General features: G+C 39.2%; 1 protein-coding gene across 6 annotated transcripts; it reads left to right on the top strand.

Moving 5' to 3' along the window:
• Positions 1–23,589: 23,589 nt before the first annotated feature.
• CPR146 (collagen) lies at positions 23,590–50,859 on the top strand. Of its 6 annotated transcripts, none has more exons than XM_089736759.1 (13): positions 23,590–23,805; positions 36,720–37,014; positions 40,176–40,392; positions 40,692–40,882; positions 41,143–41,391; positions 41,640–41,798; positions 42,932–43,030; positions 43,909–44,127; positions 44,640–45,842; positions 45,978–47,120; positions 47,283–47,852; positions 47,934–49,922; positions 50,041–50,859. In XM_089736759.1, exons 1-13 carry the CDS (start codon positions 23,770–23,772, stop codon positions 50,574–50,576), a joined length of 6,906 nt encoding a protein of 2,301 aa, XP_089592885.1. In that variant the 5' UTR covers positions 23,590–23,769; the 3' UTR covers positions 50,577–50,859. The 6 variants fall into 6 exon arrangements, with proteins under 6 accessions (XP_089592885.1, XP_089592884.1, XP_089592883.1 ...); XM_089736760.1 differs by having other exon boundaries at positions 23,591–23,805; positions 44,640–47,120; positions 47,283–47,408; positions 47,667–47,852; XM_089736758.1 differs by having other exon boundaries at positions 44,640–47,120; positions 47,934–49,790.
• The last annotated feature ends 8,680 nt before the right edge of the window (positions 50,860–59,539 follow it).

Raw genomic sequence — 59,539 nt, 5'->3', positions numbered from 1 at the left:
TTACAGTAGTAAGTTCTCGTTGTAAACATTTGGTAAGAACGCTACAGTAAATATACGTACCGTATTTTTGCCGGTGAATTTGAATGACCGATTGTTCTTTTTCCGTTTTTTTTTTAAGTAAATAAATTTTGAAGTCAAATACTAAAGTGATTTCTACATAATGTTACATGTTACTTAAATTTTGTATTGTGATTCAATATTTGGGATACCCAAAAAACAAGTCAATGAAACAGAACATGAAAATTGCTCAATTACTAATTATAGTAGTCATAGTCAATAGTCACCAAATAGTTCTCTGTATTAAGAAGACTCGTGTGTCTAACCGCAAAATACTTCACATCCGGATAACATTCTCAGAGTCAACGCTAAAATACTTATTCACATAATCATAATGCATCCCTAAATGCCTCGCAAATAACCGAATCACTTTGATTTCGGCCAGGGAAATATTGAATGTGATAATCAAATTGTCACATATACGTATTCAAGGTCCTAGAAAAACTTATATAAATATTACCTAATCATAGTTCCGTTTTAAGCAGGCGGGGAAAACACAATCGCAATTCACCTAATTGAAATATTTGTGTCGAACATCGTAACGTATTGGTTTACTTTACAATTAGTACGCACCAAAATTATTTTAACAGAACACGCAATCCTTGGAACTTGAAATTGTGGAAAATCAGTAAATTAAATCACATTAGCAAGAACACGATGAAATCCGTAACATTAGAACACGTGCTTGTAGCGCGACATATTTTATGACAATCCCGAATCGTGACGACATTTTCATGAGAAGCTTCAATATTTACAAGTTTCGAATGAACACTTCGGATCGTCCTTCCACCGAGGAGAAGTGACAACCGCCTGGTGGAAGATGCTCTTTTCGTCGTTTCTCTATATTCTGAACTAGCTGACCTGGCAGACTTCGTAGTGCCTCAATCGATAAATAAAAGACCTAAACTTTTGTATAAAATAAACTTAAAACAAAACAAATGAAATCCGTCTCACGGGCGACATATCAAAGGAAAAACAAAATTGTTATTTTTATTTAATTCCGAGCATTTTCATATTTATATACTTTTTAAACCTTCTCTGGACTTCCACAAATAATTCAAGACCAAACTTAGTCAAATCGATACAGCCGCTCACGAGTTTTAGCAAGACTAACGAACAGCAATTCATGTTTATATATATAGATTCTGAATTGAAAAATATAACAAAAGTTTTATGGAAAAGAAACCTATATTTGGAAAAGGGCGACTTTTTTAGCGCTTTTTCTCCGTACTGAAATTACCTTTTTAAAAGAAATTACAAAGACCTGCCTGACCTAAAACATCAGGACACGTACTGCGGAGGAACATAGCGGTTCTATAAAGAACAACCGGGTGACGAATCCTTGCGTTGTCAAACGTCCATTGATCCTGACTCAGTGGGATTTCCAGGATCTATAAGCTGGCACGATTTGGATAGCCGTGAAAGTCATATCACCGAAAACCTCTGAATGGCCATGCATTAATCTGTATGATCTAATTCTACTCGCCCCTGCTGTCTAATCTGAGTTCGGTTCCGATATAGGGTTCGGATATTCTGACGGAGAGGCTGCTTAATTGCTGCTTCAACTACCACATACCACCCAAAAAAGTAACAGGTATTAAGAGCTAATCCAGTGGCGGGTACCGGAATGATAAAAGAAAACAGGACATAGACCCAGAGATCCTAATCGCTCTCTGAGGTTACATCTTATTTTGTTACTATCTAACACAAACACATAGACATTTACTCTATTCATTGAAGTCGTATAGTGAAATCTAGATGCTTAGAGAGTTTACCACGAAAGCGGATCATGGGTGAGTAGTAGACAGGTTTGAGTTTGAGTTTCGGTACTAAGCCTACAATGACTTGAACTTTGTCTTTATGATACTGGTTATTTTGTCTACGAAAATAGTTCTTAAAATTAACTTGAACAAAAAGCTCATCCTATCCGCTCCTTTTTTGGTGGTTAATGGTATTTTTTTGGTCTAATCTAATAAATCGACGGTAGACTCATTTCGAATCTTGTAACTAAGTCTAAGTGAATACCATTTTTTTTAACAAGTACGCACAATCTCCGCTTACGCAATGAAGGATTAAAATAAAACATACAAAATATGCTGAAAATGGGTCTTAGCGAACTCGGGGAACACGGGGTACACCATCCTGCCTATTTCGTGACGGACAGTTTTTGAATTACCAACTTAGATGTGAGAATACTACTACTACTGAAAGGTGATCGAGAAGTATGGAGTAGAGTTATTGTCGAGCAGGCCCTGAACCGTATTTTTTTTATTGCTTAGGTGGGTGGACAAGCTCACACCCCATCTGGTTTTAAGTGGTCACTGGAGCCCATAGACATCTACAGCGTAAATACGCCACCCACCTTGAGATAAGTTCTAAAGTCTCAAGTATAGTTACAACGGCTGCCCCACCCTTCGAACCGAAACGAATTACTGCTTCACGGCAGAAATAGGCAGGGTAGTGGTACCTACCCGCGCGGACTCACAAGAGGTTCTACCACCAGTCATTACGCAAATTATAATTTTCCGGATTAGATTTTTATTACGCGATGTTATTCCTTCACCGTGGAAGTCAATCGTGAAGATTTGTTGAGTACGTATTTCATTAGAAAAATTGGTACCCGCCTGAGACTCGAACACCGGTGGATCGCTCAACACGTATGCACCGGACGTCTTATCCTTTAGCCTTAGCCACGACGACTTCAAAAACGCATACCCGTACTTTTAATTTACACCCGAATAACATAATTAAGATCTACTGATCAACAGCACTTACTACGAGTACTTACTACCTGCTTTCTGTAAGGCACAATAAATTACAATTTAAAGAAACATAATGCTATAAATACCCTTGCCAATGATTTCAGTAACGGCATTTTCCTAATATCCGTTTTCTGTTTGGCGATTTTGTGTACATACGCTCCTAAAAACCTAGTCCTATTGTTAAAAACGAGTTCAACATTTGAATGCACGTCAGAACCAGCGAGACTTCATGTTGGTACAGCTTAGCAATTATAAAGGTCAAACCGTTAGATTTATTTTGGGCTGGCAAAATTACACACGGTTAACTCTTGAAATAAAATTGATTGAATACATACCTACATATTTCTTTAAATAGCGCAACGTTGAAAGGAAAATTTAAATTGAGAAATTTGTTTTCATCAATTTTCTTTTTGCATGCCAAAATATTCCGCTATAGCAAAAAGAAATACTAGTTTCGCTCTGAAAATAATTTTTTAATGTTATTAATGACTTTCGGCTTTGTGTATTGTGTATATCGGTATTGTGTATACACAATTTGATCGTTTCAACCCGAACGTTAGTAATTATAATTGGTTCCTACGTATCTATAATGCAATCATTATTGGGATGAAATGAATGAATGAATGAATATACAAAATATCAGTAATAATAGTTCGATAAACCAAGAAAAAGAAAAAACCTCTCAAGAATCTGCATCAAGACAATTTTTGCATTTCCAATCTGATTCTAAGATTCTGGGTGTCGACAAATGCAGATTACGATTAACCAATTGTTGTATTAATGAGTTTAAAAAATCTTAAAATAGAATTTATCTAAATTAAACAAAATATGCGTTGTTATTTTAATTTATTTTTTTATATTATCGCATGATGTTTGTATTTTTAATTTCGTATGACAAATAATATTAAAGTACCTATAACATCCAAATGGATTGGACTACAAATTCTAGACCAATTAATTATAATAAAATAGTCGAACGATTTGTGACCGTCAGTTTTTCTGATTGGTTTTCGTCTCAGAAATTTATGATTTTAAATGAAATTATTAATTTCCGTTTCCATCCTGAACAAATAGAAAGGGACATATGCGTTTCGTTAAACACTTCATCTGTGATTCGTTGTATTCAAGATTCGTAATAAAAATTAAGACATAACACTAGTGTAATGGTAAGTGGTCACCGACACTCATAGATATAGCAATACCAGGGACACAGCAAAGCCGCTACCCACTACTTCTCTCAAAGATTATCTTCAAAGCTTATTTGACGAAAGACATATCATAGCGCTCGGGAAATATCATGAAGTGGGAAATACCATAGATTGTTCATTCTAAATATAGTACGTAACAAAAAATATCCGGAAACGCACTGTGGCTGAATACAGTGGTTCCAGAGCTCTAAAAGTATATTGTTTTTAAACGATAATCTATTCAATACTACTACTAAGAAAGTTTCAATTACTTATGTATATTTAGAGCTATGATTTCATTAGGTAGACGAATTTCAGCTAAAATCAAGCGTAAGGTACACTATTTAATAATGTAAACATCACCAAGTAATTTAAAAGTATAAAACTTAATACTTGCGCTAGTACCAGAATAGTCATTTTCTAATTATTCAAACTAAAGCCAGACCTTATTATCGAAACAGCAATTTTAGAGCCCAAATCTATCTTATAATATATTTATAAACACATTACAACACATTGTTTCTTCCAAATATAAATGTTTTCCTCTTCATATTCTTATCTAAAAGCATCTTGCATTCTGGACTTTGCGGTTTACGAAAACAACGTTAATCTCCAAACTAGACATCGTACGATCATAAATAAGGGATTCATATAAATATTCTTTTAAATTTAAAATTCAAAACGGCTCTTTTAGATGGAATCGTTTGTCACATGCTCTGGGTCATTCACAGCGATTAGGAATGAGTAACTCGTTAATGGAACATTTTATTCTATCAATATAAATCGATCGATGTTCGGTCGTTTAGTTCAGCCCACATTGATAAATCGCCTGGCGGCTTTTTCGGGTGCTTTTAAAGAGCTTTAAGTGAACCAAATTATAAATTACTCGTGTACACGAGTATCACGATTACGCTTCAGGGAAAATAATAAATGAGATTACGAGATTAGCTCAAGATATCGCTTTACTCGAAATAACAAAAAAAAAACATTATTACGTAATATTTCAGGTTGTAATTACAGTAATTTTTTTATGGTGCTATTTCTAGAATGTAACGCAGGTATTTAATTATTATTTTAATTAATGAGAGCATTATTCGAGATTGACGAGTGAAATTAAAATAGCAATCTGATTAATTGTCTCGTGTATTTAGTGGTGCGAATAGGTTTAGAATAAAAAACAAAAAAAAAACGTAACACGTAACGTATTAACAGCATGCACAGTGAAGGAATAACGTTGTGTGATAAAATGAAATCTGTAAAATTTATAGATTTTCGTAATTATTATATTATATTCTTGGCAAAAAATAGTCATAAGTCCAATTCGGAAGGGTGGCAACTAAAATCCAAATATCCTTGTGGGTGGCGCTATACACGTTGTAGCCCGTAGCTCTGATAACCACTTAACACCAGGTGGGCTAGGAGCCCATCAGCCTGTCTAGATTTAAAAAAAAAACTTTTTTTATTAGATTTCTACACTAAAATAATATAATTAAATTGTGAATTCAACATGTTACAGTACAATTTTTAACGCAGTGTCAAATTTCGTTAAACTAAGCTGCGACAGAAACCTTACCACATCGGGCATACATTGTCATTTATTACCAGCGTCTCCGAATACAGCCAAAGTCATTACGTGCTAACGAACCGAGTTAAAATTATCAAGATATATTTATTATTAAAATAATCACAAGGCATCGAAATACTTAAGTTTCAAGTTGTTAAATCTGATACATTAATCTTTGTTGTGAATTAATGAATAATGAATGAGTTTCGTCTTGACAATTTTTCAGCGCTTTTTTTATTGTAAGGCTTCAGATTGCTTTCGGTCCCCAAGGGTCCCCAAAGGTCACGTAAGAGGATTTCGTATACACATCCACACATATACGTCACCGCGCCCGAAGCTCTTATGCATCAAGGTCACACGCATCATTCTCACTCACTACAAAGCTAAATGTATAACACCGTAATTTTGCTCGCCTACTAAAGTACCCCCAAAGGTCACCATAAAATTTATTACGGCGTGTCCACATAAAATGCATTCTGGGAAAAAACCCTTTCCGTACGAAATCCTCTGAGGACAACCGAGTTCAGTAACACTTAAATTATTTCTCACGCCTCATTCATGGGATTTCGTTTATTTTGTTTGATTAAAGAAATGAATTTGTTATGTACTTAATAAATGTGTCAGCCAATGGCTATGATAAATTTGAGGGTTAAATGATTGAAACAAACCTCAAATTTCATTTCCCAGCCACATTATTCGCAAATCGAAAATAATTTGTAACATAAGGTTAAGGACGCAAAACAAAAACATGTCTACCAAATATTTATATAGAAACGGATACTTCAAAAAAAAATCAAAAAGTTTCAATAAGATAAGTTTGTATCGACGTCGAAGTACAAAGGCCAAGCTAAATCACGAGACCCTCCTCATCTTCTGTGACATCGAATGATATAAATTGACGTAAAGGCTATCGTGTTGAATGTACAGCGGAATAATATTTGAAAGGCCCAGAGATTGCGTAATTTAAGTACATTTTTCATTTACAACTTACCGTGAATAAAACATGAAACAAATCATAAATTTAAGCAAACAGATTTATCGGTGGGTTGTATGGATCAGTAACTATGTAAAAAGTGAATCTTGATTGTAGCATGACGAACTCTTGAGCCGCTTAAACCTTCACGTGGTTTGTATGGCTGACTTTGTTTTTCTAACTATGCTGGTAGCCTCGAGGGGCTATGCCAGCTTCATCGAGCGAGTGGGTGAGCTCACGGGGCTCTAACCTGGCGAATTTGCTAGCATTAGCTAGGGCTAATGCTTGCTAGGGCAAGAGTAGACGCGCTAAGGTGATCTGACGAGAAACACAATGTGCTGTGTGTGAGGGCTATTTTGCTCGCCGAGCCCTTCGTCACAAGTGACGGGTTTCACGAGAACGGTGACCGATGCTTGAGGTACCTAAAACTACCGATAATAGATCGGGAGAATCCGAAATGACGTGTTTCATGCGACGGCGACTGTTTACCGTTCGGTCCGCAGGAGCAAAAATCCTCCAAAATGACAATTAACTTAAATTAGTCCGTTTATTTACGCTGATTTATTATACAATTTCGACTGGAGTAATAAGCTAAAGCGATCCACTGAGATCATAACTAATAGAGATTTACATATCTATAAGCAAACCATTTATTATTAGACTAAGCAACATACGATCAAAATATTTACAAGCAACTGCTGTTACTATTTTTCCCAAGAAAACCACCATGAGAAAAGTCAAAAGGAAGTTTAGTATGTCGAGCGCTCCGACTGACTCTCAGCGCCAGGACGAGTCCGGGTCTCCTGGTGTGAAGTTGGTTACCGGCTATAAGTCAGTGCGTCATTAGGCTGCTTATAGAAATTGGGTGACTGTTGACTCAAATACTAGTACCACAGGGCGATTAGGCCATAAACAAATCCTTAATGTTGGCACCTGGAATATTCGCGGACTCTTGAGACCTGGGCAAATCGAAATAGTTTGCAGAGAGATGGAAAGTTGTGACCTGGATGTGATGGGCTTAAGTGAGACTCACCTCAGAGAGTCCAGTCATCTTGTCATGGCATCGGGTAAGCTGAGACTCAGTGCAGGTAATCCAGAAAACAGCCTCAGCGGCGTTGGGTTTCTAGTATCAAAGAGAATGCGTGGCAGGATGATCGGGTACAATGCAGTCAATGACAGAATCATTACACTAAAACTATCTGCCCACCCTTATCCCATCAACATCGTACAAGTATATGCACCGACCTCGAATTCAAACCAGGATGAAATAGACTCTTTCTACAACAGCTTGGGGAAAGTCTACCAAGATATCACAAAGAAGGAAGTCACAATTCTCATGGGAGATCTCAATGCCAAGATAGGCAATACGCTAATGGATGACCATGTTCGCGGCATAGTCGGGAAATTCGGGCTAGGGACTCGTAACGAGCGAGGGCAGTTACTCCTCGACTTCTGTGCGGAACACAATGTTTCAATTATGAACACCCACTTCCGGCATCATCCTCGAAGGTTGTATACATGGATCTCCCCTAACGGTCAACATAGAAACCAGATTGACTATGTCATGATAGGGAAACGATGGAAATCATCTGTCCTGAATGTTAAGACGAGACCAGGTGCAGATTGTGTCAGTGACCACCAACTACTTGTTGCAAAAGTTAAAATCCGTCTTAAGTCAATCAAACAGCAGAAACCTAGGAAGGTAGTGGACATATCGGGTCGAGCGCAGGAGTTGTTTGCCAATGCCATTAAGGAGCGGTTGCGTGATTTTGCCGTAGATCCCTTCGACTCTGCAAATGTTACCAAGAAACATGGTCAGCTATCGTCAGAAGAAAAGCCCGAAAGGAGGATGGTCTTACGACTGACGCAGATAAGCATGAGTACAGACTGCTGCATCATGAAGTCCAAAGACTTTGCAGACGTGACAGAGATGCCTATATAAGTGCTGTCTGCGACGACATTCAAAGGAATTCTGAACGCATGCATTCTAAGGACATGTTCCGCAGAGTGAAGCTGTTGGCCAAAGAGTACAAGCTGAAAACCTGGACTATTGAGGACGACCGTGGTAACCTCATCATTGACAGGCAGGCTGCGCTAGACAGATGGAGGAGATACAGTGAACAGCTATATTGCGAAAAGGGCTGCAATGATATTGAAGAAAGGGTGGACTATAACCAATATGAGCCAGATATCCTTCTTCAAGAAGTTGAGGCAGCAATCAATAGGCTGAAGCAAAAAGCATGCGGAAGGGACAGCGTAACCGCTCTAATGTTAAAGAGCCTAGGCTCGGATGGTGCCAAGATTTTACACTCCATTTGCCAGAAAGTATGGCGTACTGGCCAGTGGCCTGAAGACTGGACGGAATCAATATTAATTCCTCTCCATAAAAAAGGCTCCACGCGCAAATGTGAGAACTACAGGACTATCTCCATAATCTCGCATGCCAGTAAAATTCTCCTCCATATTATCAATAAAAGACTGGAGAGTTTTATCAGTAGGCAAATCGCAAAAGAGCAAGCGGGTTTTGTTAAGGGTTGAGGAACCAGAGAGCAGATCTTAAACATAAGGCAGTTGATCGAAAAGGCAAGGGAGTTCAACGTCCCGATGGCTCTCTGCTTCATTGACTACGCCAAGGCTTTTGACTGCATCAACTGGAAGAAAATGTTCGACGTGATGCAAGAGATGGGAATACCGGACCACCTCGTCTCCCTTGTTCAGACTCTATATATGCATGGAATTACGAGAGTCAGAATGGACAATGAGTTTTCCCATCCATTTAAGCCCGAACGTGGAGTCAGACAGGGGTGTATTCTCTCCCCACAACTCTTCAACCTCGTCGGTGAACACATTATGAGGCTCGTTCTGGAGAACTGGGAGGGGGGTATTCGTGTAGGAGGCCACCGAATTAATAATCTTCGTTTCGCTGATGATACCACTATAATCGGTACCTCGGAGCGAGAGTTGCATGAGCTTCTGAGGAGAGTGGAAGTCGTTAGCAAAGATTACGGACTTTGCATCAACCGATCCAAAACGAAACTGATGTTTGTCGATAGAGCTGGCACAATGACACGCACTCACGAGCTGCGTGACGTGGACGTGGTGCAGGAATTTGTGTACTTGGGGTCATTAATATCCAGTGACGGTGATTGTGACAGGGAGGTGGTCAGGAGGGCCCAGATGTCAAAATCAGCCGTGAAGCGATTGGAGAAGATTTGGAGAAATCGCAGCATAAACAAAAAAACTAAGATAAAGCTCATGACAACCCTTATCTTCTCCATATTCTTGTACGCTTCTGAGACGTGGACCCTCAAGTGCCGTACCCGATCGAGAATTGACGCATTTGAAATGTGGTGTTGGCGCAAAATGTTGGGCATATCATGGACGGAGCGCCGAACAAATGCGTCAATTCTCGAGGAGCTAAACGTCAAGACCCGTCTATCTACAATCTGCATGCAGCGTCTCCTCAAGTACTTCGGACACGTGGCCCGACAAAATCCCGAGAACTTGGAAAAATTTATAGTTGTAGGTCACGTGGAAGGAAAGAGAAGTCGAGGAAGATTGCCAACCAGGTGGACGGACATTATCAAGGAGGCCACAAACACCAGCGTCCCGGGCGCCATTAAGCAGGCCAAATGCAGGCAGCATTGGAGGAAGCTGGTGCAAAAACTGGACCAAGGTGGTCACGACCCTCAGCAATGAGGAAACGACAGAGAAGAAGAAGAAAAGCTGTTACTTCTCGCTTTATCATTAAGTTATTGTCTCCTTAACTTATTTACCCACCACTTATTCTAATCTTGAGAATTGGTGATGGTTTGGTTGGATTGGTTGCGAGACCGCACAGATAATTACCATCACTCTGTCTATTTCTACTGTGAATCGATCATGCGTTTCGGTCTTTGAAGGGTACGGCAGTAATGGATCTATTATGCTGAGCGGTAGTATTTATATTGCGTTGTCTATGTTCGGCGCACATAGCCATACCAGACTACTGGCGGTAAGACCTCTTGTGAGTCCGTGCGGGTAGGTACCACCACCCTGCCTATTTCTGCCGTGAAACAGTAATGCCTTTCGGTTTGAAGGGCGGGGCAGCCGCTGTAACTATAGTTGAGACCTTAGAACTTATATCTCAAGGTTGGTGGCGCATTTACGTCATAGATGTCTATGGGCTCCAGTAACCATTTAACACCAGGCGGGCTGTGAGCTCGTCTAACCATCTAAGCAATAAAATAAAAAAGACGGTCCCTAAGGTCATCTGAATAAAAACAAATATTCAAAACATTTATTCCTACAAAACATTTTCGCTTCTAACTGTTAGCTGCCGATGACATTATGCCTAATAAAAATCATGTAATTAGCATATCCTCGTAAATATTATTTCAAAATTTTCTCCTTATTATTGTTGCGGGTTCTTCCTTCGCAAAACCGTTACGGCAACGCCTATCAATCATGTTGAAACTTCTACAAAAAAGTCATAAATTCTTACCAGACAGCTCGTTTCTTATGTTTTCAAGTTACGTGTTAATCAGCTATACAGTTATGTTTAAAACATCGTAATGCATGCACATCCTTACTCTGAAAGCTCAGTCAATATTTATCAACTGTAATTTCTGAGATATTTTTCATGACTTTACTTTTGAAGAATATTCAGGTCTTCTATAATATGTCTGATAGATAAAAACAAATCAGTTAAGTGTCTTTTTTCTTCTATGTTTGTTAACCGATTTATTTTTCTTGAAAAGTTATTGGTAATCTGCTGTTTTATCATTAGAAAACCAGAAATAAACTTCTTCAAAAATTCTTAAAAAAAAAATTTAAAACAACTTAAGTAGTATAATCTTTTTTATTACCTGTTTTTTCTGTTATTATTTTAAGTAACTATAGGTGTGTTTTAGTATGAATTAATTGTTTAAACAATCTCAATACATTTTTCTCTAAAAAATAACATCAAAACACACCAGAAAATTTAATACATTAAATCTAATTTCAATCATTGGGCGAACACTAGTAATTATAAAATTATAGTGACGGGCTATGCAACGTCAAACTGACAAATACCTAATTTCGAGTTATGTTTTTTCTATTACTAGAAGTCCCGCAGTAGTCGAAATTCGACTATAATTAATTGGAATTGTAAGTTTGTATGTATTGGAATTGTAAGTTATGATTGTATTTTATACTTCTATAATCACAAATTTCGCCAAGACTACGCTATAAAAAATATTAACAAAGACAAACAATATTTAATCTATTCTCAATTTGACAACAGACGTCAAGAATAAAAGTTTGACAATAAATAGTATGCATGCGTGTGTGCGTCAAATACAGTGTGTGTAATGTTTTCTTTATTGATTTAATGTATCTTTTATGAATTATTTTAAAAAAAATTAGCATTGTGCACTTCTTCTCTATATTCTCTATAAGTGTGGAAAATTTCATACTCCTCCGTCCGCGCAATTTTCGTAAAAAGGGATATAAAGTTTTTGCTTCACGTATTAATATATAGATACTCATAATGATATTTTTATTACTAAGAAAGAAGCTAAATTTCTACATGACTTCAAAAAGTCATATTTCGTGTATTACTTTAAAAATTAAAACGGGTTTTAATACGGATCATTATGTAGTAAATGAACGGAACTGATGTGTTCGAATATTTCTTAATGCTATATTAAAGTAGCTCGAAACTCACCAAGTTTAGTATTTTCTGCTGTCGTCGCGAGCCGTAGACATAATTATAATCAAATTTACAGTTTATCTATTAATTTTGTTGAATGTTGTAGTTAGCACAATGTTCAAAATGTCAACGGCTAACATCTTATTCGCCCGTGACCACGAAAACTGTTAAGTATTCTTAACATCGGAAATAATATAAAAACAATAAAAAAACACAAGATCAAACCGTAAAAGGAGTTTTAATTAAGTCCACCTACATAGATTTAAGGAGCTCATAAACATGACAATATAAGAATCTGAAGAATATACAGAATGTCGCCATAAAACATGTGGTCGAAGTATTCGTCTCGTAATAGTATCGAGAGTATTCTGTACTGCCTTTCCCACCCCTAAAAGTGGAACACATAATTGTTTCACAACTGAAATCAACAGTGATAGCTTGTCAGTGATAGTGACAGTGATAGTCTTGCGGACACTTAATAAACAACATTATCTGTAAATAAACAGCTTACAATGGTTGCGGATTCTTTTTTTCATGCACGATGCTTTTCCTGTATTCTTGAATTTCGTCGCGGTAATCTAATCAGAGTGACGGAACAACAATAAATACGACAATTTAGAACGTATAACAATGATTCGAATATACTGAAAATATTTACAACATTCTCACTGTCGGCGAAGCTTTTCAGTTATGTCAGAATACAACCATGTATAAAATCGTTGGTTTATATGACTCAGAAATTCACCGTAAGGAAAAATCCTTTATCATTTTATATTAGTAATTACCAGTAGTGATTACGTAAGTACCTTCAGATAGAAGGAGGTTCAAGTCTCACCTTCATAACGGCTTCCTTCAGAACGAAACACACGAGTGCTTTGCGGCAGAACAAAGTAGTAGTAACTAAATAAGAAGATTATGGTAGCTACCCATACGGAGTCAAAATACGCCATACGAACAGAGTACCTTTTAACAGTTTTAACTCAATACTGATACTATGCGTAACATATGCCAGCATGATGCCAAGTTAGAAGATTTTGGTAGCTACCTATACGGGAACAAAATACGCCATACGAACAGAGTACTTTTTAACAATTTTAACTCAATACTGACACTATCCGTAACATATGCCAAGATGATGTCAAGTAAGAAGATTTTGGTAGCTACCTATACGGGGTCAAAATACGCCATACGATCAGAAGGTGTGTGGCGCATTTACATTGTAGATGTATATGGGTTCCAGTAACCACTTAACACCAGGTGGGCTGTGAGCTCGTCCACACACCTAGGCAAAAAATAAAAAAAAAAAAAATAAAAGTACTTTTTAACAATTTTAACTTAATACTGACAATATGCGTACAGGTAACCCTCCCATAACACGGTAGTCATGTATGTCCCTACAAAGTCCCGTGTTGTGCGAAACCGTGTTAAATGAGACCAGAATCCAGTACAAAAAGGTGAGTATTTTTTGTGATTGAAACATCTCAACTATGGCTGTGTGTATTTTTTAACCTACTAAACATAAAAATAAGCAATAAAATTTCGGTTACTCCCATATATGGTGTGTTCATAGTGCATAATGTAACTTGCTAAATATTTTTAAACAAAAATCTCGTTGTCGTGTTGTAGAAGTACCGTGCTATAAGGGAGAGATTTTTACTGGTGGTAGGACCTCTTGTGAGTCCACGCGGGTAGGTACCACCGCCCTGCCTATTTCTGCCGTGAAGCAGTAATGCGTTTCGGTTTGAAGGGTGGGGCAGCCGTTGTAACTATACTGAGATCTTAGAACTTATATCTAATGGTAGGTGGCGCATTTACATTGTAGATGTCCATGGGCTCCAGTAACCACTTAACACCAGGTGGGCTGTGAGCTCGTCCACCCATCTAAGCAATAAAAAATAAAAATAAAAAATTTTTTTTTCATTAAATAAGCAAAAAAGAATGTTGTCAAAACCATGATCGAGTCCGTAATGACTAAACGAGATCATCGCTTAATTGAAAACGAAGTATCCATTGCTCTGGAATAACGACATTCCTACTTTCGAAGGCGAAACGCTCGATTGTTTCGCAATGAAAACCGCACGCCCAGTACCTATTACTTAAGATGGAAATTGTAACAATAGATCCATATTTAGACATCCAAACTTAGACATTAGAATCCGCTACTCTCTACATCACAATGCTATTGGAACAAATTTCATTTCAGGATTACGATTATCTTATACCTTTAAACGAGAAATTCTTGTATATTAATATATATGTATATATAGTTATAAGTAATCTGAATCTAGGAAACGGCTCCAACGATTTTCATAAAATTTAGTATACAGTGAATTTCGGGGGCGATAAATCGATCTAGCTACGATTTATTTTCAGTAAATGTTGTTTTATTCGTGTTTTCAATAATCAACTCTTCCCGACACCTATTGGCGAATAATAATACTATTTTTCTTAATTGAGGGTAACTAACCGCTTTAAAGACAAAACAATATGGCGTTATAAAAAAAATCCCCGAGCAAAGCTCGGTCATCTGGTATACATATAAACCGTGGTTTACTACTATTTCTACTACTATTTCTGTTGCAAAGCATTCGTGGGTCCCGTTTTGAACGATATGACCATATGACAACCATTATCCAATACCATTGAAACTTCGAGCTCATGTTTCGACCATTAAATACCACCTTATAATATTATATAAGCCGTGAACTCGTCTTCTATACAACGTATATAGAATATGCCATATAATAAAATTATTAATAAAAATAAAAAAAATTAATTTCACCATTTTACGTTCGAAAACGTGACGGATATGTTTTTGGTGCACACAATGGTCTTATGAAAAATATCGTATGAAATTAGTTCTCTTGTTTATTTTTCTTGACTTCATTTTCATTTACAATGTTACGTATTCCCGTTTCTGTGTTGTATTTTTCTAGTGAGAATTAATTACTATGTCTTTTTTTTGTATCCTCTTCTTATTATGCAATAAGTTCAGTGAAAATATGCTCTATAATGACGACACGACTAATGTATTCGATTGAACACAAGACTATTTTACTATCAAACTATCATATAATGAGCACGTATTATGTGTAACTATATAAAGTAATATGCAACAATAAATGGCCATTCTAAATGTCGTGAGTGAGAGCACAAGTTTAATTACCGTTTGTTCAGGAAGACTCGTAGCAAATGAATGGAGACATAATTCGATAGTGTTACTTAACAACGGTCACACGAAACTTGAGATCGCACACTGATTTCTTTTATAAATAATTTATTGGCACATTAATCAAAATGTAGTAATAGAAAATTTTCAACACGGAAACACTGTATGTATATGTTGCATATGAGAACATTTCCAGTTTGATATTACCGAAATTTAGAAAGAGAAGCCCGTAGGTACCTATCGATCGGTCGGCCCACGGAATAGATAAATAAATAAAATAATAAATAACCTTATTTATCTATTCCGTGGGTCGGCCTGTAATCTACAATTAAAAACACGAAATCTTGAATAGAACAAACACGTTAATGTAGCTGTTAATAATTGTAGTAAATCATGCGTTCAATTTGGTAACGAATTCAACCTTAATTAATGAATCAAATTAAATCATCACTTAAATTAAAGGAACTATACAAATTCTAACCGCAGTGTAATTATATTGAAGAACTTGAACATATCTTTACAAATATATTCGACTAAAGAAATTATTTAAATGCTATTCAGTCAAGAACCGTTATGGAGAAAAATGTTAATAACCAAAATACAATATATAAAACAAAACATCCCCGTAATTAATACGTTCAAACTTGGGTTTTCCGAATTAATTTCACTTCAGGTAAGGTAACATAACAATATGAAAGGTGACGGGCGAATAGTTTAAAAAAAACGGATGTATGTCATACATTTACTTAGTGATTAGACCAGTAAGACATAGCCAGGCGTGAGTAAAACTTTAACTCAGTTTAATAATTGAACTTTCTTTTTGAAGAATCGTCAAAAGTAAGATTACTAAAATCATTCGCTACGATGACAAATCGCGCAAAACCGGAATAGATAAAAACTAGTTTCCAAGAAGAAGTAGAACATAATCTTTTAAAAAAAATCTGCCACTTTATAGTTCCATATAAGTTCACCAAACTTAACAATATCAAGAATATAAACAGCTCGAAATCCTGTCTCAATAAAATGCGAAATTAAGCGCAGGAAACAATATCATACAGGTTTTTCGGACTACCAAACGTTCTCTTCTTATAACGGTATATCCAATTCGCATTCCTTTTTCTTATTCGCGTGTTTAAAAAAGTTCTTATATATCTTCTGCATAAGTATATATTACCTGAACGCGTACAGGCGTCCACATACTTCTTTTGCAACGTGAACCGTTGGCCTCAAAACGCTTTTTGTTTTTAAATGCTTTTTTTAAAGTTTAACACTGGGAAATAACTAATTTGAATTCTCCGTACATTTCTGGTTTGAGTTACCTGTATTTAGATAAAATTACTATCAAACTACTGTTTAAGTTGCCTATTGAACAGTTCGAATTTATTCTAAATGAAAATGTTAACAACAAATTCATTAATAAATTAAAAGCAAAGTTTCGTTTTGTTTACATTGAAAGAAAATAATTTCATATCATTTTGGTTACTAGGAATAATTTGATTTACTTATAGAAAATAATTTGCAACTTTTTATTTATTTATTTTTATTGCCCTTGTAGGCAGACGAACATACGGCCCACCTGATGGTGAGTGGTTACCGTCGCCCATAGACTTCAGCAATGCCAGGGGCAGAGCCAAGCCGCTGCCTATTTTATGATGAACAATCAACATTAAACGTCATTATTGAAGAATTATTTTGTATTGTTATTGAAATGAGACAAAATTTTTATTTGAATTCAACGATTTTAAATTTCTACATTAAGATGCCAGTGCAAGAATTGAGACCTCATGTATTGGCTAAAATTATTTTTAAATAAAAAACTATCGTCTAATATTATTTTTTGAATCGTTTTAGTGTTCATCGTTGGCCACAAATGTCAGAATCAACCGATTTCTTTCGAATAAAAGCAATAAAACCTTTTTTTTATGCAACGCAAAACTGTACTTTATAGCTTCAGTTTCCAACTCTGATAGCTTTTACGACGAGCCCTGGATAGGAAGATAAGTTCTCGGCCGCTTAGGGCTATGTGCTTACTCAGCTCGAGACGTAAAGTCGATAGTTTAATAGTACATATTACGACTGTACCACCCTTAACATCGGAAAGCACGACTGCACAAAGATAGTCAGAATGATGACACAAACATTCGTAACACCATTATTTTAGCATATCTTTCGTTTTGCATTACAGGAGATTATGTTTTTGTCATGTAAGTCGTTCGCGAACTATTGTAATGTGTCTATTTACTTAAAAAATATAAATTGTCTTCGAGAATTGAATTCCAGAATAGCGGAATGGTGTATCTCAATAAAGGTACACGCCAAGATGTCTTTCTTAATACTTTTTATTACGTAAAACATAAAATTAAAAACGAGTTACATATTACAGTACACAACTGCTTATATTTACAACACAATTGATTAAGCCAATCGCTACAGACAACTTACGTTGTTTCACAACATGTCCGTCAAAAACAATTACATTCACAAACATGGTGACTGTCAATAGCTCATTACAACTTTATACTTATAATCATCGCTAATGCAATAAATATTGTAAGTTTATTTGTTAACTATTTCGTTGTCAATAAAATAAGTTTTTAGTACAGACAAAGTTTTATTTTATGTAACACTATGATGTTGAATAAATGAATTTTGATGAATCAGCCTTTTCTTTATATTTGTTTACGTTCTTTTTTTTTATTGCCCTTGTAGGCCGACGTGCATACCGCCCACTTGATGGTGAGTGGTTACCGTCGCCCGTGGACTTTAGCAATGCAAGGGGCAGAGCCAAGCCGCTGCCTACCGCTTAATACTCTCCACAAGCCTCGTTTGAAGAAGGACATGTCATAGCGCTCGGAAAACACCGTGGAGGGTAGCTCATTCCATAGCCGGATGGTACGTGGCAAAAAAGACCTCTGGAAACGAACTGTGCATGACCGCAGTGGCTCCAGGTAGAATGAATGAACTCTACTCCGGTGGCGGGCGGTGCGATGGTAAAAACGAGATGCCGGTATCATCTCGAACAGTTCCTCAGAGCACTTCTTCTTCTTGCACTTCTTCTATCATAAATGACATGTTCTTAATTGTTATAATGTGCGAGTTAATGGCGAGTACTAATTCTGAACGCAGGCCTCCGAGACGATAACAGCAGACGTAAACTTATGCCCCAACTGTACGTATTGAAACATGTCAAAGCACGCTGACGAAGTGAACACCAATATCAACACTAGACGTCCGCACCACCATTAAAAAGCAGAGACAGCTCTACGGAGACGGTGCTGCTTCTAAATGGTAGTGAACAGCATCAAGGTTACTGTGTAACCCCATGACTCTGCAGAAGTCCACTTGGATTGCGAAGGGAGATCCCCTTAAACCTTAAAATGTCAATGCTCCAAACTGAAAGCTATTCTGAATTTAAATAGATAAGTTTGGAATATTTTATTTTTTCACATTAATTCCAATTGGAAGGATTCATGTCTATTTTTTTTTAAGATTCACTTCTATGTTTCAACACGAAATAAAATAATATAATAAAAAATAGAAATAAGACAGAAAATAAGTATAATCAATAGATAACAACGCAGCACCTAAATGGACACTACAGAGGATTGTTTCGGAATGATCATGTCACATACCTTATATTATTCTTAAATTTTGACAATAAATTAATACTCTTTCGACGCAACGAATCAAAACAGGAGGGGGGGGCGGGCATTCACAAAAAAAGCTCTCACCCAGAATGTTTTAAGTAAATTTAACACTTAATAATCTCGGTTCTTGTCTTTGAAGAGCCATACAAAAACATTAACAAAAAAGCTAAATAATTTGTGGCAAAGCAATTAGGGAAATGCGATAATAACAAAAAAAAATCTAGAATATAAATACACATTTGAAACATTTACTTTAAAATCACATTTTTTACTTGTTACTTAATCGTCTCAAAATGTAAATTCATCCGAATTTTCCAGATAATTAACTTGATCGTGGCTTGCGAATAACAATATTGAATCGAGTTTTATTAAAATTTCTTTCTCGTTATAACGGTGCTATTCACGACTGACATCTACTCTGCCCTAACCATAATTTGTAAACAATATTTTACGAAGAATTAAATAGAATATTTGCATTCGAAAAATAACAAAAAAACAATTAAAATTCATAAATAAAATTCCAAAAGCACGCTTTCTCTTAAACTATGCGTATTTAAGAATTTTTAAATGTACGAATTATCAAAATGGTGACCACAAATTAAATGCAGTCTGACATTTCCAAGAAATTCCTGCATTAGATCGTATACCAACCACGAGACGAGACAATATGACCTCATGTGGTTTTTTTATGTAAAACCACTAATATAACTAGTCAGGTCATAAGTATTGTCACACAGTAAAAACTTTTCTTTTAGAATGCTGGCCACAAAAAAGTTTATTGAATTAGAATTTCGAATTGTTCATGAAAATAAAAAATGTATACTTTTAGAATTTTACTTATTTTTTAATATGGAGTGGACGCTTAAAGAAGACCGTGTTGCAGTTATTGCGTTGCATCGTTGCGGTTACGCGCCAATTCAAATTTTTAACATACTGAAAAATTTGAATATAACCAAAAGATTCGTTTATCGTACCATCAAACGATACAATGAAGACTCTAGTGTAGACGACAGGTCAAGAAGTGTTCGCCCTCGGTCTGTTAGGACTCCAGCAGTGATAAAAGCTGTGAAGGCGCGAATTCAAAGAAATCCCAAACGTAAGCAGAAACTGTTGGCCCTTCAGATGGGGTTAAGCAGAACCACGGTGAAAAGGGCGTTAAATGAAGACTTAGGGCTTCGGGCATATCGAAGAAAAACAGGACATCGTTTGAATGCTCGTCTAATGGACCTGAGACTGAAGAGATGCCGCGCTTTGTTGAAGCGGTACGCGGGAAAAAAATATCGGGAAATTCTTTTTTCGGATGAAAAAATTTTTACCGTAGAAAAGAGCTACAACAAACAAAATGATAAGGTGTACGCACACAGTAGTGAAGAAGCGAGCAACCGTATTCCGCGTGTCCAACGAGGTCATTTTCCATCCTCGCTCATGGTATGGTTGGGAGTTTCTTATTGGGGCTTAACAAAGGTACATTTTTGTGAGAAAGGTGTAAAAACGAATGCAGTTGTGTATCAAAATACAGTCCTGACGAACCTTGTGGAACCTGTTTCTCATACCATGTTCAATAACAGGCACTGGGTATTCCAACAAGATTAGGCGCGAGCTCATAGAGCGAAGAGCACACAAGACTGGCTGGCGGCGCATGAAATCGACTTCATCCGGCACGAAGACTGGCCCTCCTCCAGTCCAGATTTGAATCCGTTAGATTACAAGATATGGCAACACTTGGAGGAAAAAGCGTGCTCAAAGCCTCATCCCAATTTGGAGTCACTCAAGACATCCTTGATTAAGGCAGCCGCCGATATTGACATGGAACTCGTTCGTGCTGCGATAGACGACTGGCCGCGCAGATTGAAGGCCTGTACTCAAAATCACGGAGGTCATTTTGAATAAACTTTAGTGTCATAAGAATCTATGTTTTGTTAAGTTCATTTTGGTATATGAATGGTTACATAATGAATAAACTTGTTTCAATTATTTTCCATTAAACATGTGACAGAATTTATGACCTGACTAGGTAGATACAGCTAGCCCAATCATAAGTTACCTAACCGTTCTAAGGTTTGGATTTCAATTATTGACAAGTGAGTTTTTTTTGAGATGGCAAATTACTTTTTTTTTTTTTCATTAGTTGGGTCGACGAGCTCACAGCCCACCTGGTGTTAAGTGGTTACTGGAGCCCATAGACATCTACAACGTAAATGTGCCACCCACCTTGAGATATAAGTTCTAATGTCTCAGTATAGTTACAACGGCTGCCACGCCCTTCAAACCGAAACGCATTACTGCTTCACGGCAGAAATAGGCGGGGCGGTGGTACCTACCCGCGCGGACTCACAAGAGGTCCTACCACCAGTAAACTTTTGACCTCGGAGATCGTTCCAGTCTCACCAAACGGACGGATAGGCGAAATTAAAGGCTCAGTCAAGAATAAAATATACAGTAATTAGTGTTAAACTTAAAATGATTTTTTTTCTTTTAATAGCGTCATCGCTAAAAGAAATTCACAAATAGTAACTTAATAAAAGCTATTCATAGGTGTCATCGCACCGGCCAGATTTATTAACCTAAGTTCAACAGACCTGTCCGTTGAGATTATGTTAAATTTGAAAATAAAACACAATATTGAGGATGTCATATGATTCAGAAAAACATTAGCTGAAACGATATTCGAAATGAATTCTAGTTTTATGATTATTAAAACTGTATTAACTGTTTTTGTGCATAAAATTTTATCTGAAATGACTGTTAAATTTTCAATGGCATTTAAGTTTAGATGGCAGTTTTAATATCTAAATATGAATTCTTACAGAACAACAATTATTTATATTTCGTAATCTCAAATATGTAGTAATATTGATTATTCATTAACTTATGAAAATAGTAAGAAAATTCCTTTAACACGAATGTCCTGTGTAAGTTTTAACGAAATGTTGAATTTCAAAGTTCCAATAATTCTAAATGATATTAGGCTAGTCGAAATTTGCTCCAGAAAATCAAGCAATATGTTTCTTTCTGTAACTTTAACAATTTTACCAAGTTTAGTTAATATTTGATATTAAAAAAGTTTAAATTTGTCACTATAAATTACCTGTTATGGCCTTATTTCGCGAACTGCATGTTTTCTTAGACTGTGTGACATCTTCCGGAAATATGCTAATATGATGTATGCCCTACACATGCCGCGCAGAACTTGCCTTTGGATGGGGCCAACCTCTAATTAGGCAAATCTGCTTGCTCGTTGTACGCTAACTCTGGTAACCACTTAACCACAAAGAGGCACTTAACTTATATCCTTCTGTCTGTGTAGGGTTTACCTGATATTGAGTTACTCATAGACATCAAAAATTCCAGAGGCATAGCCAAGTCGCTGCCAATCGCTCATTATTCTTTACAATTTTAATTCCATTCCATTTTAAAGCCGGCTAGTAGTTGGTATATGAGACCTCTGAAAACACATTGTGGATAAACGCAGTGTCTCTGTGTTGTATGGATGAACTATCCGGTGGCGGGCGATGCGACAGTCAAAACTAGATGATGGAATCAACTCAAAAAATCGCTCAGAGCGCTCTCTATGGTACATAAATACAACTAAAAAGTCGTTCACCAATGAACAACACTATAATTATCCAGACAATTTGCTTTTTTTAAAGTTTGGTAACGTCATAATAACATTAGACGTCTTGCGTACCTAGCAGACCTCAAGAACATCAAAATTAACATCGAAAAACTACATTAATATTCCACACCAGCCCTTATAGGCTGAAACTTAGTCAAAACAAAATTTACAATGTCACTTTAACGTTGTCCTATTGCGAGTTTTGGATTACTGTACACCGATTTGTGATATAAAATAACATAAATCTTGAACATTTTTATATCAAACCGTATACATTGTTAGTGGCAACACACAAAATATAGAAAACAAAAATGTGATTACATTCTTATATTCCCATAACAGGATCGTGCCAATGTAAATTCTCATCTCTATGTCTCACATGACACCTGACTATGCCTTCTGAATGTTAAATAATCTATTATCATCATACACAATGTCCGTATATGCCGGCGGTATAACCAAAATATCGTATTTAATTTAATATATGAACGTACTACCTACTCACTGTAGTCGACTTGAGAGTCTGGCATAAAAAATATAAATGAGAGAAGAGCATTTTCGAGAAATTAGACATGATGTCTTTGAACGAATAGTATGGGAAATTTCATTCTGAAATTAAAAATCCACATGCCTAAAGCCAATGATGATTTTAAAAATTCTACTACTAAGAGAATATTTTTTTAAAACGTATTAGTTAAATTTATCACTGTGATCAACGTTAACATTGTTTAGCATAAAATAAGGATTTAAATTTATTAAATGAGGCACACATGCTCATGCACACAAACGATGTGTGTCGTTATCAATCCTTCGACGATAATATCACACGTGTGATCGGAGGCTTCGCTGCCGAAATCACCCACACACGTATAAGAACATATATGTATACGCCGAATACGTTGCGGTATCCAGCGTTTATGTAGAGGTAATATAAGAGGCGCATCTTCGAGTTTGCACATAGTTAAACAAACCGGCCGTCGGAGAGCGGGTCATGTTGGCGAATTTTAGCACAAACAGTGCCGAGTTGTAAGGGCTTCGTATTGTGCCGCGGATTAGGGTTGTCTCTGGACAGCCAGCGTTTAAATTAGACTGTTAAGGCCTAAAGGGCCACCTCCGGGCCATGGGACCCGGAATAATGATTAAATTTTGTATTTTGGTAAGTTTTTGTTTAAATTATTAATAATTCTTTTTATATAGCATGTGAGATTGTTTTAAAAAACAGTGGTTTAAATTTGAAACTTTTCGATTTTTTTTATTCAATACTAGCTCACCCGGCAGCCTTCGTAGTGCCTCAATCGATTAATAAAATGTATAAAATAAGCTTAAAACAACACACATCAAAGGAAAAACAAAATTACTATTTTTATTTAATTCCGAGCATTTTCATATTTATCTACCTTTTAAACCTTCTCTGGACGTCCGCAAATAATTCAAGACCAAAATTAGCCAAATCGGTTCAGCCGTTTTCGAGTTTTAGCGAAACTAACGAACAGCAATTCATTTTTTTATATATATAGATTCAAAAGTATTTCTAAGTAAAAAAAAGCATAGGTTTAGATTTTAAGTTTTCCGATATAGATATTTATATTTTTTTGTCTCATATTTAAATGTTATGACGAATTACACAAGCCCCGGAAATTTTTACGTTCGAGATTTACCAGAATACCGATAAAATAATTTCGAAACACCGAGAAAGACAAGTGGAAACGCTAAAAATACATTAACATATTATCCAACTTGAGATGAAACGGTGCCAAGTCAGTTGCAACAGAGACTAGAAATATAAACAATGTTAATTTGAGGGTTCCATTTTGTTGTATTTTGTATTGCTTTAAGGCGTGGACGAGCCCACGATTACACTTAGTGTTAAATGCTCACTGGAACCAATAGACATCAAGTACTTTTATAATATAACGGCAAACCCATCATTCAAACTAAATCGCTGACTGATTCACGGCAGAAATAAGAAGGGTGGTGGTACCTACCCGTTCAGGCTCAGAAGACGCTCTACCACCACCAAGTAGATTATCATTGCGATTAGAAAATAGGTTTTTAAGGTTAAATATGATCAAACATTTGGCCTACTTTTCTTCCATTGGCATCACAATATCTTGCGTATATCATTTGCATTGCATTCTTCTACGATTAACTTCAATACTCTGCGAAATGCACCCAAAACCTTTATTGTGTAATGTATAATCTCACTGATTTTTCTTCTTTATGTATTATACTTGATTTACCCAAGCCTTTAAAAACTGTCATTCGTTCTAATATTATGACGTAAGAGATAAGAAACTCAAGCACAATAATTGTAACAAAACCGAGTGCTATGCTTTGATTAACTTAGTCGACTGACTCAGTGAGGCAGTAGTTAACACCGAGAGCCGTGAGTTCGATTCCCACATCGGGCAAACATTCGTAGCGGGGTAAACAAAACTCTTTGTTTATTGTATATGTTATATTTAGGCGTACATAAGTATGTTTATCAGACTGGTCCATTGGTACAAGGAATCCTAATTTGGGGCCGGATGACCGTGCGTAATTTGTTCCCGGTTATTTTTAGAATTCAAATAAAAAAAGAAAATAAAAAAGTATTTAGTAATTCAATAGAAGAAAACGTAATTTTCAAATACGCTAAATAAACGCAGTAGCGGAAATCTACACATCGCTCTAACACGATGAAAACGACATCCGGTTCTAAATGAACCCTTCAGTAGACATATCGGTAGGTTTCCCTTTGCGTTCGATCTCAAGAGCCTTAACGCTCTCATGTATATCCATTAAGATTATAAATAGTTGCCTATATTTTACACATTAGCCTCTCAGGATAACATTTCCTTAAATTGAAGGATAGATGATCGAAGTAGTAAACGTATTTTAAGCGTGAATTCGTATTAAGATGACTTCTAGATCTGTTATCAAGATATTAAAATGTATTAAACATAAAGAACAGCTCAAAAATTATACATATGTATGCCATAAAATACATATTTAAAGATGCATATGATTTTAATCATTTGATACATGTTTCGTTTGATTCATATGTATATTTTTTTCAAAATATCGTCTTTCAGTTAAGAATATAAAATATAAATAATTAATGTTTGGGAAACGTCGAAGTTTGTTGGAAGCTATATTTGTCTAGAGAATAATATGAAAAATCTTTTGTTTTTTTAATAAATACATAATAATCAGTACTTGGCCGTTTAAATTAGAGATGCATACTTACATTTACAATAAAAATTCTTAAGTAATTAAAATTAAAGATCGTAGCTCCTTGGAAATAAAAATCTAGCAAACAGCGAGCGAAGCTAGTAAGTTATCGATGATTTCACGTCATTACGGATCCTCCCGATCCATTAACGGTGCTTTTAGGTACCTCAAGTACCGGTCACCGTCCTCGCCAAACCCGACGCTTGCGACGAAGGGCTCGACGAGTAAATTAACCCATAGACACAGCCCATTGCATTTCTCGTCGGATTTTCTCAGTAGGTCGCGTTTCCGATCCGGTGGCAGATTCTGCGAAGCTCTGCTCTTGCGAGTGATAGCAACACTCCCGGTTTGAACCCCGTGAGGTCACCTACTAGCTCGGTGAATCTAAAATAACCCGTCTAGGATACTAGAATAGGTAGGAAAAAAAATCGATGATAAGATAAGTCCCAGTCCGCGTGGTGGTACTGCTGACGAATATATTAACATACCCACCACCCTAGCCGCCCTAAGAAAAGGAGATCAGTAAATCCACTTTGATTGATAGGTGACGCGACTCTTATTCTAATACGCTAAAGACCACCTTATATCATATTTGGTAGGCAGCGGCTTGCCTCTGCCCCTGGCATTGCTGAAGTCCATGGGCGACAGTAACCACTCACCATCAGGTGGGCCGTATGCTCGTCTGCCTACAAAGGAAAATAAAAAAAAATAAAAAAATATCATGATGGACAGTGACAAGACAATTATGTATACCGTTAGAGAAGTATTTATACTCGAAGTATATACTGTCGGTGTATTAATGTCTGTTACTGTCAGCTAATTTACGATTAAGCTAAAAGGAAACTAACACTATGTATTATATTTAATTGGGCGTATAATTTTCGAAGTGTTTAAAATATTAACTATTAACATCGAGTATGAATTCGTTGAAAATTAGATCCATTAAAATACTCAAACACACTGTCGGATAGAGTGACGACAAAAAATGTTGAGAACTTGCATTATTTTGTCGCTGTCCCTCGGCCCATTACTTACATCAATACATTACTTGGTATTTATTTCGTAGACACCAACAATCTATAGGACACGACGTGTCTACACTTCATAGAGGGCTAGACTAGAATAGAACAACTGCTTACAAATCAAATTCGAAACTGCTTTACAATGGAGGAATTAAGCAATTTGCCTGTCAAATAACAAATATATTTTACATCAAATGACGAGAGCAGTGCGGCGGTATTTACACTAGGCCGCAGCTTGACTGCACCCCTAGCAGTGCTAATGCTTAGGAACGACAGTAACTACTCACCACTAGGTCTGAATGTATGCTCGTCTGCCTATAACAGCAATAAAAAAGTTTAGTTAAGTTCTAGAAAGTTCAAACGGTAAGAGAAAAAACCCGTTTGCGTAATATGTATATCTTGTTTATCTACATATGAAAAATTCGCCAGTAAGCAGGGCTTTAAGCAATCACACTCCTAAAACTATGTGATCGTGAAAAAAAAATGAACTCAGCACAATCACGGACTTAAGAAAAACCCATTATTTTCTAGGCCACCTATTAGATAAATAATGTACTAATAAATTCATAGCAATTACAATATTTACATTTAAGCGAACAATTTAAAGAATTTGCTATGTTATAAACATAATAGTAATATATTTCAAGAGACAAGGTCGCCTAGAATATTTCGTATCAATAAAATACCTCCGTCTTTATTCTAAATCTGTCTACCGATTTCAACTGTTTATATTTAAATATGATGAGGTATTTTAAAAACATGTCATTAAAAAGGGAGACTCAATGACTGTACGGAAAAGATTTTTCATTGATCGTCCTTTCTTTTCAGTAAACCGACGGCACAAATGTTGTAATTCGGAACTTGTATATATTATGCAAGATTTTCTTAAAATTGTCATTGGCGTTATTCATGCTTTTCGATTCCGGATTTCATATATTCAACCGATACCGCTACTAATTTTAACTACAATTTTAATAATTTTAATTCATCTACTAAATATAGCAGGACTGTTCCGCAAAATTGTTCAGCTTAGATATGAACGTCAAATGAAATAATAGCACCTAATGAAATACGATCGTACATGATAAATAACAATGAAAATAACAAACGGCCTCATTCCTTTGTAACTTCTGATCATTTTTTGTCGTTTAGCTCAACAGCGTTTGTCGCGAGTCACATAATTGTATCAGTCATCTTAATGTCATGTTTTTCTTAACGATTGAAATATCATCGATCACGATTTTAGTTCCGCAACAAATTATTGTAATGTTATTTATTAAAGGTGAACGCACTCAATTGTCAGAGGACACGAGGAGCGATGACGTAATCTAATGCACATTTTAGGGACTTTGTGCCCACACGACGTTTTCGTTTAGTATAATGGTTTCTCGGAGTCCCCTCGTGTGTAATATAATATGCACTGATGTCAAAAATAATGCTTGCGATTCGCCAAAAACTCGAGACCAACGCTTTTTGTCAGAAACAAGTTTAAAATGTCTTCCAACCGGACCTTTATTTTTAAAACGAGATTTCCGAAACTTCTTCCAGCAATCTTTTGAATTAAAAAGTAATTCGCAACAGGTGATAATGTAATGTTTTTTTTTTATCAATCGAAAATTACATTCAGTACGTATCGAAACGTTCTAATCTTCGAAATAAAGTTGAGTTTTTTAGTAGGTAAAGAGGTTGTCGCGAAACAATGTACTTTCCGCATAAATAATATCTCAAACGTTCGCGAATTCCGAACACGTAGCGTGTCCGTACCGGAAAAATCAATAAAAACTGGTCTCATTAACAACTAATGTGTTAGCAGACATCAGTATAGTAAACTTTAAAACACATTGTTTAGTTTACATAACAATTGATTACATTGTGGAGCGTGCAGACGGGGTCTACGCGACAACGGTATTCCTTCGAAGATCAATGAGAGACACTATGACGTATTCTTCGTGACTCAAGCAAATATAGATAACAATGAAACTTGTTTCCATGCTGCTAATGCCTTTATTGTTAAGGTAATTACTTAAACTTTTAAATATAAATCGAGCATCGCATGAACAAAAGTTTTAGTCTTTTTACTGTAGACGTAATGTAGTGCGGGCAGATAGGATCATCCTTCCGATTTTTGACGCAAATCAGTCTTTCATTCCGATTCGGAAGATAGGACATCGGAGATATACAATATAGAGATATACAATATACAATCGAGAAGTTGATCTCATGTCACATGGTGAGCCGGGAATCGTTGACTCTTTTAATTCAATAAAAAAGAACAGTAGTAGTTTACCCAAGGTATCAATGTAAGATCTGAAGAAAATATTTGCTCGTACAGTTTCTCGGCTTATTGTGCCGTGAAGCAGTAATGCGTTTCGGTTTGAAGGATGGGGCAGCTGTTGTAACTATACTTGAGACCTTAGAACTTGTATCGGAAGGTGGGTGGCGCATTTACGCTTTGGATGTCTATGGGCTCCAGTAACCACTTAACACCAGGTGGGCTGTGAGCTCGTCCACCCATCTAAGCAATAAAAATAAAATAATAAAAAAACATGCGTATTCGAATAACTTTTACACGTCACTCATATGATATAATATAATTTAGTAACATCACTATACCGAGTCACTGACATTTATTTTTCGTATGTTTTTTTTTTATATAGGCGTGAAGAACTATCAATCAGGGATGTTTTGTTTATTGTACTGTCAATCAAAATGAAGATACATTTACCATTTTTTCTCTATACTATTTTCTAAGTCTATGCTTATATTTTTTATTGCTCAGATGGATCGACGAGCTTACGTGGTGTTAAGTAGCGGAACCAATGGAAATCATAACTTTCACGCCTCCCTTGGGACATAACAATTATATATACCGGCAGTACCATCTTTTAAACCAGAATACACCCTGTTTCGCTGTAAACTAAGTTGCTGTGAACTCCCATTTTTTTATTGCATAAGTGTGTGGATGGTCTCACAATCCACCTGATGTTAAGTGGCTACCGGAACCCATAGACATCTACAACGCTAATTTTGGCACCTACCTATGTGTTCTAAGGTCTCAGTTTGGTACAACGGCTGCCCCACCCTTTAAACCGAAACGTATTACTGCTTCACTGCAGAAATAGGCAGGGTGGTGGTACCTACTCACAAGACGTCCTATCACGAGAAATAATGCAAACTATAATTTTGCGGGTTTGATTTTTATTACACGATGTTATTCCTTGACCGTGGAAGTCAATCGTTATTTGATATGTACGAATTTTATTAGTAAAATTACTAAGTACTTGCATGCGGGATTCGAGTATCGGCGCATCGCTAGATACAAATGCACCGGAAATCTTATCCTTTACGCCACGACGACTTCAAAATTCAACGACTTCACATAGCGCTCTACCATCAGTAGTTAAGCAAATACTTCAGCTCTAACACTAGGAGCAGGCTGAGGAACCCCGGTAACCGTACTCATCGAACTCGACAAAGAGGTCGACGTGCAACCTAACCCATGTATCAGCCCGCTGAGTTTCTCAATTCTCGCCGGATCTTCTCAGCGGGTCGCGATTCCGATCCGGTAGTAGATTCATTCGCGAAGCAATTGCTTTTGAGTTGTTAGGTCTCCTTCGGAGGCGCTCGGGCAGTTGTTAGCAAATCCCACCCCTCCTGGCTGAGCCTTTGCTCGCCCACCTGTCCTGGTGAAGCAGGACAGGTATCCTCAAAAAAAAAAAAAGTTAAGCAAGCTTATAATCTTTTGTGTACGTCGTTGGGGAATACGCGTTAAGCGCATATTTCATTACAAAAATTTTGTACCTGCGTTCTAGATCTTATCACTCACTGACATGTTCGCATCGTTTGATACGAATACATTGGGCATCTTATCCTTCAGGCCCCAACATCAACATTTCAACCTTCTAATATTACAATTTAAACACTTCGTGAGACGTCAAAGCATCATATTATAATGTGCTTAAATTCAAAACGAACCTTGCCGCTTATTTGACAAAACGAGTTACAAAATACACGTTTGATTAGAAATTATAATTTGATTAACTTACCTTGATGACATGGATCCTTCCAATCCCACTGTAATCTGACTAAACTCAATATAACCCGCTTATTAAACAGGAATCATGATTCAAATCGTTTGTATCTAGCAATATAATGATCTATCGGTATGTCAAAGGTTCTAGCTCAGTGATTCTCAACCTTTTTTTTGTTGCGGCACATATTTAACGATTACAAAATTTGGCGGCACACAAAGAAAAAGATAAAAATTATTTACTTACTACCGAATCACATACATTTGCCAATTTTAACGAAAGAAAAGGTGCAGTAACTACTATGCAACACCTTGTGAATCCCAACTATCACTAAAACAACACGTTTTGTACGCAGAAGTGGCAAGTGTGCGCCGACTTGAGACATATTCCTATTGCTATGCACGCCGCTTCATCATAATTTGGCACTAAGAAAAACCGCGTTGCAAAGCAAATAATAAAATATTTAATTTATTTTTTTATGGATTTAAATATACATTTATTCATGTTAAAAATATTTTTCTTTTTAAATGATATAATTTAATAATATTAACTTTATTATATATTTGCAAAATTTGGCGGCACACTTTTGAAATTTGGCGGCACACAAAAGTGCCGCGGCACAGTGGTTGAGAATCACTGTTCTAGCTCATAAGTCTTACGTTAGATATTTACGTTTGTAACTTAATTAAAGTTTAAATTTAATTAAAATAAAGCACTTCGGTGAATTTGCTATAAAAATTCCCTAAAATCCCACGAAAGAGGAAATTCAAATTAACCTAAACCAAATCGTAAAAACCCGACCTAAAAATTTCAAACAAATTTTCGAACAGGTACCCGAGTAAGCAATGTCACTTAAAATTAACTCTTAAGTATGCGTAATCTGAGTCATTTCCAGATTTAAGCGAGGTCAATACCGGTCGCCGAGATACGGGACCTGTGTTAGATTGAGTAACGTCTAGTGCAGCAGTTCGTATAGTTTAAAGGTTGAGGATGATAGTTCACATAAGGCCAAGCGGCAGGTCATGCGATGACGTAATTATTCGACGCCTTTCGTAAATACCACTGAAATTAATGTATGGAAAACATTATTTATTTATTGCTTAGATGGCTGGACGAGCTCGCAGCCCTACTGGTGTTAAGTGGTTACTGGAGCCCATAGACATCTACAACGTAAATGCCGCCAGCGACCTTGAGATATGAGTTCTAAAGTCTCAGTATAGTTACAACGGCAGCCCCACGCATCAAACCGAAACGCATTACTTCTTCACGGCAGTAATAGGTGGGGTGATGGTAACCTACCCGTGCGGACCCACAAAAGGTCTTACCAGCAGTAATTAAAGTAAGTAAGTATATTTGTAAAAATATGTATTTTATATAATTAAATAACTAAAACGACGAACTCTACTTACCCGATTTGTTTCTATATAGGTATACGATCAACAAAAAACAATCCTTCATTTCAAGTTGAGCCCGTGAGCTCACCTACTTCGTCCTGGCGTAGCTAATATAGCCTCTTAGGCTACCAGCGAATAGCTAGGGGGGAAAATTCTTCAGGCCTGCTGATTTAGTTTAGGTCTAACAAAGAACTACTTGTTATTAGCCCATTATTTCAGGTCCACATTTTATACTTATCACAAATTTATCCATTTCTATACCAGAATAAAAGTTCTCTTATACGCAAAAAAAAATTTTTCGAAACATTTTAATAATAAATATACGGTCACCTTACAATACAAGTACCCCGCGAATCTCAAACTTCACTATTAAACTGAACTATACAAACAAAAATGTATGATAGAATGCGTAATTAAATTAATGCACTGACGCATTTAGAAATTATTGACTGCCGCGAATGTTAGGTAGAGGTTAAGGTTTACAAGTAGACTAGTTCAATGGTCTCCTGCAAAGTCAAGGTTAAATTTGGGTTAGTACAGGTAGGTCCGTATTAATAATCCAGTTATTTTCTCGAAAATTCTGATGCTAGCATACGTTTCTCTAAAATGAGGTCTTATTTGAAGAAACACATTCATAAAACTCGAAGATACACGCCCAGCAATGCGAAAAAAAAATCTGAAATCACTGTAATAATCTAAATTTGTTCATGAGACAACTCTCACCAATCCTTATGTCAAAAATGACAAAAACATAACTCTACTTAATATTTTATGTTATTTTATTTATGAAAATGTAATATTTATACAATATTATCTATTTGTATCTCTAAAAAGCGTATATCTTCTTAAAACATTCAGTCACTTTAAATAGCGTATCATACGTTTACGAGTTTTAGAACGAAATATTCATGTGCATGAGAAAATACCTTCAGACAATTTCCATACGGACGCTACTTCTAGTTGTGAATTCTGAAACTCCAGATTATTCAAAACTATCTATTTAATTCTTTTTTTTTATTAATATTCGGGCGTCTCACCTATTATGTCCCGACAACATCGACTTTTACATGCCATTCTGATAGGTACCAGTCTATTAAGGTGACTACAACGACACAGCAATAACATTGCAACGACTTAACAATGCATACAAATTATGTAAACAAATGGAATACTGACCTCCCAAATTATTAATACATAAAACGGACGCGCTTCAATAAACTTATAGACGTTAAAATATTTGACCTATGCCGCAAGCAAAGGTGATAAAGTTTACAAAACGTAAACGGTAAATATCTGATTTTCCGTTACGTCTACAAAAATGTATTACTGGTGGTAGGACCTCTTGTGAGTCCGCGCGGGTAGGTACCAACCACCACCCTGCCTATTTCTGCCGTGAAGCAGTAATGCGTTTCGGTTTGAAGAGTGGGGCAGCCGTTGTAACTATACTCGAGGCCTTAGAACTTATATCTCAAGGTGGGTGGCGCATTTACATTGTAGACGTCTATGGGTTCCAGTAACCACTTAACATCAGGTGGGCTGTGAGGTCGTCCACCCACCAAAGCAATAAAAAAAATATGAAAAAAAATGAGACGTTAAATTGAAATGAAAAGTGTTTCGTACGTATTATAGAATTTTAAGATAGTATCACTTTCGCTTATCCGATCGGTGAACGTTTGCCGGATACGATCGACCTTCGCTAGTTTGCCAAGATACTTAACGTTTAGATCTGTAGACGCGACGAAGAGTGCGTGACATAAGCCTTGCTGGCGTCACCCGACCGCACCTTGACATAATACATATATAATAGATTCCGATCATTTATGTATTTAACAAGTAAAATCAGAAAAATATTATTTTCATTTCAATTTATCGAAGACGATACATCAACGGAATTGCAAAATGCAATAATTTGCATATTTCTTCTCTAAATCAGTATTACTCAACCACAATAAGAAAAGTCTAAGTTTTTTTTATGTAATAGATCCATGAGACAGCTGAGTAATCGATGATGATAAGCTTCGGATGACGCAATTGGATGCATCTCGCATAAACATCGCGGATAAACAACCCAGTCACTTGACGGTGTTCTTTACCGTTAATACAATACGCTTTTAACTTTAAATACTGAAGTCGAGGTCATTTAACAAGTAAGCAAATAACTTGCTTTCAAACATTACAACACACGGCACGCCTTCTGCTTAACACCACGTTGTAAGACGGGGTTGTTATATTATGTATTTTATCTTGTATCGCAATAAAATACGCAAAACTCTTTAAGGATACATACAGACAGCAATCGCTGAAGGAACGCAACAATAAAACCTGCTATAAAACCATTCAGTTCTGTTTTATTTCAGTCTCGTCTCTTATCTCCCGTTTCACGTACACATTAATGACACTATAATAATTAATCATACATGAAAGGAGTATTGTGGATTTGCAACGAAAAGTAAATCGAGTATTCAAAATAGGATTGACCATTGTAATAATTTTTTTTCGTCCGGCTATGTCGATAATTATCTGTAAGTAATGTTATTCGTCGTCACTTAAATGCATAATTCCTATCTTAAGTACAATCCTCTCTATTTTTGCCTCAAAGCAATTATGGGGTTTGTAGAATAGCAGAACCCTAATACCAATACAATTAATAATTCAATATTAAATTAATGAAATATTATTTTAATTTTGCATTTACAGTCATGTCTAAAATTATTATTCCACCCCTTGAACACCATGTGAACCGCGCTTCTTACTTACAAAAAAAAACTAATCAGAATAAACAATATTAAAAATGTATCAACTTTTATGTTTCACACTCCTTGCGGCGTCAAGAAAGCTTTTAAAATTCAATAACCTCATTCGTAACGTTTGGCAACGTTATGAGACATCAAAAGTTTTGAATAGATCAATTAAAAATTCAATCGCAGCAAAACGGACAACCACATTAGAAACATAAATATTCTTGGCAGAATAAAACAGGCCGTAAATAAGCACTAAGCCATAAAGATAGAATAATACAACGGGTTTGCAGTAAAACATGTTACACAAGAATGTATTCATTGTTGAACAACAGATCTAGGTTCCACAAGTCTATGAATGGCACCAAAGTATTATAAAGCCGAAACAAGAACACGTACTTTTTCATTAGAAAATTCAATAATTTTCGATTTTATAAAAATGTCAATTACAATTTCATTTCTATTTAGTTGTACTAAAACATGAGCAAGATTGTGCATAGAAGATTAATAAACAATCACTTATTATTATTTTATTATAATCGGACGTTTCAAATACTTTACAATTTATTTAGTCGCGAAAGACTACAATTTGCGGACACGTATACTCGTAGTATTGTCAAACGAGATCAAGCCGTCGGCTCCTATGACAGTTTCATTGTTCTTTGAAAATTTGCCGTTAAAAATTCGCGTCGGCTTTTGAATGCTTACACGTTTATGTCCCAGATCAAAAAACAATTTACTTCTGATGCTTGTCTCTGTCGGTACGTGAGATTGTAACATAACGCGACAGTTTGGGGGTTACGGTCACGGACTTTGGCGCGCACAGCTAAAGTCTTAAACTCATGTGGACAGCATTTCAATGCGTTGGCGAATCTGTACAAACCGGTAACGTTTGCAGAGTAACCGCTTCTTTTAACCGATTTAGATATTTATCAATGTCATCGACGTTGTTTTATTGCGACCTTATTTATTGCCTTGTACAGATAGTCATATTATAAGATAGGATCTTAGGTTTTCACGAGTCGTAAAGAAAATTAAAATCAGTTTTATGGTTTCATCTGACTTTTATTATTTTCGTTTTATTATTTCGCATACTTTACAAGTTTTGAAATAATGAAAAACTGGGTTATATTCGTCGATATTTGAAAGTTTGCACTAACTATCGTCTATTTTTTCCAAAAATATCGCAAATAATAAATGCGAAATCAAACCGTAAATGTAGTTTTAAAATATTAAAATATTATATGTTACTTTTTATTGGAAGCCTTAGCTTGAACTAAATTGAATGCACGATTTCTAATTAAACATTTCATTTTAATAACTATACTACTGATTTGGAACAATTATTGAATTCGTCAAATTTAATTATATGTACTAAATATTATACTAAAATGCACAATTCTAATAAATTCAAATTGACAGTTCAATTTAATTATCTCCATAGAATTTGTAGCCCAAAAGCTAATTTACATTTGAAAATTATGGCGTTACGAAATTTTGTAACTTCCAAATCGTTTTGCGTGACATAATCAACGATTAATTTACTGGTAATTTACTTGAACTTAGCATTTAAGTTCGACAGAATAAGAACAAATATGACTACCGTGAACTTTCTTAATAGTTTAACTTGAATCCTACAATTATTGTCTAATAATCACTTTATCTTTCGCAGGCGGTGCTAGCATTGTCACTGGTTAGCGCCGATAAGCCAAAAACTGAGACAACTTCAACGACCGCGAAAAAGGCAACTGAAGTGCCCGCGAAGAAGACAGTCGAAGTACCTTTGAAGAAGGCATCTGAAGTGCCCGTGAAGAAGGCATCAGAAGTGCCAACAAAGAAGCCCCATGTAGAACCCGCGCGTGAAGGAAGGCAGTTGAGTCCTTACCCTGGACAACAAGACAACGAAGTGGTGGTCGACATTCAGGACGACGAAAAGAAGCAGTACTACGAAACCAACTATGACACAAGTAATTTTTTTTTTATTGCTTAGATGGTAGAACGAGCTTACAGCCCGCCTGATGTTAAGTGGTTACTGGAGCCCATAGACATCTACAACGTAAATGCGCCACCCACCTTGAGATATAAGTTCAGTATAGTTACAACGGCTACCCCACCCTTCAAACCGAAACGCATTACTGCTTCACGGCAGAAATAGGCGGGGTGGTGGTACCTACCCGTGCGGACTCACAAGAGGTCCTACCCCCAGTAAACTTAACATTAAGTTAACATGTTTGATGTTTCTCCTAATACTAGTGATGCCCTGGTATTCGAAATTCGACTATAATTAATTGAAATATAAGTTTGTACACTCATATGATTCTATTGTTAAAGACTTTTATACTTCTATGATCACAAATTTCGCCAAGTCTACACTATAGAAAAATATTAATAAAGACAAACAATATATATATAATCTATACTCAATTTGACCACAGACGTCAAGAACTAAAGTTTGACAATAAATAAATAGTATGCATGCGTGTGTGCGTCATATACATGGTAGGGTTTGTAATGTTTTTTTTTTAATTGATTTAATGTATTTTTTAGGCATAATTTGAAAAAATATTAGCATTCGGCACTCCTTCTCTATATTCTCTATAAGTGTGGGAAATTTTATACTCCTCCGTCCGGGCAATTTTCGTAAAAAGGGATACAAAGTTTTTCCTTCACGTATTAATATATATAGATTTTAATGTAATATCTAATATATTTTTTTAAATCTCATGTTTTTTTTAATTCTAAAACACAAAAATATATTTTGTATTTTTTAATTTGTACTTATGAGTTCGAGCGTTGTTTATCGGTTTGAAACTTTATACAATACTAGGTAATCATACAGAAATTTCGAACAAAAGCATTCTAAGCAGCAGCTATATTGGATTTTAATTAAATTAAAATAATCATTGAACTGAAATAGAATTTTGTTAAATGTTAATTATCTGCATTAAAATATACAAATGAATAAATAAATAAAGAAAACTGAAGGGGCCGCTCGACCGTCCGTCCAACAAAACTAAAGCTATGTTTATATGAAATAAACAGTTAATCATGTGAAAGTGTAGACGGAAATTTTAACAAAACAAATATTTTGTACTTTTGTCTATTTCTGTTTGTTCCGTATAAACTTATAAATGCCAAACTTAACGGAATATTAACTGACAGGTTAATGTTATAAAAACAACTTAGGCTAGGTACTTTTATTTACCGCGGGAACCCCCCTACTTTGCCGGGTTTTGACCCTGGACCGAGATCGGACGTCGGGTGTAAGAGTGCAGGAGAGTCGTTTAGTGGGTAGGGCCCTAGAATTCCTTGGGCCCGCGGTCTGCTCCCAACACTTTGCAGATCGTCAAGTCCCACATACCCCGCGCGCCCCCAAGGCGCGGGGACCACATAAGAGGTTCGGTCCAGGTCCGAAAAAAAAAACAAAAAAGGTAGTTTTATTTAAAAGCCGATTTCGCGTAAAATAATTAATTTGCTGATTAGTTTTTCGTTCATTTTGGACTCGACATAAAGCGGGCTTTGATAAGTTTGCGTTAATATTGAATAGTAATATTTGACTGATTTGATAAGTTTGCGTTAATATTGAATAGTAAGATTTGACTGATTTTCCCTTATTATTAGCATTTCAAAACTAGTTTCTGACCTAATAACATCAAATTACGATTAACGCACGCACATATACACTTTAGATAAAACACTTAATAATTATAAATACACACGTCCGTTAAAGAAATAAAAGTTTTTGCTTAATATACGCGCCGTGGTTTTCGAAGCGCTAAATTCATAATAATAGTAATTCAGGAAGAATAAAACGCGTTACGTGTTACGTTTTTTCGGGACTAAGAATTACTCGTGTCACTGTCTCATCCATAAACTAACAGCCGATTTGTAAGTACGTTGGTTCGGCAAAAGTTTATTGGCTTTGAAACTTCTTATAAATAATATTTCTGGATGTAATAACGAGATCAATCTACCCGACACGTATCAACTTTCTTTTTTTAGACTGTTAACATTGTTGTATAAAATAATACTATTTATTGAAAGATACATTCAAATATGACTGAGATTCAGTAATTTCCGTCTCTCCAAATGATAATCAAGATATTATAATAAAATTTACTGTCACAGTGTAGATTAATAAAGATAGCGAATAATTAAATTCGGACCGGATACTGAACGAAGTACAAAGGGCGGTGTTATCGAAAATATTCGTCTAGTTTTGGCATAATGTTAGATACAACAAAACTATTTCTCAATCAAAATCCGAATACATTAATAATTCTACATATTTGAATGTTAAGTATCATCCTGATCAAGGTTACACACATACATATTGTAATACATTTAACAATATGAATAATTAAATTACCAAACATAAATTATTTAGTTTATAAATTAATTATTATATAATTATATATAATATTATATTATATTATATATATAATTATAAATCGTTTTAGTCTAAAAAATTTATATTATCGAACAAAGTAGTCTTTAACAGTGTTGTTTAAAAAATACTTGTATTGGATTCGCAGGATTTATTACGAAAGTGTTAAATAAAAACGTACTTCACCTCTTTGCACTAAGTAAATTCAACGGGAAGATGCTAAAATGTTTACGAAATTCACTAAATGATTGATGTCTTGTTTTTTATGCAAATTTTTATTTATTCAATTTTAATATTCTGTAAATCGAATGTATTTTGACTTCAAACGTACCCAACGCTGCTTGCAAATTATTTATCACATTTTAACATCAATACTAGTATTTTTATCATGAATTCTCCAGAATGATAATCAAAAATACAGTGCTTAAATTTTCAAATAGGAAATGTTGAAGCCCAGATGCAAGATAGAAAAGGTTAAGGCATAATTTTGATACATTTTTTGTATTTACAGTGTATATTGTTTTATATCCACAATTGGACAAAAATTATTTATTATCGTGTTCAACTTCGTAAGACCGACACCTCCAATTCGTATAAATACAGTTTCATTATATACATACGTTTCCTGTTGATTTAGTCCACTGAGTTACTCGCCCAGTGAATCTAGTATGACTCCTCAAGGTCACTAGAGTAGATAAGAAAAAGAAAGAAAGCTGTTAATGGTTTTAAATTTGTTCTCAGGTGCGTATGGTTTCGGATACGATGTCGGCCCAAACGGACAGTTTCATCACGAGAACCGTGGTCCCGATGGTGTCGTCTACGGATGTTATGGTTATGTAGACGCCGAGGGCTACCTCCGCGCCACCCACTACGTTGCCGATAGCCACGGCTACCGAGTCGTAGAACCAGAAAAACCTGTCGAAGTTTTCCCCGATGAGAAATACGAATATGACGAAAAGTACGTTTAAAAAACTGTCCAAACTTTACAAGTCGTCACAATAAGCGTATGTGAATGATTCGATTTAAATAATAATAATAGCTTAAAGAATGAAAATAAGAAATAACTTAAAATACTGACAGATGTTACGGTTGACGTTTGAAAATGTAAACATATACTAACTATATCATCTTCAAGTAGTATTTATAGTGAGGATTAGACCATGATTGAAACATTTTATTCAATTTATTTACTTCTATAAATTTAAGTCAACTAAAAGTTTGTTTAATGCAGGAACTAAATTATATCTTTTTTTTCAGTTACGAACCCACGCCATCCGCGACGGGTCAAACCATTCCGTGGAATAAGTTATTCTTCCCCCAGGGATGCGGTCGCACTCCTGGCGGAGTTCCACCCCAACCGTTCAAACCAAAACCTAAACCTAAACCCCCTGTAGATAGCACCGGACAAACTAGCAACCCCAGTCCTGGCGTCGCATACCCTGGTCAAGGTACATACAATTCATACATATAATATGACTACTGTCTACTGACATGACTATTAGTTTTTTATTAAAGGCTATTAATACTAATTAATTATTCGTTTTCTATCAAAATGTAGGATACGAGTATAATAATTTAAATACCAAAAACATGATTACTACGATAATTTGTTGATCGAAGAACTTATTTAATAAATTACAAATATTATGATTTTCGTAAAACTTCGCTTAGTTATTAGGAAATTTACTAATTTTAATTTTATTTTCAGGCCCTAATGGCCCTTACGGTCCTGGCGGCTCCGGCGGCTCCGGCGGCCCTGGTGGTCCCGGAGGACCAAATGGACCTTACGGACCTGGTGGGCCCGGAGGACCAAATGGACCTTACGGACCCGGCGGTACTGGCGGACCTAATGGTCCTTATGGCCCAGGTGGTCAAGATGGCTCATACAGACCAGACGGCTCCTACGGTCCAGACGGATCTTATCAACCGGAAGGTTCCTACGGACCCGACGGATCATGTAAATGAAACTTATATTTCGTTTTAGATACCCAAGTTGTAATTGTATCGTATCTCCTATCTATTCCTTTTATTACATATTTACTTATCGTCGTATTGTATATCTATTTACCAATTGAATTGCACGTAAATTACTTATCTGTTTTAGTAATCCATAATTAGTATATTTGCATTCAAACAAACCCAATCTAACCAAAAACTAGTGATTCAATGCAAACATCTTTCTGATATTATTCTGACACTTCTCAGGGCAAGGTGGTTACTATCCTGGCACTCCTGGATCGCCTGGAACTCCTGGGTCGCCTGGCAGCCCTGGATCCCCTGGTAGCCCGGGTACTCCTGGTTCTCCAGGCACACCAGGAACACCTGGTTCAGGCGGTGGATACTATCCTGGACAAGACGGAACAGGTAAGATCGATTAACTGGTTTAACTAAACACATTATATTGACGAAGTTTAAATGGTAATGTTTTGATTTGAAATGAGACGATCACAGTAGACAAATTAGATTGCGTGGTTACGTTTTTCTAACACCGATCACTCATATTCGCACAAATGCGCAAACCCGCAAGTGTAGGACGACATTTGCAAATGATTATGCAAAGTTTTCGCTGCATTCGTGGTTTTCCAAGCTGTGTCGGTTTTTTAACAGACATCAAAGCGCGCGAACCGCGATCTTTCATGTAGTCTCCCACACATTCGTGTGACCAGTTGCGCCCAGGATTGCGAAGGCAACGGACGTTTCGCTATTTTCATAGATCGTGACGTCTACTGTGTAGCGTATCTTCATCAAAAGAAATCCCATAAAAACAGCATGGCTGTTAATGATGTCTGGGAAAGAATTCAAAACTCTTTTTCTCTTCAATGTTCTATTGACGAATTAAAAAGGAGGAGAAATTCGTGAGACATTCGTAAACAAGTGTAGGAGGAAGCGCAAACGGGTTCGCAAATTGAGTACCGAACCCATTTGCACAGCCGCTAAGTTTGCGAATGAATGTTTGACGGCCCTTCACATGCGCAAACATTCGTACAATGTACGAATATTTGCGCGCACGTGAGTGGCCGGCATAAAAATCCGTCCACAGAAAAAGTATGCAAGGTGGAGACGACGGCAATAATAAATAATACCATAATCATTGAAAACCATAATTGTTCCAACAGTTGTGTCTGTGCACGGTGCGATAGCGAAAAGTTCCGACCAACACCTTAAGAAACTTTCGTTATCCAGCTGGGCTAAGGGCATAGAACAGAAAGTTATCCTTGCTACGGCCTGTACTCTGAGGAGGTTTTTCACTCAGTAGCCCTAACCAATGGTGGCTTTTGTCATAGGCACCGCCACCAACGGCAATATATTGCTTATTTAACGCTTTTTTTTAATTTTTACTATCATCCTTTATTTTAAATATTGTACATATAATTAGTATTTTTTTTAATGAATATAGTAAAATAAGAAATAATAAATCAACATGCGCATTCCATGTTAGTATGCGAGTGGACAATTAGCCATAGATGATCCGAATCTACAACATTGATTTTTCTTAGGGGGGCCGACTGGTCCTTCAGGCGGGGGAGGTGGCTACTATCCAGGTAGTCCCGGCAGTCCTGGAACCCCCGGCACTCCAGGCACACCCGGAACACCAGGTTAATAAAAAAATAATTAAATGCAAATCTCTAATCTTACTAAGATTACATTTACTTTTACTCGATTTAGCCAAGCTGCTGTAATGAGTAATACTCTCGTTTTTATTTTTTATTTTTTTGTTAGTGCTTAGATGGGTGGATGAGCTCAAAGCCCACCTGGTGTTAAGTGATTACTGGAGCCCATAGACATCTACGATGTAAATGCGTCACCCACCTTGAGATATAAGTTCTAAGGTCTCAAGTATAGTTACAACGGCTGCCCCACCCTTCAAACCGAAATGCATTACTGCCTCACGGCAGAAATAAACAGGGTGGTGGTACCTACCCGTGCGGACTCACAAGATTAGCACAGAGAGCAGAAAAAGTAACATCTCGCCAGATCTTGAGTATTAGTTGCCGAGACCCATACATGTAAAGACATTTAGACTAATAAAAAACATAGAATTATTTTTAACCTTATTACGTTCACTGGTTTCCTCAATCTGGAGCCTGCGATAATCGGACGTTCGGGTGAGACCGCTAGACATGAATAAATGATTGATAACTACTTGATAGTATTACTTAAATAGCTTACACTTTACACTTTAATAAGGCTGTTTCGATGGAGTTCGAGCTTGATAAATATGCGATCCTAGATGTACCAGAAGGTAAAATAGTAATACTCACAATTTAGCCGAGAGTTACCAAATCTCTTAAAAACGGAAACCTACAACGGCCTTGGTATGTTTGAAGCATTGAATATTTGCACACGTAATTTTAAAATAATCGTTCAGAGAACAGTCCTTCAGCCACCTTATAAAATCACTCTTATGGCAATTTTTTTTTTCATACCAAACCTTTATATTATTTTCTATATTATATTTTGAAATCTATTTTAGGTGGCCCTGGGGGTCCAGGTGGACCAGGTGGACCAGGTGGTCCAGGAGGGCCAAACGGTCCAAATGGGCCAGGAGGATCTGACGGCGGTCAATATTATCCTGCACTGCCCGGTAGTCCCGGTACACCCGGCTCCCCAGGCACTCCTGGTGGACCTGGTGGACCTGGTGGTCCCGGAGGCCCTGGGGGACCAGGCGGACCAGGCGGCCCGGGAGGTCCAGGTAAAAAATAAAAATTTAGAATTATTATATTAGATTATTTTGATATACAAAATTAATATTAAAGTGGCTTTGTGAACTAAGCGCGTGCTTAGTATTATAATGTGATTGGTTATAAGGGTGAAGGAAAGTGTTGGTGGCTTTCAAATCAGAGCTTAGCATCCCCAGTAACTGCAAAATAATATCCATCCAGTTTATTTTGAAGCCGTTTGAAACTAAATATACGTGATAAAATTGGATTCTGGTAAATATCTAGTAGGTACGTATTACTGTAATAAATTACAAGTCAAGTTGCGAGCTCCAAGACTTGTCTTTAAGACATACTTGTCTTGCACCTCCAAATCAAATTTAAATTGTAGAAAACAAAATCATTCATTTCTTTGAGACTGTTTATTTAAAATAAATATTCATTTAATTTCAAGCCAAACATGTGGTCCCCTTAATCTTCGACTTAGGAATTATTAATTAAAGTACGATAATAACGGGAAATGATTGTTTTTTTTTCGGTCAACCAGATCAACCAAGCTACCCTGGACAGCCAGGACAGCCTGGTACACCAGGATATCCAGGACAACCAGGATACCCAGGACAACCCGGTACACCAGGACAACCAGGAACACCAGGCCAGCCAGGCTATCCAGGACAAGGTGGACAACCTATAAATCCTGGTCAACCAGGATACCCAGGCCAGCCCGGACAACCAGGATACCCGGGAACACCAGGTCAGCCAGGAACACCAGGACAACCCGGAACGCCTGGACAACCAGGAACGCCAGGACAACCAGGACAACCCGGCTATCCAGGAACTCCTGGGCAACCAGGGCAATCCGGATATCCAGGACAGGGTGGACCACAACAGGGAGGTCAGCCTATAAATCCTAGTCAACCCGGATACCCAGGTCAACCAGGACAACCTGGATTTCCAGGCCACCCCGGACAACCAGGAACGCCAGGTCAACCCGGAACACCAGGGCAGCCTGGAACACCAGGACAACCAGGACAGCCCGGAACACCAGGACAACCAGGAACACCAGGACAACCAGGACAAGGTGGACAACCGATAAAACCTGGTCAGTCTGGATACCCAGGCCAGTCAGGTCAACCAGGATATCCAGGACAACCAGGAACACCAGGTCAGCCCGGAACACCAGGACAACCAGGACAGCCCGGAACACCTGGACAACCAGGAACACCAGGACAACCAGGACAAGGTGGACAACCGATAAAACCTGGTCAGTCTGGATACCCAGGCCAGTCAGGTCAACCAGGATATCCAGGACAACCAGGACAACCAGGAACACCAGGTCAGCCCGGAACACCAGGGCAGCCAGGTCAACCGGGACAGCCAGGGACTCCAGGCCAGCCCGGAACACCAGGGCAGCCAAGCTATCCAGGACAAGGTGGACAACCTATAAAGCCTGATCAGCCAGGATACCCAGGTCAGCCAGGCCAGCCGGGATACCCAGGACAACCAGGCCAGCCGGGATACCCAGGACAACCAGGACAGCCAGGGACTCCAGGACAGCCAGGAACACCAGGACAGCCAGGAACACCAGGCCAGCCCGGAACACCAGGGCAGCCAAGCTATCCAGGACAAGGTGGACAACCTATAAAGCCTGGTCAGCCAGGATACCCAGGTCAGCCAGGCCAGCCGGGATACCCAGGACAACCAGGACAGCCAGGAACACCAGGACAGCCCGGAACACCAGGACAACCAGGTCAACCAGGCTACCCAGGACAAGGTGGACAGCCTGTAAATCCTGCTCAGCCGGGATACCCAGGTCAGCCAGGTCAGCCAGGATACCCAGGACAACCAGGACAGCCAGGAACTCCAGGACAACCAGGACAGCCAGGAACACCAGGACAGCCCGGAATACCAGGACAACCAGGTCAACCAGGCTACCCAGGACAAGGTGGACAGCCTGTATATCCTGCTCAGCCGGGATATCCAGGTCAGCCAGGTCAGCCGGGATACCCAGGACAACCAGGACAGCCAGGAACTCCAGGACAACCAGGACAGCCCGGAACACCAGGACAGCCCGGAACACCAGGACAGCCCGGAACACCAGGACAGCCCGGAACACCAGGGCAGCCAAGCTATCCAGGACAAGGTGGACAACCTACAAAGCCTGGTCAGCCAGGATACCCAGGTCAGCCAGGCCAGCCGGGATACCCAGGACAACCAGGACAGCCAGGAACACCAGGACAGCCAGGAACACCAGGCCAGCCCGGAACACCAGGACAACCAGGTCAACCAGGCTACCCAGGACAAGGTGGACAGCCTGTAAATCCTGCTCAGCCGGGATACCCAGGTCAGCCAGGTCAGCCGGGATACCCAGGACAACCAGGACAGCCAGGAACTCCAGGACAACCAGGACAACCAGGACAGCCCGGAACACCAGGACAGCCCGGAACACCAGGACAGCCCGGAACACCAGGGCAGCCAAGCTATCCAGGACAAGGTGGACAACCTACAAAGCCTGGTCAGCCAGGATACCCAGGTCAGCCAGGCCAGCCGGGATACCCAGGACAACCAGGACAGCCAGGAACACCAGGACAGCCAGGAACACCAGGACAGCCAGGAACACCAGGCCAGCCCGGAACACCAGGACAACCAGGTCAACCAGGCTACCCAGGACAAGGTGGACAGCCTGTAAATCCTGCTCAGCCGGGATACCCAGGTCAGCCAGGTCAGCCAGGATACCCAGGACAACCAGGACAGCCAGGAACACCAGGACAGCCAGGAACACCAGGACAGCCAGGAACACCAGGACAGCCCGGAACACCAGGACAGCCCGGAATACCAGGACAACCAGGTCAACCAGGCTACCCAGGACAAGGTGGTCAGCCTGTATATCCTGCTCAGCCGGGATACCCAGGTCAGCCAGGTCAGCCGGGATACCCAGGACAACCAGGACAGCCAGGAACTCCAGGACAACCAGGACAACCAGGACAGCCCGGAACACCAGGACAGCCCGGAACACCAGGACAACCAGGTCAACCAGGCCACCCAGGACAAGGTGGACAGCCTGTAAATCCTGCTCAGCCGGGATCCCCAGTTCAGCCAGGTCAGCCAGGATACCCAGGACAACCAGGACAGCCAGGTACTCCAGGACAACCAGGAACACCAGGACAACCAGGACAAGGTGGACAACCAGGACAAGGTGGACAACCGATAAAACCTGGTCAGTCTGGATACCCAGGCCAGCCAGGTCAACCAGGATACCCAGGACAATCAGGACAGCCAGGTACACCAGGCCATCCCGGAACACCAGGGCAGCCAAGTCAACCGGGACAGCCAGGAACACCAGGACAACCAGGATATCCAGGTCAAGGTGGACCACAACAGGGTGGTCAACCTATGAATCCTAGTCAACCTGGATACCCAGGCCAGCCAGGACAACCAGGATACCCAGGACAACCGGGTCAGCCAGGACAACCGGGACAGCATGGAACACCAGGGCAGTCCGGAACACCAGGCCAGCCAGGACACCCAGGACAACCGGGTCAGCTAGGACAACCAGGGCAACCCGGAACACCAGGTCAACCAGGCTACCCAGGACAAGGCGGACAACCTATAAAGCCTGGTCAGACAGGTTACCCAGGTCAGCCAGGCCAGCCGGGATACCCAGGACAACCAGGACAGCCAGGAACACCAGGACAGCCAGGCCAACCGGGACAACCCGGTAAACCAGGACAGCCAGGACAACCAGGCTACCCAGGACAAGGTGGACAACCTATAAAGCCTGGTCAGCCAGGATACCCAGGTCAGCCAAACCAGCCGGGATACCCAGGACAGCCAGGACAAGGTGGACCACAACAGGGCGGTCAACCAATGAACCCTAGTCAACCTGGATACCCCGGCCAACCAGGGCAACCAGGATACCCAGGACAACCAGGTCAACCAGGACAACCTGGACAATCGGGTCAACCGGGGCAGCCCGGTACAGCAGGACAACCAGGCTATCCCGGACAAGGTGGACAACAACAGGGCGGTCAGCCCATAAATCCTAGTCAACCTGGATACCCTGGCCATCCAGGACAACCAGGATACCCAGGACAACCAGGACAACCAGGACAACCAGGCCAGCCCGGAACACCAGGACAACCAGGGCAGCCTGGAACACCAGGACAACCAGGTCAACCAGGCTACCCAGGACAAGGTGGACAGCCTATAAAGCCTGGTCAGCCAGGATACCCAGGTCAGCCAGGCCAGCCGGGATACCCAGGACAACCTGGACAGCCAGGTGCACCAGGCCAACCGGGACAACCCGGTACACCAGGACAGCCAGGACAACCAGGCTATCCAGGACAAGGTGGACCACAACCGGGCGGTCAACCCATGAATCCTAGTCAACCTGGATACCCCGGCCAACCAGGACAACCAGGATACCCAGTACAACCAGGCCAGCCCGGAACACCAGGACAACCAGGGCAGCCCGGAACACCAGGACAACCAGGTCAACCAGGCTACCCAGGACAAGGTGGACAGCCTATAAAGCCTGGTCAGCCAGGATACCCAGGACAGCCAGGCCAGCCGGGATACCCTGGACAACCAGGACAGCCAGGAGCACCAGGCCAACTGGGACAACCCGGTACACCAGGACAGCCAGGACAACCAGGCTATCCAGGACCAGGTGAACCACAACAGGGCGGTCAACCCATGAATCCTAGTCAACCTGGATATCCCGGCCAACAAGGACAACCAGGATACCCAGGACAACCAGGACAACCTGGTCACCCGGGTCAACTGGGGCAGCCCGGTACACCAGGACAACCAGGCTATCCCGGACAAGGTGGACAACAACAGGGCGGTCAGCCCATGAATCCTAGTCAACCTGGATATCCCAGCCAACCAGGACAACCAGGATACCCGGGACAACCGGGTCAGCCAGGACAACCAGGGCAGCCCGGAACACCAGGACAAGCAGGTCAACCAGGCTACCCAGGACAAGGTGGACAACCTATAAAGCCTGCTCAGCCGGGACACCCAGGCCAGCCTGGACAACCAGGGCAGCCCGGAACACCAGGACAACCAGGTCAACCAGGATACCCAGGACAACCGGGTCAGCCAGGACAACCAGGGCAACCAGGACAACAAGGCTATCCAGGACAAGGTGGACCACAACAGGGCGGTCAGCCTATTAATCCTAGTCAACCTGGTTACCCAGGCCAGCCAGGACAACCAGGTTACCCTGGACAACCGGTTCAGCCAGGACAACCAGGGCAGCCCGGAACACCAGGAGAACCGGGACAGCCAGGTACACCAGGACAACCTGGCTATCCAGGACAAGGTGGACCACAACAGGGCGGTCAGCCTATGAATCCTAGTCAACCCGAATACCCAAGCCAGCCAGGACAACAAGGACAGCCAGGAACACCGGGGCAAGCAGGACACCCAGGCGCACCAGGACAACCAGGTTACCCAGGACAACCCGGACAGCCGGGCGCACCAGGACAACCAGGTTACCCAGGACAAGGTGGACCACAACAGGGCGGTCAGCCTATAAATCCTAGTCAACCAGGACATCCAGGGCAGCCAGGACAGCCGGGTCAACCAGGGCAACCAGGAAAACCAGGGCAACCTGGAACACCAGGGCAGCCTGGAGCTCCAGGACAACCCGGACAGCCAGGAACACCAGGACAACCCGGATATCCAGGACAAGGCGGACCACAACAGGGCGGTCAGCCTATCAATCCCGATCAGCCCGGACAGCCAGGTCCACCAGGATATCCAGGGCAAGGCGGACAACCCATAAATCCTAGTCAATCAGGCTACCCGGGACAACCAGGACAAGGTTCGTTTTCTTTTAAAGACATTTTTATTGCATGCTGTTACTCGCCAGGAAATAATTGAATTGATAAGCAATATTAACGATATGATATAATAAGAATTAACATTAATATTATTTTCAGGAGGCGATTCCGTCTCGTCCGGAACTGGTGTGCAGCCACCGACATATGTTCCATCAACTCAAATGCCACCTTTCCCAATTTATGTCATACCTTTTCCATTGCCTATCGTACCAAGTCCAGGATCATGTCCCTGCTATTTATTAAATCCTGGAAATAACGGTACAGCAACGAACGAAATGCAAGCATCCTCACATCCCGCAAATGGACAGAGTCAAGGATATGCTCCGTACGGTATTATAGGATTCATACCTGTTGTTTTCGTTCCCTATTGTCCAGGAAATGGGAGTGCGATGAACACTGCACAACAAAACTTCCCTCAAGCAGTACCGGTGCAATACAATTGTGCCCAATGTCAGGCCAATCGAGATGTCTACAGATTCGCAGGCCGACACAATGGCGCCAGAGCGTTCAAAGAGCTTAAAGAACTTAAATCGCTGGACGAACTTAACGATCTCATTCGAAATAGAATAAAACCTACCAAGAGGACATTACGTCAAATTGCAGCACATCCAAAAATACTTGAAACAAAACACTAGCATTCGGTAATATGATGCTGTCTAATTTTGAGCCTGTCCGAATAAAACTTGGACGGTCTCAAAATTACAAATGACGTACAGAATTTCGGAATTTCGAAATATTTATGTGCGTCTTCTTTCTCTTCACAGAATCTACTAAATATTTATTAGTTTATTTTACAAATTTTTAATTTTAGTTTTTATTTATGAGAATTTTGGTTCAGTAGGATTTTTCTGTGTTTATGAACAATAATTAATTTATGTAGTATTGAACTCTACTTAAATAAATACATTTTTAATAATTCGACAAGTATTTTATTTCATAATATTCTTTAAGTTTCATTATAAAAATGTCTATTACTGATAGTATGTAGGCGCCAGTACTAACTAGCAAGTTTTATAACCCTCAGACACAGCCCACTGAGTTTCTCGCCGGATCTTCTCAGTGGGTCGCGTTTCCGATCCGGTTGTAGATTCTGCGAAGCACGGCTCTTGCTAAGTTTCGTGTTAGTAACGTCGTCAGGTTTGAGCCCCATGAGCTCACCTACTAATTAAGGTTACGCTGAAATAGCCTCTCAAGGCACTCTCAGCTTAGGTAGAGCGGTCGTGGGCGTTATTCAGATTCTTTGCTGTGGGCAGATGCTTTCGCCTTACGAGCAATCGTCACTTCTCCCGGCTTGTGGTGAGCCTGGTACACTCATGCAAACAAAAACAAAATGAAATATTAACAAAGAATATATAAATTCTTCATACACTTAGTGTTTTGATTTTACTACATTTGTATCTTTTCATCAATATGGACACAATCAAAAACGAGTAATTAAGGAATGCGAATTTGATTGCAATAGCAATGCCGCACAAACGGCTCATTACATTAATGACTTTTACGGAGTGAGTCCTACAAACGAACGCACGTCTCGTTATTGGTTAGAACGCTTCCGACATGGAAATTTTAATCTAAAAAATGAACCCCGTGGTCGCCTGATAACTAAAATCAACAACGACGTATCGAAGGCGATAGTGAGAGCTGATGACACTGAAGTTACCGCTGAGCTAGCAGCAGCAACTTAGCATCAAAACAATATTTGTCCATTTGTGTGAAATTGTCAAGGTAAAAATCTTGATAAGTTGATGATGCCTTCTGTTGCTGCTTAACAGACACAAAAACACACGAATTTTGAACTTGCTATGAAAATGAACTGGTTTTGATAATCGTAAGCGCAAGCATTGCCTAGGTGCTGGTTCAACAGCTAGGCATGAACGCAGAATTTCCAACGACTGTCCAGGTCGGTAACCCCGATCTCAATATGGACGTCTCCGATCACAAGGTGGGCGCCCGACAGTGGTGCACGCCCAGGTGCCGTCTACAGCGGGATGTCTAATCTCGCCTAGACAAAGCCCGAAATACAAGCTGGGAAAGCTATTTAGAGGGACTCGCGCCGTCACACCAAGCATACTAACGACTAGCTAGGACCCTCGAATCGGAAACTATCGCCACTATGCCTCCACTCGTACGCCCCTCAGGCCAACCCTGGCTTTCGATGACGATGAGAAGGCAGAGTTACTGGCCGATGCACTGCAGGAGCAATGCAACACCGGTGCTCAAACCGTAGACCCCGAACACTCCAAGTTAATCGACAGGTAGGTCGAGCGCTGAGCTTCCCGGCCACCTTCGAACGCGTTATCTCCCCTTATCGTTAAAGAAGTAAAGGAAGAAATTGCGAAGCTACAACCACGGAAAGGGCCTGATTTTGTTTCCCCTACCTAATCGTTGGTTACCTAAGGGGCTATTCCAACTTCGTGCGGACTGGTAGGTGAGCTCACGGGCTCAATCTAAGAGAATTGCTAACACTAGCCCTAGCAAGAGCAGCGCTTCGCTCAATCTACTACCGGATCGGAATCGTGACTCACTGAGAAGGTCCGGTGAGACACTCAGTGGGTTGTGCTCTGGGCTAGTTTGCACGTCGAACTCTTCGCGTCATTCTCGAGAGGGATACGACATTTGGGCCCACATTAAGTCAGTACGCGACCGAGGTGCGTTCCTACTCGGTTGACTCAACCCCATGATCTGCAAGCGAAGTAAATTGGCTCTTCATAACAAGGTGACACTCTACAAAACTTGCATACGTTCCGTCATGACCTATGCAAGTGTAGTGTTTGCTCACGCGGCCCGTACACACATTAACTCTCTCCAGGACATCCAATCCCGTTTTTGCAAGATGGCAGTCGGACCACCGTGGTATGTGAGAGATGTAGACTTCACGACGACTTTAAGTCAGTACCAATACGTAAGTATCATAAGGAATCGTCAGAACGCTACTTCAACAATGTGGCGCGACAAAACCCCTTATCGCTGCCGCCGCTAATTACTTATCTGACCGTGACGGGGCAACGCAAAGCCGCCGTCGCCCGTAACATGAGTGCTCTGAGGAATTGTTCGAGATGATACCGGCATCTCGTTTTTACCATCGCACCGCCCGCCATCGGAGTAGAGTTCATCCGTACTACCTGGAGCCACTGCGGTCATCCACAGTGCGTTTCCAGAGATCTTTTTTGCCACGTACCATCCGGCTATGGAATGAGCTCCCCTCCACGGTGTTTCCCGAGCGCTATGACATGTCCTTCTTCAAACGAGGCTTGTGGAAAGTATTAAGCGGTAGGCAGCGGCTTGGCTCTGCCCCTGGCATTGCTGAAGTCCATGGGCAACGGTGACCACTCACCATCAGGTGGGCCGTATGATCGTGTGCCTACAAGGGCAATAAAAAAAAAAAACCTCGGGGTCGGGTCCCTCGGATTCAATGCTTTTAGAACCCTTAAACACCAGTCACCATTTTCGTCGAGCTCGTCCATTATGACGAAGAGGTCGGCGAGCGAACTAACCCATAGACACAGCCCACTGTGTTTCACGCCCGACCTTCTCAGTGGGTCGTGATTCCGATCCGGTGGTAGATTCTGCGAAGCACTACTCTTGCTAGTGAACGTGCGAACGTGCCCGTGAGCTCACCTACCCGTCCGGGCGTAGCTGGTATAGCCTCTTAAGCTACCAGCGAATAGGCTCATATCGCTCGCAGATGGCGATGAGTTTCTGTTTTATGGTTTCACTGAATGACAAAGTTTAGCCCTAGATACGTCCTCGCGGATCCTTCTAGTCCACTTTTGGCGTTGTTGGTCACTACTAAAACTAATGACAACAGCAACCAAAGCACAATTCTTCAAACTTGTCGAAGTGTAAGCCTAGCTCCATAACCTCAACCCGCTGAGTACTTTTCCCCCGAATCTTTTTACGACTCCGATCCTGTGGCAGATGAACGCGTTAAGAAGCTACTCTTGAACTGTCTGGCCTCTTTCGGGGGTAGCCAGGTAGCTTTTAGCAAACTCTTCCCTTCCGGCTAAGTCCACTCGATCTGAATAAGTAGCAATGCCTCCGGGCAATTCTGGCATTCCAAAAACAGGTAGCTTTTTAAACAGCAGCTTGGCTCTGCCCCTGGCATTGCTGCTATTCATGAGCGACAGTAACAACTCACCATCAGGTGGACCATATTATGCTCGTCTGCCTACAGGAGTAATAAAAAAGGCGTCTTTCAAAATTTCATTTCGTCGGGAAGAGATGAACTGCCATCTAATGGTCATTAAATTTGCGAAAATGTATTAAATTGTTTGTTTCTTTAAAAGTTGTATTGCGTGACGATAGGTGGCGCTATTCCCAAAATAAAAACAGCATTTTTTTTTTTTTTTATTATGGCTCGAGTCTCTTCTTTGACGAATGACTCAGCCAATGTCAGGTAGATAGAATATCAGTGATTTAAATAGATGATAGCAGATGAGATGAATGAGAACGGGAGAAAAATTTGTAAATATTTTTACAGTTTAATGTTATTGCGGGAAATAAAATAAGCTAATACATTTACAACTTTAGGATTAGGGAATGTTAAGAGATAATTCATATTAACTGGGAACGGGATGTTAGTGTTAGTTAGTAAACAATATAGTGGTGGGCATTCATCATTAAGAGCGCATTCCAGAAAGATATGATCTAAAGTACCGATAGATTTACCGCAACTACACATAGGAGAAGGTTTAATTTTTAGCTTAAATAAGAATTGTGGTGAGCAAAAGTGACCCAATCGAAGCCTGATAAGTACACTAGTTATTTGCTTGTTGAATTTTTTGAACTTATAGAACCAAGGTTTGATAAATACACTAGGATTTATTTTAGAATATTGATATTTGTAGGTCTCCCATTGCTTTTGCCAGTCTGATACGAGATTAAGTTTAATGTTATGAATAAGATCACGACTTACATTCGCGTAGTACTCACTATCACCACTATATGTTGCTTCTTTAGCCATTTGATCTACAGTTTCATTCCCAAGAATTCCTTTATGTGAAGGGATCCAAACTATTTCAACTTTAATGTTGTTTTGATGACAGGTGAACAACAGGTTTTTGATTACACAAACGAGCGGATTTTCTAAACAATTCTTTATCGGGTTCTTTGAAATGGCTTGAATAGCACTAGAACAATCACTGAATATCGCGGAGTAGTTAATTGAGTGCTGCATGATAAACTTTAGACAGCTTATCAATGCAATACACTCGCCCGTGAATACTGAGGTTTCTGGGGGTAGTTTGTGCAATTTGTTATGATTTGCGTTTGGGTGATAGAAAGCAGCACCAGTGTTACCATTTGAAACTAATTTCGAGGCATCGGTGAAAAATAAATTCCAGCGAGGCCATTTTTCTTCTACTATGTTTAAAAATTTTAAGTTGGCGTTTTTTGTGTTTTTTTCTAAACCTATGTTTAGATAAACTGTGGGGGAATGGCAGAGGGCCTTAAATGATATTTTAAAAATTGGGAGGGTGTCGGATTGAATTAAGGGAGATTGGAAGCTATCAATATAATTAACACTTTTAATGAGACAGGGCTGTTCCCTACTATTCCAGAAGTTAGAACCCATACAATTTTGGAGAGCAGATAATTTTGATATAATAGCATTAGGGTGTATTTGAGTCAAACGGAGAGTATATCGATCTGAAAGATACTGTCGTCTCAGGCTTAAGGGTGGCTCAGCACTTTCGACCTGTAGGGCTCGAGTTGGGGAGGATTTCATTGCACCCAGTACTATTCTTAAGGCTTTGAACTGAACTGAATCTAATCGAGACAGAATACTTTTTGTTGAGGTCTGCAGGAAAATTGAGCCGAAGTCTATGATACTGCGAACTAGAGCATTATAAAGAAGTTTTTGACTATAGGGATGGGCACCCCACCATGTACCAGACAGTGCGCGTAGCACATTGATGTTTTTTTCGCATTTTCTGACTGTATTATCGACGTGTGCCGAACCCGTAAGCTTGGGGTCTAGTATTAGACCCAGAAATTTTGCCTCAGTTACTAGTGGAATACTATATCCTTGATATACAATGTTTATATTAGGGGGAGAACGCTTTCTTGAAAATAATACTACTTGGCTCTTTATTGGAGATAGTTCAAAGCCGTGGTCCAATAACCAGTTGCCAACAGAGTCCAAGCAAGCATTTATATCAAGTGAGCCCTTATTGATATTTTCGTGCACACGATAGATGCAGATATCATCTGCGTACTGAACAATTTCACAGTTATTTGTGAGAGCGGAGCCTATATCCGAAGTATAAATATTAAATAATAATGGGCTTATAACTGAACCCTGAGGGAGTCCCTTCCACACAGTTCTTTCTGAAGATAAGTGTCCATCTATTCGAAAGCTGATCTTACGTTCTACCAGTAAATTGCATATGAATTGTACAACTTTACAGGGAATGCTCAGCTTGAACAGTTTGTTCCTGAGCACCGAAATTTGTACGTTGTCGTAGGCAGATTCTATATCTAAGAAAACTGATATGACCGAGTGTTTGTTAGAAAATGCAATCTGGATGTCAGATATTAGAAGCGCGTGGCAGTCCATAACACTTTTACCTTTTCTAAACCCTAATTGGTTGGGAGAGAGGATGCCTTGACTCTCTACAAACCAGTCCAATCTATTTTTCAGAAGATGTTCTGTGATTTTACATAATGTTGAGGAAAGGGCTATGGGTCTATATGATGTTGATAGTAGTGGGTCTTTTGAGGGTTTTAGGACTGGGAGGATAATTTGGTGTTTCCAAGATGGTGGGATGGAACCGGTGTCAAAAAATGAATTTATAATATTTAGGAGATGATAAAGAGCACTATCTGGGCATTCTTTTACAAAGGAGTAAGGGATACCGTCTAATCCTGGGGTAGAATCTTTTAAATTGCCTAATACCATTTTTAGTTCTGCAACTGAAAACGGAACATCTAGATCAGTAGAGTGAGTAAAATGATAGGTCATGGGGAGTTCAGAAAACCAAGGCACATAAGCTGAGGCTAGCTTATCGCAAAATTCTTCGGTCCAGCTATTTAGGTTTGTTTTAGGCGATGGGATGGCTAGTTTGCTAGATTTGTATCTTCTTATCATGTTCCACATTACAGTTGGATGCGTAGATGGTGAAACGTTTTGGCAAAAAGATTGCCAACCCGTGCGTTTCTTCCTATTTAGCAGTCTTTTACTTTTGGCTTCAATTTTACGGAATGAGATATAATTTTCTAATGTCATATTTTTATTGAAATTTAATTCAGCATATTTTCTTGCTTTGACTACCTCCGTACATTGTTGATCCCACCACGGAGGCGAGGGAATTTTTCTGGATGATATTTAAATGGAATGTTGGTTGAGCTAGCAGAATGTAGAACATCGACAAAGTTCTCATAACATTCGAGTGCATTGGCGTTAGTGACGCTTTCTTTTAAACTTATTTCATTTTCCACACAGGTTCGGAAGCCAGTCCAATTGGCCGCATTCAATCGATATTTAAAAAGAGAAGAAGGGCTCACAGTTTTTCCAAAAGAGGGGAAAGAAATTTTAATGGGGGCATGATCACTACAATAAGTGTGTTGGTCTATGTCCCATGATAAAAGAGGTGCAAGAGAGGGTGAACAAATGGACAAATCGACCGCTGAAGGATTTTGAAGAGGAGAAGTTTTACGCGTGGGTGGGCCATCATTTAAAATAACTAGATCACTGTCATCTAGTATTTGACAGAGTTTTTCTCCTGGTCTATCATTTCGGTATGAACCCCACAAAGTATTGTGGCAATTAAAATCGCCAACTATAACAATCGGGGGTGGAAGGGAGTTAATTATACTACTAAGTTCAGTTATGATAGAAATAGTAGGATGCGGTATATAGATGGAAAGTAATGTAATAGTTTTAGATTTGAAATACACAGTGGCAGCTATCATATAAACATTCTCAATTGACGGTAAAGAGATTTTAAAGTATTTTACGCAATTTCTGATTAATAGGGCCACGCCGTCCCATCCATCCGGGCGGTCGTGCCTTAAAGTGGCGTATTGTGGTATGTAAAAAGGCGTTGACGGCTTAAGCCATGTTTCAGATATTGCGACTATTGATGGTTCGTGTTTATTAATCAGATAGCATAGTTCATTTTTTTTATGAACTATGCTCCTGATATTCCATTGTAGAATGGTTTCCGTTTTGATTGATTAAAAGTTGGGTAATTTCGAATAGTTTTTCGGCAACGTTGGACGGTAAACTTTGATTGGTGGATACATAAGTAACTAGGCTTTGTTGTAGTAGATCAAGGATATCCGATATTTTAGAGACATCTGTAGAGTTGGAAATAATTTTAGAACTCTGCAGAGCACAACCGTTTTCAGGAGTAGGTATATTAAATTCTCGAATGATATTTTCATGGGCTTTTTTATCATAACCCCTTTGAATTGGAGCTCTAGGTTTTGGTTTTAAAAACACGGTTTTTCTGTAAGAATTAGTCTCAATGTGATTTATTGGATCTTGGGTGGGCACTCTTGTAACGTGAGCTTGTTTTAGAACTTCTGAGTATGGACGTTGAGAGGCAGCAACGCCTTTTGCAGCCTCCTGAAAAGATATTCCTTCTTCTGACATACGTGTTTTAATTTCGCGTTGACGCTGTTGCTCAGGACAATTTTTATCTAAAGCAGAATGTGTGCCTGAACAAAAAATGCAGGACAGTGAGTCATCGTTAACATAACATCTATTGCTAGAATGTGGTCCGCCGCATTTATGACAACGTGGCTTTGATCTACACGCTTCTTTAACATGGCCGTAACGACAACAATTAAAACACTGTATCACTGGAAATTTATATGGTTCTATGTCAATAGAGTTATGAAAGCAATAAACGTAGCGAGGGAGCCGCTGTCCATCAAAAGTCAGAACTACTGTCTCACTAGGACGCCATTCGTAGGATGTCTCGTTCCTAACTTTATAATTAAGCCTCCTAGCTTTAACTACCTTTCCGCAACCTAATGGGACGTCTATATAGTTTGGTATCTCTTCATTAGAGAAATCTGTGGGAATGCCTCTGGCAATTCCCATGCGAGTTACCTGATAAGACGGGATAAAAGCTTTATAGCCTTTTTCAGGTAGGAGACTATTTTCTAGGAAATCGTTTGCAGCAGATGAGATCGTAAATTCCACAACTATCCTGTTACGGCCTAATTTTTTGATTCCGTCTTTACTGATATGTGGAATGTTATGTTTAAAGATGAACTGACCAAATTTTACAGGGTGGATTGATACTCCTGAAGAGGGGTCACTTTCAATCTTAGAAACGTGTACTGCAAAAGGTCCCAAATCTGATGATAGGTATTTACGAGTGTATGCCGGGGTCGAAGGTTGATTATTTTTTGATGATTTTGTCGAATTTTCAATCCTAGTTATTTTGTGTCTAATGGACTGATCATCTGCGATTGGGCCTCTTTTCCTCGATGAGGCTTCATTTGGTAATAGCTCGACATCAGGAATAGGTGAGGAAGAACTTGACCGAATGGAAGGAGCTGTTAATGTTGAGAAACTTGGAGATCCTAGGGATTCACTATCCCGGGATTCAGAATCATGTTCTGGTATCCCCGGATCGGGAGGTTT

This window comes from Bombyx mandarina, chromosome 22 (genome assembly GCF_030267445.1).
Source record: "Bombyx mandarina strain Sakado chromosome 22, ASM3026744v2".
Taxonomy (NCBI): Eukaryota; Metazoa; Arthropoda; class Insecta; order Lepidoptera; family Bombycidae; genus Bombyx; species Bombyx mandarina.
Note: the sequence above shows the minus strand (reverse complement) of the source record. Positions and strands in the feature narration are given on the sequence as shown.

Excerpts from the sequence above, each read along its gene's own strand:
- CPR146 (XM_089736757.1), top strand. The coding sequence starts at position 23,770 with ATGGGACCCGGAATAATGATTAAATTTTGTATTTTG. Across the intron at positions 37,015-40,175 it reads CGAAACCAACTATGACACAA|GTGCGTATGGTTTCGGATAC; the intron begins GTAATTTTTTTT and ends ATTTGTTCTCAG. Across the intron at positions 47,853-47,933 it reads ACCAGGCTACCCAGGACAAG|GTGGACCACAACAGGGCGGT; the intron begins GTGGACAACCTA and ends AGCCAGGACAAG.